Raw genomic sequence first — 72,089 nt, forward strand, 5'->3', positions numbered from 1 at the left:
GTGTTACAAGTGAAAATTGTTAAGACCTGAGGTGAAGGTGAGACTGTCAGAAGATCACTCTCTGCATGGTGTACCTAGAAAGGAGAAGGTTGACTGTCATTCAACAAGATTATTGGGCACGAACTGGCTTCCTTAAAATAGTCAAGTCTTCTTTATTTAAATACCCATATGACACTTGAATATCCTATACGTATTTGAATATCATATAGGCCTGGATGGTTTTCTCTAGGGATGTCCAATGGGAAGAGAAGACCAAAAGAAATTCCCTGCCATTTTACTGCCATGAAATATTAGAATGTTGGTAAAATTTAGGGAATGCGAAATGAACTCCAGTATAGAATAACATTTACGGCCAGCCCAATAAAATGGAAGCTTTCAGTTAAATTCCAGTTCTGTTAAAGAAAATAAAAGAATGTCTTTTTTTTTTTTTTTTTCGCAAACCTGAATTTGTGGAGGTCAATTTGCATTTGATTGAATGCTTAGATTAGGTTGGAGTAACATCACCACCAAGAAAATCCTAAACTGAACACAGCAAACATGTATTTCTCATCCATGTGGTGCTGGTTGTCCCCAATTCTTTGCTCATTATATTCATGAAGCATCTCAGTCTGACAAAGACAGCCTCTTGATGTGTGTGTCTGTGATCAGGGCAGCAAAGGAAGGAAATGTGGTCCAAAGCACAAGGGCTCTTTAACTTGTGCCCCGAAGTGACATGTGTCACATGGCATCCCCTATGTTCAAAAATAAGAATTGCAGCCCTAACAGGTGCTTGCGTGAACAGCCCCAATGACCACCATAAAATTCATTCCAGCCGCACAAACTACAGCTTTTCAATTTTCCTCAAGGAGCTGTTTATATGCTAATGCAGAAAAGGGTGTATTACCTTTCTATTTAATTTAGAATATTCTCAATGAACATACTAATCTCTTTTGTGCACCATTTAACAGTACTTTCATTTTTCCTGACTGCAAACAGATAAGGTAATTATTGTTTTTCAATTTCTCACAGATCGCTTGGCACCATAGACATTTTATCAGGTTTTAGAATTGTACACCAAGGAGATCTGTGTATATATTTAACTTCTTTTATTGTCTCTTGCAAATATGGAAGCTATATTCCTTTAGATGCTGATTTTAAGGAAGTGCTTTATAAAAGTTTTGGTGATTTATGCTTAATTTTGTATTCTGTTTTTATTAGAAACAGGCCAGTGGCTTCTAGTGTTAGAATTGGAATTTGGTTCACTGACAGTAAAATAACAACCATCTATCATAAACTGGCAATCCATTCTTGTTCTCTTCATTATTTGAATGTGGATAGGGCCCATAAAAATGAAAAGTAGCTTTCACACCCCAGAATAGACATTCCACTTACAACTTGAGAGTCAGTAGAGTGAGGTATTTAAGTACACGTGCTCAGAAGCCAGACTGCTTGAGTTTGAATCCCAGCCTTGCCACTGTGTGACCCTGGGCAAGTTGTATAAATTTTCTAAAATTCAGTGTCTTGATCTGGGAATGATAATATTAACTACCTCCATAGATTGCTACAAGTCATTGAATGAATTTTAAATGAATGAATGCTTATAAAGTATTAAGAGTGTTTGCTACATAGTAAGTTCTCTATGAGCTTTTGTTTTTATTGTTATTATTATTATTGTCATTATTTTAATTGGGGGAGAATATGACATTAATTTTTGCTAGTCAAATGATTTCATTCTACTATATAAGGTAATGTGACCCCAAAATATAATGTGACTTTATAATTATACACATTTGCATATATATAATTTATGTGCATATATATATATATATATACACACACATATATATATATGCTGCTTTTAAGGAAGTGCACATACATACACACACATATTCCTACACACACACACACACACACACACACACATACATACATACATATATGTATTTAAGAAGACAGTGACTCTACTTGGTTCCAAATGAAGTTATTTTGGAAATGCTATTGTTGCAGACACATAGCCCTGATGTACATGTGCTACTCTTGCTCTACGGTTAAGAATAAAATATTTATGTTATCAGTTGCCACTGCAGTCCTAACTCAGCTGACTTTTATTTCATAAGCTTATTTTTTAATCAGCAACATGTTTTATGACTCATCTATCAATAACAGTGTGGAAGTGCTGTGTATATGCATTCAGAGCACTGGTTTTGCACTGGACTGACTTTATACACAACACCATTTGTGAACTATGTTACCATGTATAAATTACTTAACATTTTCTGCCTTTTCTTCCAGGAAATAGAAGATAAATGAGCATGTGTGTATACCCACACACACATTGCTTTTAAGGAAGTACGCATACATACAGACACACACACACACATATATACATATATGTGCACATACATAATGTATGTATGTGTGTGGATGTATATGGACTGCAGCGGCAAGTGACAACATAAGTATTTTATTCTTAATAGTAGGGCAAGAGTACCACATGTACATCAGAGCTGCCTAACTGTGACAATAGAATTTCTAAAATAATTTCATTTGGAACCAAAGTAGATTCACTGTCTTCCTAAATACGGATACATGTATTAATGAAAATAATTTGTGTAAAACTGTTTTCTTGATCAAAGTATTTCACACAGGCTTGCTCATCCTTGCTTCTGTTTTTCTACTTTACATGTTTTTCTTTAATATACCTGGTTAAATTTTTTTTTCCTTTTATGTTTTCAGATGCCAGAGGTTCTAAAAATTAATCCCTCTGTTACAGAGATGATTTTTGTCTACAGATCCAGGTATCTTTAGAAATAGAATCTTGATCCTTGAATAGTCTCCCAAATGTGGAACATGCAATTTATTTTCTGTAGCCGAGGTCACATCTTTGGTTTTTTTTCTGGGAAGTATATATCAATGAAACAGTTAAGGATGGCAGCCATTTGCTTATGAGGTCTTAGGTTGTTGAAATTGATAGTGGCCTACATGGAGAGATTTGAAATTCTCTGACAGGTGTCTTCTGTCCCAAATAGCTTTCCTTTCTAAGCAATCACTAAAAATTCTCTCTCCTCATCTGGCCTGATCATGAATGAATTTCAAAATACACATTCGTGTGTTCTAATTCATTTACTAACATGAATTTATAACATCTACCATACAAAAGAGTGTCCAGAGATCTTGGAAAATAATAAGATAAAAGCCATAGTACTTGCCATTAGTGACATCACAATAAGGTAGTGGGAAATACAGCTAAAATGAACATTGTATCAGTGTGTGAAAAACTATATGGTAACATATGGAAGCTGGCATGTGAAAAATTGAGGAAACCCTCCTGGAGATGTCAGATTTTAGCTGAATTTTGAGAGGTAAATAGAAATTATGCTTGAAAAGAAAGTTTAGAAGAATATTCCTCTAGAAGGAAGGAAGCAACAGCAGGTGTAAAGACTTAGAGACACAACTGTAATCCCAGCTACTCGGGAGGCTGAGGCATGAGAATCACCTGAACCCAGGAGGCAGAGGCTGCAGTGAGCCAAGATTGCGCCATTGCACTCTAGCCTGGCAACAGAGCAAGACTCCGTCTCAAAAAAAAAAAAAAAAAAAAAAAGCATGACAAGTCAAGAAACTCAAAATAGTTGATGTTGGTTGGAGCACAACATGAGAGGTAGGGAATGAGGAAAGTTAAGCTGAAGAAGTAGGTGGGTGCTAGCTAGATCAGGGGTTGGCCAATGACAGCCTTCCAGCCAAATGTGGTATGACATCTATTTTTGTAAATAAAATGTTATTGAAACACAGCCATGCCCATTTATTTACATAGGTCCACAGCTGCTTTAGCCCAATAGCAGAGTTGAGTAACTATATCAGAGACCTTGTGGTTGCAAGGCCTGAAATATTTTGTATTTGGCTTCTTACAGAAAATGTTTGCTAAGCCCTAGGCTAGATCATGTGGGGCCATAACTGTCTTTCTAAAAATTTTGAATTTTACCACAAAGAAAGTAAAAAGCGATTGAGTAACTTTAAACACAGGAGTTAGGCTTCATTGTGCAGAATGCAATGAGAGAATGGCAAGTCTAGAAGCAGAGATACCAGTAAAAAAATTGTTGTATGTGAAATTAGAGTTGAAGTCAAGAAAAAGAAGTTCAAATGAAAAGGAAATGATAGACTCAAGAAATTGTAAACTGGTAAAACCATTGATTGGATATATGAAATATTGATATTGGATATATAGATTATGAGAAGTCCATGATAGTGAGGGGATTTTTGGACTGGGTTTCCAAAATATATTTGAACTCATTTATTAAAATAGATAATTTAGGATGGATGAATTAGAAGAGCAGTAATGATGAGTTCTTTTCAAACATGTTGATTTTGAGGATATTAAGGAAAAATAAGTGGTCAATTCAAGAAGGCATTTTTATATGTGGGGGTGAAACTGGCATGGAGTACTAGATTAGAAATTTAGATTGAAATATTAATTTGGTAGTTAAAAGCAGTTGATGAGATCACTGAGGAAGTTTGTAAAACATCCAGAGGAAGTTGGCTCAAGATTAAGATAATGTAATAGACTGAGTTTTAAAAGTAGAAGAAATAGCAGGAGAATGTTTTGGAATTCGAGAAAGGTCTTCATGAATGGAAAATTGTCAACAGTGCTAAATGCTAGAGATAAGCTCAGTTAGATGACATGTGAGAAGCAGCCACTAGATAATTAATGAGTAAGTTTTTAATAACATTAGCAAGAGAACTTTTAGTATAGGATTTGTGGTGCAAACCAAATTGAGCTGAAGTAAGGAGTAAAACCAGGTAAGGAAGGAGAGGCAGTTAGTAAAATAACAGTATTTAAAAAATTGACTATTAGAAAGAGAAAGGGAAAATGAAATAGAATAATGGCTCAGGAAAAAAAAATGTTTGTCAAGGTTTTGTTTGGGGATTTAACATTGTTATACAGTGCAGGAAAATCATGAGCGGAAGTGGAGTATAATGGAAATCCCATAAACCTTAGAGTTAGTGAACCTTGGTTTGATTCCCTCCTCTGTCCATTGTTAGTCATGTAAACTTTAATTCTTCTGTTGCAGGATTTGCTGAATAATTCTGAGCTTCAGTTTTCTCTTATGTAAAATGCAGACAAAAATATCTTGCAGACATATTTTGAGTGGATTGAAATAATGTCTATGAAGTATCTAGCAGAATGCTGTTATATAATAGGGACTCAATAAATAATGTTTTTATTTTTATTAATGAAATATTTCTATATACTCAGTTAATGCTAATGTAGGTTACATCTTGTTGAACCTATTAACTCTCAGACAACTTCAAATACTTATAGCACAGAAACAGAAGGGCAAAAAAGAAATTTCACTTATTGTAAACTTGGGAAGTTGGAGTACAGTGGGATTGTCCTGGAAGAGGAAAAACTGAATGAACACTTCTGAAAAAAGGGTTTTTGAAAAGGGGTATGGAATCACCTAGGGCAAGTTTACTTTTCTCAATTTCTGTCTTCATAATGAACATATTAAATAAAAGTATTGTTTGAACATGAAGATGTTTCAGGTTACCATGATATAAGTGCTCTTTATCTTTGGTCTAGACTATACTTGCTAATTTCTCATGAGTACCTGTGTGCTCAGAAAAATCTTCCTTAAAATTTCACAAACTTGCAAAACAGGCTTTTAGTAAGACATCATCAGCTTCTTGGCCCTTACAAGGAAATGGAAGGAAACTTATTATATTCTTTCCTAGACCTATTTACAAATCATTCTTGGGTCACAGAAATGTCACAGCCATGAGTTCATCATTTTAAGGAAATTCCCTTTGCTTGAACATAACATATGTTAGTCCCACAGTGCTGAGCTTATAAATTCTTATGATTCCTTATTTGGAATTATCCTTCTGAGTCAAAACCAGACCACAAAATATGTAATGGTACAGACTAAACATAAGCAACATGCTACCAACATCCACCAAGACAACAAAAACAACTTATGGTAGAGTAGCTTAGGAGAAGATAAACATTCTCAAACCAAACAAGGCAGAAACCGTACACCTTTCTTACTCTTTATTCTTAACTTGGGACTAAATTCCATGTCCAGTTGATAAATATAAATATTTTATCTTTTATTGTAGCAATTTTATCTGTACTGTAAAATCATCTTCATTTGTAAGACTCTGTTATGATAAAAAGTGCTTTTTCTGTCTTCCCATCTGCTCCATAAAGAAAGCAGATATTCAAGGGAGCAACATTATAAAAAGTGCCTGTGTGTGGTCTGGGCCCTGCTTAATGTAGAATCAAAGGATGCTGTGGGACTTCAGTTCATTCCACTACTTCCAGACAGTTTCCTCTAAACCCTCTTGGACAGACTAGTTTATAAAGTGTCCAGGTCAGGCACTTGGATAGTTATCCTACCTAACTGCCAGGAGTTTCTTCTCAGGTTCAAGGTTCCCTTAAATACATCTAACAATTAAATCCTTATTCTGATATTAGACCTTAAATGGAGAATCTCTGGATAGTTAAAAGCTTGTGATGAATAATTGTTAACACTCTTCCATCATTGAACTGTTAATAACAAATCAGTGACCTTGTTGTATAACCAGACACTTTAAATATTTGCAGAAGCTTCAAGAATGAAAAGGTAAATAAAAATAGAGAGGCAAAGTCCCAGGTTTGTGTGTGTGAGATAGCGAGGCAGTAGACGTATGGGAGAAAGTAATAGTGCAGTATCTAAGTGTAGGAATAATAGTAAAACTTTAAAGGATTTTTTAAAATCATGGAACTTTATGTTGAATAGAAACAAATCTTAATATTTCAGAAGCAAGATAACTAATATCTTCAAGCAAATTAGATGGACACAGATAAAAGAATAGAAAGGGAGCAAATTCATTTTTAAGAACATAAATTTAGGTTTCTTTTAAATGATTTGCAGGTAGGAAACTAAGTTTAAAGTTTACTGTTTAAAACATGGATGTGCTCTCATTAGCAGAACACAAGTGCCTCTAGGCTGTTTATGAAGTTGTGGTGAGAACTGGCCAGGTAAGCAAAGGTGATGGAGGGGCCCAACTTGCCCCTTTGAAGTCTTACAGATTGAGAAGCATTAACAGCCAAACTTCAAAGAGCAATGCTTCATCATTTTTGTGATCCAATCACTGTATTCAGCTGCAATTTATAGGCTGGTGATATTAAATTGGGAATGGTTTAGTTGCTCCCAATTAAGCTTTGGAAATGAAATTAAAAGTTCAAAGTACTCAGCTGCCTGTAAAGTGAGTTGGCAAAGTTGAGAGAAAGCTGTGGTAGTTTGCTTTGAAGTTTGTTTTGTTTGTCAATGCATCTTAGAGGGTTGAATTAAATGGGAAACTTGCTTGGTTCTAATTTTTCTTTTAGGGCAATACAGTCTGGGTCAACTCACAGTTTATATTGGACTAAATTATTTTCAAATAGCAGGATGGAATTATATTAACTTAAAACTCCCTAAACATTCACACACAAAGGTACACACTCACATACCCATAGCTTGATGTATTTGAATTCTAGAGGTGAATGGAATTTCCAAATTTACCTAGACCACCCTGTATGTAAGCTTTTGAGATTCACTGTCATCTAAACCATCCATCACACACAGTTGGTCCCCCATCCTAAAAAGCTTTAGGGAAGGAAGGTCAAAAGTTTCATTTTCATGAGGTCCAGAGGGGGAAGAATTATAAAATCAGATTCCAGGAAATAAGTAAACCATCTCAGTAAATAAAATCTAATGGGCCCCATTTGATAAAAAATGACATAGAGGAAAGAGCTTCCATTTTGTAATGGAATGATTTTTAAATATGAATGTGATCTCAGAGTGGGAAGTTATGGCATTTTTCAGAGAATTATCAAATAAGTATTGGAAGTGTCTGATTAAATATGGATCTATAAATGAATGCTGATGTTTTATTTTTTGTGTGAGGGAGGAAGGAAAAAATCAAACAATAACTTGGCATTGCTTTTAATATAAATGCTTTATAGTGTATTATGCAAGTGAAATATGAGAAAGACTTTAGGTTAGAGGCATTGGATTAAAGCACATCAAGCAATTCTTTGTTTCATTCAGGAATGAAGATGAACATAGTAGAGGGCTCATGCTTTTCTATTGCTCTGTCTGCCTTTTAATATGTTTTCCAAGTTAAAATCTGTTGCCTTCTTCTTATTTTCTCCAAATGGAATACATTTTATCTTTCTAGTAGAAACCTGAGTTCTCTGAAGAGTACATCAAAGATTTCATGAATTCCCAGAACTTTTCTGGGAGGCGGGGGCAGTTTCATCTGCTAGAGAGAAAAGTCCTGCAGTGAAATATGAGTAAGTTGCTGTGAGCCCAGGGCAGAGCCAGGGCAGGAACTACAGTTTCCTGACTCTCAACCCAAGTCCTGATGCCTGGTCCATGACCACCAATAAAAACAGTAGCAAAAACAAACAGCAAAGGAACTGGGCTATCAAAAGGGTTACTTTTCCTAAGAGGCAGATGGGGAAAAAAAAATCCTGCCTGTTTTATTCGTATCTTTTCAATTGCATTTTACATCCCAATGAATCATCAGGAAAAACAACAACAACAACAAAAACAAAAACACTTTTAATGAAATGTCAAGTCGAACGCTGACTTCCATTCTAAGCTAAGGTGACCTCCCGGTTAAGGCACAGACACTCTTTCCACTGTTGTTTCTGTGACATCATCGAGGGGTCTGCAGTGGATGACAAGCTGCTGGGGCGTTCTCAGCTTATTTCATTCTCCCTGTGAGTAATCGGAATCCTTCAGTTTTTACAGTTCTAAATCATTCATTTATTGGAGATATATAATCCTATTGACATCACTGGGAAAACTAGTACAAGGAATACAGTATTCCCCATGATTTCAAACCTGCTGAGAGGCAGTCCTTGAATTGTCACTTCTGAAGTTGGCCAAATGGAGCAAGAGATTGCTGAGTGGGTGCTCTCCTCTAACATCTGAGGACGTGTCTATGCTGGGAGCCCACACCTGCACAGTCTGCTCTGGTGGCACTACTCCAGGAAGCTGGGTTTCGCAATGCTGCCAAAAATGGAAATAACGGGGAGAGACAGATGGTGCATCTGTGGAAGCCAAATCCAGTTGTATATTCTTGATTTATTTTTCTCTGCTCCTATGTAACCCTGAGGATAAGAAGATGTGAAACTAATCTTAGAAGGAAAAGAAACACTTTATAAAAAGTTTGGGGTACTTTCTGGCATGAAAACCTTTTATACACTTCCTTGGGGTTTCCCTTGATTTACTTAGTCTTTCTCCAATCTCAGATAATTGCATAATCTCTATAATGCATACATTGTTAAACATTAAATCTAATGTAGGGGTTTTCTGGAAACAAAAAATTATTTTTTTTATATACAGGGCCTGGAAACAACTAGTCAAAATATATTAATATTGGGTTCTTGTCTTTCCAGGGTCTAAGTCATTCCTTAGTACCAAGGTAAGAGTATAAGCAGGTATGTCCACTCTTAAAGCCCACTTCATTTTTTTCTCTTCCTTTTTTGTGTGCCTATTTTAACTGCATCTCACTTGATAAAGGTAACATTAAATTACTGAGTGATACCTCATCCTTTTAAACTTTAAAAAATTCTATTAACACCAGACATCAGCATTCCCTAAACGAGTAAAAACCATAAAATGGTTTGCAAGCCATTTATTGTATCTCCACAGAAGTGGGATCATGGCTTGAATTGAGTTCTAGAACACTCTCTAGTTGTGTTGGACTATATTAGCATCCAGGCACGGTGGCTCACGCCTGTAATCCCAGCACTTTGGAATGCCAAGGTGGGCAGATCACGAGGTCAGAAGTTCAAGACCAGCCTGGCCAACATAGTGAAACCCCATCTCTACTAAAAATAAAAAAATTAGCCGGGCATGGTGGTAGGTGCCTGTAATCCCAGCTACTCAGGAGGCTGAGGCAGGAGAATCTCTTGAGGCGGGGGTTGCAGTGAGCCGAGATTGCGCCACTGCCCTCCAGCCTGGGTAACAAGAGCGAAAACTCCATCTCAAACAAACAAACAACAAACAAACAAGAACAGTGTTTACCTCCTAATTCTGTTACTCTTGGCTAATGGTGACTAATACAGCCCTTGCCTCATGCCACAATGGACTGGAGGCAATAGTCACCTTTAGTCACTGTAGTTAAATTCTGAAACTTCCAAAGAATGTTTCTCCCCTCCACCTTGAACAATTTTTATCCTAAAAGAGGAGATCCTCTGACATGGGTTCAGGACAGGCGTGGTGCACAGGATGAGGATTGTTCTTAGAAAAGAGGGGTGCCGCAATGCCTGTAATCGTGGGTTTGTGAGGAGGACCAGAGGGAATGGCAGACCGCAGGTACTCAATAAGTGATAAATGCTTACTTTCCTGTTATCTACTTTGTGTATCTGGAACGTAGCCAGATATTTCATGGGAGCAAGCTGACTGCTAGCTCCCTTAGAATAGTAGAAAAAGAGCAAAAAGATAGGTTACTTCCTATCTAATATACTTTTGCAGTCTATTTTCACTGGACATTTAAAACAATGAAAGATAAAGAAACTGATGCTCAGGGAGCTTGTGACCCAAATTTACTACTGAAAAACAAACAACCCCATTAAAAAGTGGGCAACGGACATGAACAGATACTTTTCAAAAGAAGACATACATGTGGACAACAAGCACATGAAAAAATGCTCAACATCACTGGAGAAATGCAATTCCAAACCACAGTGAGATACCATCTCACACCAATCAGGATGACTACTATTGAAATGTCAGAAAATAACAGATGTCAGTGAGGATGTTATTAGTTATTAGTAACATATTTATTATTAGTAGTAGTAGTAACATATTTATTTATTTAAATTTCATGTATTTACTTTAAAATTGTTATAATGTCTATAATTTATGTTTAATTTAAAATACCTCAAACTTGACAGTATGACATTGCTGTGGTTTGAATGTCTGTCCCCTTCAAATTTATATATTAAAATACTAATCCCCAAAATGATAGTATTAGGAGATAAGGCCTTTGGGAGGTGATTAGGTCATGAAGACAGAGCCTTCATAACTGGGACTAATGACCTTATAAAAGAGACCACAGAGGACTAACTAGCTCCCTGTGCTACATGAGCTTGAGTAAGAACACAGCTCTCTATGAGGAAGTGGGCCTTCACCAGACACCAAGTCAGCTAGAACCTTCATCCTAGACTTCCTGGCCTCCAACTGTGAGAAATCTCTCTTGTTTATAACCACCCAGTCCATGGTATTTTGTTAAAAAGCCCAAACAAAATAAGAGAGAGATATGTATTTATTTCAGTTTACATCATAGGAGCAATTAGTTAATATTTTAAGTATTCTAATCAGAAATATACACACTGAGTGACTCAAAAAGTACTCGCTTAGTTAACATTTGGAAAAAAATAAGAACAAAACCCTAAAATAACAGCAACATACAAACAGAAGCCCAAGCTCCAGAATAGACTGTTTCTAATTTATAGCTGTCTTTATCTTTCCAAAATATTGAATGGTTGTTAAATAACAGAAATGCTAGAAGTTACGGTTCATCGGTGAAAAAGTTGGTGTTTAAGATAGGGGAATGGGCTGGAAATACCATGGGAGAAATACGGTAGGGGGCAGGGAAGTGCTAAGAAGAGAATGGTGGGGTCCCTGGCGACAGCTCCACCCTTGGGCCTGTGCCCACGGATGTAGGTGAGGACAGGCACTCTTGTTTTCATGCCCAAATGTTGCATTTTCCAAGACCACCCTGGCCTGCCACTTCCCACATCCTGTGTGTCTAAAAACTCCAAGACCCTAGCAGGCACAGACACAAGTGGCTGGACGTCAAGAGGAACACACCAGCAGAAGAGCACACAGGCAGCTGGACGTGGAGAGGAGCAGAGGAGCAGAAGAGCCACCAACAGGCACCAGCAGACACCAGCAGACAGGCGAATGACGTGGCGCCAAGGGGAATTTGGCCGGGGCCATTGGAGGAGAATCTGGCCACTGAGCAGCCCAACCCCAGGGGAAAACCACCTTCTTACTCCATGCTTCTTCTGGCTCCCCATCCACCTGCTGAGAGCTACTTCCACCATTCTATGAAACCTTGGACTTATTATCCAAGGCCACACGTGATCCAATTTTTCAGGTACACCAAGTCAAGAACCCTGGGATACAGAAAGCCCTCTGTTCTTGCAGTAAGGCCCATGATCTATTTGAACAGATTAACACAAGCTGCCTACAGATGGCAAAACGAAAAGAACACACTGTAACAGACACCCACCGGGGCTTCAGGAACTGTAAACATTCACCCCTAGACACTGCCATGGGGTTGGTTGGAGCCCGCAACCACAACCTGCCTGTCTGCATGTTCCCCCTAGAGGTTTGAGCTGCCAGGCACCAAAGAAGCAAGCCGCACCCCCACCACCGGCCCTGCAAGGAGGATAGGGAACTTTTCCCATTTCAGGAGCGCAGCTGGCCTTGCATGAGTAGAGTGTAGGAATGGAATGAGCTTAATTACATCTATGATTCAAAATGACGCTTGGGACTCTCCGTTCTGCTTTTGGCCACTTAGGACTCTTGGAAAAAAGCAAAGCAAAACAAAACTAAGTTCTTTCATTAGCCTAAACTGGCAGCTATCTTGGTAAAAATTTTAGGCAATGTACTGTTATATCTAGCTACAAGTTCAGAGACCAGGGTTTCATTGAGTTTATATAATAGGAAGAGTGAATGTTTTATTGCCTACTTAATGATAAATATTTAATGTCTCTTAGATTTGATCTGAGATTTTTTCATTGTAACATGCCACCTGATAGCTTGCGATAGGCAAAAGAAAAAGAAAAAAAAATTCTCACCCTCTTCTAACTAACTGAAAGTTAATAGTATTTTGTAAAGTAACTACATAATTCTGAAAAACCAAATTGACATAAGTCATAACAATATCCCATCTAGCCTGTGACAGAGCTGCAGGATTCAATCCCAGGACTGATTCACTGGCCCCCCTGGGTCATTATGCCTCTTTAGAGAATCTCTCTGCTGTATGTATCACTAATTATAATCCTGGGCTGGATTTAAAAATAATCGGACTGACCAGGTGGTATGAATCTGTCATTCTGACTTTTCAAATTCCCTGGTCTCCAAAAGCCGACTGTGGTTCACAGTGCTTTGACAGAAGTTTCAGGCTTGCGGTTTTGTGTTTCCATAAGGGTCGTTTGGCAAGACAAGCTTCGTGTTAAGGTGGGATTCGACATGCCTAAGCCTTTTCCTTAAAACTTTATTACTGTGAATAACTCAGTTTTGATAAATTAATCTGGTGGGAAACTTTTCTTCAAGCGTACTGTATTACCTGTGGGAACTTAGGTTCCAATAGAAGCAAATCTAACTTCCATCAGCAAGAGAACCAGTAGAACACGGGAGTTAAATCAAAATGTTTTATGCTTTCTTCTTTCAAACTTGCACGACGAAAAGATAGAATTATAGTATTGATACAGGAGTGCTGGGAAGGGAAGAGCCTGGTCCCCTTAAATGATACAGAGTACGGGAAGGGAAGTGCCGGGTAGAGGAGGGCGTGGTCCCTGGCTAGGGTTCCACCCCCACGGACCTAGCTGAGGGCAGGTACTCCTGCCTTCGCACCCAAATGTTGCATTTCCCAAGAACACCCTGGCCCGTCACGCCCCCATCCTGGGCCTATAAAAGCCCAAGACCCTAGCAAGGCAGAGACACAAGCAGCTTGATGTCGTGAGGAACACCTAGGTGGAAGAAGACACAAGTGGCTGGCCTTGGCGAGCCTGCCAGTGGAAGAGGACACTGACGGATGCTGGCACACTGGCAGGGCATCCACCGGTGGCACGAGGTGGAGTTTGGTGGGGGCAGTCGGAAGAGAGTCGGAAGAGAGCCGGATGCCCCCGAGTGGCCCAACTCCAGGGGACAACCATCTCCCTTCTGACTGCCCCATCGGCGGAGAGCTACTTCTACTCAATAAAACCTTGCGCTCATTCTCCAAGCCTATGTGTGATCGGATTCTTCCGGTACACCAAGGCAAGAAACCCTGGGATGCAGAAAGCCGTCTGTCCTTGTGATAAGGAAGGGGGTCTGAGAAATTGAGCTGATTAACACAAGCCGCCCATGGATGGCTAAACTAAAAGCACCCTGTAACACATGCCCACTGGGGCTTCGGGCTGTAAACACTCACCCCTAGACACTGTTGTACGGTTGGAGCCCCACAGCCTGCCCGTCTGTATGCTTCCCTAGAGGTTTGAGCAGGGGGACACTGAAGAAGCGAGCCACACCCCTATCACATGCCCTGTGAGGGGGACAAGGGAACCTTTCCTGTTTCAGTATCAGCATATAAAGGAACAAAAAAAAAATTTTTTTTGAGAGAAAAAAATATGCTAAGCAAAACAGACCTTTTATTATACCACCAGAATAATAGTTGATAAGCAATGAAATATCCCCCAAACTGTAGATCCATAGCTTTATACCTGTCGAACCTAGCACACAGTTCAAATTGTATTGCAGGGGTTTTAACAAGATGCTCAGAGAGAAATGATACACATGACACTATTAGCGGATACAAAACCTTGGTGCCCAGAAGAAGAATATATTGTTGATTAGTTTTCAACCAACCTGATGGCTACAGCTAGATCTACGGATATAGGTCACAGTAATTAAAAGGGCCCAATCTTTTCCCTTTTTATATGAGACAGTATAAATCCTCACATGTTGATGAATTCTTGATAAATCCAGTTTTATTCAGAGTGAATGATGCAGTCAGATCTTTCTAATCTAGTTTTTATAGCACTTGTACATAGTAAGCGATGGGTGCTGTGATCTAGAACATATATATTGCCCTTTTTAATATTTGGAAAGCAAAATTTTGTTTCTACTCAGATGAATAATAATCAAACAAAAGGAACAAAAATTCCCCCAGTAAATGTGAAGAGGGTAGTTCAAACAAGATTAAATTGAACAATGTAGGATTTTTTTGAGCATCTCCTAGTGGCAGCATATCTTATACTTTTGAAAACAGTGGTCAAACTTGTAATAAGCTTTCTTTCATCTATTTTGTCATTAATTTGGATGATACTGATGATAAACTTTGACTGAACTCCACAGAGAAAATCAAACAGATCATTCCAAGGAATTTGTAAATTTTTTTTTTACCATATATTAGTGGACAGGATTTAAGTATATAAAATGCACATATCACTTTTTCTCTATCCCTTCCCTTTTCGTTTTTGGAGACAGTGAGAGGGATGGTAGTGGGAATGTGGTAATGAGGATAAGGTACTGAGATCCAGGACAGGAACTAGAGTGAGGAGAGTTAGGCACTTGCCTTGAAGAGTAAAATGAAAGAGGGACCCCCAAACTCAGTCGTCCAGATAATATTTTAATGCAGTATTTTTAAAAAACCCACAAAAATAGTGAAAAAGATTCATGATAAACAAAATATCCACTTTTAAGTAAATACGGAGTAATGTTACTTATTTTTTCTTTTGTGTCAGGCTCTGATATGGTTTGCTCAGTATTGTTGAGAACTCTGTTCAAAAATTCATTTTCTAAGAATCATTAATTTTGAAAATAAAACATAAATTCTGATAGCACCAAGACCAGTATCAGTTTTATTTTTATGAACATTTACATTTACATAGTTATATAAGTAAGTAAATATTCGGGCACAATATACAGCAAGACATTTAAGAAAATGAAGAGAAAGGAGACTAAGTTTCATGTCTTTAAGAAATTAATTTTTTTAAGATTTTAATCATTTTTTCTAATTATAGGTAAATATATGGTTATTGTAACTGATTCCAAAAATACAAGAAAATATGAAAAATAAATGGCCAATAACTCTACAATCTAGAAATAAAGTTGTAAATATTTTGATGTGTTGGTTTCTAGATTTTGTACTTCACTTACATGCAAATATCTTTTAAAACAAAATATTGGATTTTTAGTTTAATAATTAATTTTTTCCTTGAAAATGGAAACTACGGGTTAGTGGGAATATAGACAGTTTTGAGACCAAAGAGGCATATTAAAACTGCCTTTCTAAAGCTTACGTTAAATTATTCCCCATCCTCAAGTAATGTGTGATTTAGCCTGTTTCTTTGAATACATAACAAGTTCTATCCTTTTTATTTTTGACAGTCTGAAGATGGCAATTAAAAAACAAACAAAACAACACTGTGAGCCCATTGTTGTTTAAAGCCATCTATTCATCTTAAGATTTCATGGCATACTAATAACACTATTTATAATCACCTTTGTCACACTTTATTATTTATCAGTTTCAGTTCCTCTTTTTTGTTCTCTTTATACTAAAATCACCTACAGGGAAATATTTACAACTTTTTCATGTTGGTTTAAGCCTTTCCTACAGAGTTTTTGCTTTAATACTGACAGACCAAAAGCTTCACCATGGCTCAGTTTTACTTTGTTTTGTTTGCTCCTCAATCCTTATAATATTGTTAAATTTTTCTTTAAGATGTTAGACTTTTCTCAGAATATATTCAGATTTTGATTACTTATCCATGTAATTATATGGGAAACTGTACATTCACATCTCAATTCAGACCATGAAAGCTTACTTCTACTAAGTATTCCCACGGTGATACCCTTCCATTTGCTATTCAGGAATACCACTTACCTGCAGATCCATCATTTGCTTCTGGATATTCCCATGCACAATGGAAGATTTTCTTTCTTGTTTTAAAATTTTTAAAAATTCTGTATTTAGTGACTTGTTTACAGAACGTGTTCCCTTTTTTAAAAAAATTTAAACAAAGTTCATCAGTCTCTCATAGAAATGGTTTTTGTGTGTGTGGGTTTTTTTTGTTTTTGTTTTTGTTTTTCTCCATTATAGGACGTGAACCTGACAAAGTTGTTCACAGGTCCGCTAGCTTTAAGTACAACGGGATTTCTGTATTCAAAAGACTATACTCAGTGCTTAATCAAATCCTGTCACACTAAAGTCAAATTTAGTTCTCTAGGAATCAAAGTCTACGTTCTTTCAAGACTATTTCCCACATCAGTGATATGATTATCAGCTTTTATAATTCTGCTATTTATTACTTCAATTATATTTCAAAATTTTAACATCACATTCTTTTTTTCAAAAAGTTTCACAAATATCTTACTTAGAACCATTTAAATGTCTACTTCCTTGTAATTCAATTCACGTTTAATCCCCTCTTGTATTTTTCTTGTCATCTCCCTTTCCTTCTTTGTTTCACAATAATTACATTTTATTGATTATAAAGCAGATGCTATATGAGATTTCCTTTTGTTTTCAGTAATGATTCTTTCTTTTATATTACGTTCTTTTACTATGTTTGCTGTAGAATATTTTCATAGACACATATAGGCTTCATTTCTGTGTGTATACTGTGGCTTCTGTTAACTTAAATTCTGGATCAAATTTTACCCTAATATTGCTTTCATAAAGAAGGTTGCTAAACTGTTTCTGGGGCTTTTTCTTTAACATTTAGATAGAATTGAGACTGATTCTTCAGTCTCAAGTTAGGAGCCTTGTTTGCTAGTTCATTTAGGAGAGTTGGGAGGGAGGCAAAAACATGGAAAATTTTACTAGATAACTTCTGCAAGATTTCTTCCTAATTTTGTCGGAATTCATATGCACAGGTCCAGGCCCAATAGACCTAGCCACATCTTTTTGCAAACTCATGGATAGCTCTGTTTGGTCTTTCTCATGATAAGAACTATTAAATATAATGTATTTTTGGTGCAAAAATAACTGCGGCTTTTGTTAAAAGTAATAGCAGAAACTGCATTACTTTTGCACCAACATAATAGTTTCATAAGGCTGTATCTCCAGAGTCTCTGATGCTATTCTCTCCCAAACGATATCTACACTTAAATGCCTACCTCAAAATTAACATTTAAATATGAAACATTAATCTTTCTCTATATTTTCTTCTCTGATTTGCCCATCACAGTGAATGCCACTATTCAATTGGCCAAGCCAGAATAAAAGTATCATTTTTTTACTCATCCTTCTTTGTCACTCCCTCAAAATAACAATTTCCAAGTTTTTTCAATTTAACTTCTATTGTGTGGATTACTGTGATAACCTCTTTACTAGTCTTACTACATTTAATCACAACCACCTTCAATTCTTTCTCTCCACAGTGGATATAGTGATTTTTCTAAAATAAAATACCATTCAATTATTGGATAAAAAGGAACACCTCCTTATCAAGCTTTAAAAAAGGCCATGCTGTTACAAACTATTATCGAATTCTTCCTGAATTGAGTGTACTGTTTATATGTCCAGGCTTCCTCCATACTACCCCCTTCCTCTGATTGCACTGCATCTATAATAAACTATTTCGGGTCATGAAATGAATTATTCTCTCACCCCCAACCATTGCACATGGTCTTCATTCTCTACAGAATACTCTTCCTGCTCATTGCCTTTCATTTCCTCACCCTGCTCCCTATACAGCTGCCCTTTATTATGTTCCCACATCATTCTGCATTTCCAACAACATCGTACTCTTCTTAATAGATTATAACTGCTTGTCTAATTATTAATTTCCCCTGAAAAATATAAATTCTGTGAGGAGAGAATCTGTCTGGGCATCAATGTGTTGTAGTACCAGCCTCTGTACCCAGTGCTGAAGGCCTTAGCTTGGGCTGCCACCATAGACTCCATTTATTGCAGGCAATTGAGGCTGCCCTGGATATTGGCATCTTTTCAGTATCTAAAGTGATTTTAGCTGAGTATTCCTTATGTGTCGTTTAGGACTCTCCTCATTGTAGGTGATAGAAGTTCTACTTTAACTTACTTTCAAAAGTGACGATGTGTTGGAAGATTAGGGGCAACTAAACCTTAGGAAGAACAAGGATGCAAGCTGGATCTTAAAAAGAGCTGAAAGAAGAGAATGAAGCAGTCTGGACTCTCCCTGGCTTTTATCATTGTGTCTCTCCATATATTAGCCATCTTTCTTCTTGGTAGAGAAGGGCTTTTTGCGTGTGTACAATTCCTGATCCACAGTACTTCCAAATGTATGTTCAATATCCTGGGAAGAAACAGTTGACCTGGACTACATCAGGTAACTTAATGCACTCATTATGGTAACCACATGGCTGTAGGAAAGCCTGGTGCCTAGACAAAGAGGACAACGCTGTCTGAAAAACACAAGTTTCTCAGGCTGGCTCTATTTTCATTTCTGAATCTAATGTAGGAGTTTATTCTGGGATCAAGAACCCCTTATTATTTTTTTTCAAAAGCCATATTTGTTTTTGGAAATTTGATTTCCAAATTAGCAAGTGAGGCCCTCTCTAGTCTGAACCTATCTGCATTGTATCTGTTGCATTCTCAAGGTTTCTACAGGTTAATAGCCCATCTTCCTAGTTTTCAGAACTGTTGCATGTTCTACCTTGTATTTTCTTTTCGAGTTTGTGGAAGTAGTAGTCAGATATTTCAAACTCTCATAGTTCCCTCAAACTGTTTTCCTAGAGATTAATTTATACCTTAAAATTAAAATCACTTAGCTTTTTTTCTCAGTACAAGAATTAAATTGGAAAACAGTTACCCATTTAAGTTAAAAGTTATCTTAAATAAAAGGAAAAACATTTCAGATCTGGCACTAGATAAACCCACTGAAAAACATTATCAACAGAAGAAAGGATCTAGCTCTTCCTCTCAAACATCGTTAATCATCATCTTAATATCTGATCCACAAATCATCACTGCTGTTTGGAAAATCAAGCTCATAGCTCAATGACAGCATAATTATTTTAAAACTAAAGGAATAACACATGTATTTTCCATAAAAAAACTAGATTATAAAATGTTTTTTGTTTTTACTAATATTTTTCTTCATACATATTTAATTTAATAAATATAGATGTAATATTTATGGAAAATTGTGCTGCTTTTTCATTTTGAAAATTAATAGAAGATCTGTGAAATATATAACATGGTTGCAGAAAATGCTCCATGTATTAACTATGAGAAAATATCAATTACTTAATATATACTTTCACATACATATAGTATTTGTGTTTGTCACAAACACAATGTCTTTGTGACCTAGACAAATGTTTTAAAAGTCCACAGATAATAAATAGTATAAATCTCAAGAAATGTTATGGTTGATTCTGTTGATTTACACTAATTTAAATGTTTATGTGATAGGGATAAATGCCGTTATTTTCTAAGCTCTGTTTTTTATATAGCTTTTTAAAAGCTTCTTAGTATTGTTAAGAAGCTTTCCTTATAGAGGAATCAAAAATAATCCCATGATATTAGTCCAATATGTGCCATCGTTTTTTGGAATTATCCCCTGTGGCTGCTTTCACAAGCTGGCATTGAGTGCCTGCAGCTTTTCCAGGTGCATGGTGCAAGCTGTCATAGATCCATCATTCTGGGGTCTGGAGGACAGTGGCCCTCTTCTCACAGTCTCACTAGACAGTGCTCCAGTGGGTACTCTGTGTGGGGGCTCCAAACCCACATTTCCCTTCCGCATTTCCCTAACAGAGGTTCTCCATGAGGGCTCTGCCCATGCAGCAGACTTCTGCCTGGGAATCCAGCCAGGCATTTCCATACATCCTCTGAAATCTAGGCAGAGGTTCCCAAACCTCAACTCTTGTCTTCTGTGCACCTGCAGGTCCAACACATGTGGAAGCCACTAAGGTGTGGGGCTTGCACCCTCTGAAGCCACAATCCAAGTTGTACCTTGGCTCCTTTTAGCCACGGCTGGAACTGGAGCTGCTGGGATGCAGGGTACCAAGTCCCATAGCTGCACAGATCAGTGAGGCCCTGGACCTGGCCCAGATCCACAAAGCTATTTTTTCCTCCAAGGCCTCAGGTCTGTGATGGAAGGGGCTGCTATGAAGGTCTCTGGCATGCCCTGGAGACATTTTCCTCATTGTCTTGGCTATTAACTTTCAGCTCCTCATTACTTATTCAAATTTCTTCAGCTGGCTTGAATTCCTCCCCAGAAAATAGGGTTTTTTTTTTTCTACCACACGGTCAGGCTGCAAATTTTCCAAACCTTTATGCTCTGCTTTCCTTTTAAACATAAGTTCCGATTTCAAACTATCTCTTTGTGAATGCATGGAACCGAATGCATTCGGAATAAGCCAGGTCAACTCTTGAATGCTTTGCTGCTTAGAAATTTCTTTTGCCAGATACCCTAAATCATCTCTCTTAGGTTCAAAGTTCCATAGAGCTCTAGGACAGGGGCAAAATGCCACCAGTCTTTTTGCTAAAGCATAGCAAGAGTGACCTTTGCTCCAGTTCCCAATAAGTTCCTCATTTCCATCTGAGATCACCTCAGCCTGGACTTCATTGTCCATATCAATATCAGCATTTTGTTCAAAACCATTCAACAAGTTTCTAGGAAGCTCCAAACTTTCCCACATCTTCCTGTCTTCTTCTGAGCCCTCCAATCAGTTCCATCCTCTGCCTGTTACTCAGTTCCAAAGTTACTTCCACATTTTCAGGTTATCTTCATAGCAGTACCCCACTATCCTGGTACCAATTATCCATATTAGTCCATTTTCACATTGCTATAAAGATACTACTGGAGACTGGGTAATTTATAAACAAAAGAGATTTAATTGACTCACAGTTCTGCATGGCTGGGGAAGCCTCAGGAAACTTATAATCATGGTGGAAGGCAAAGGGGAAGCAATGCACGTCTTACATGGTGGCAGGAGAGAGACAGCAAGCAAAGGGGAAGTGCCACACTTTAAAATAATAAGATCTCATCAGAACTCCCTCGCTATCATGAGAACCACATGGGGGAAACAGCCCCCATGTTCCAATCACCTCTCACCTGGTCCCTCCCTCAACACATCGTGGGGATTACAATTCAAGATGAGATTTGGGTGGGAACACAGAACCAAACCTTATCAGAAGTATATGTATTTGAAATATATTTTGATAGTTAAACCAACATGATTTGGTGATGGATTAAATTTGGGTCTGGAGAGTGAGGGAGAGAGAGGAAATAATGCCATTTCCTTGGTGTTTAGCCTGAACAACTGTTGACACTTTTAATGAGCCGGAGTACATGGGGAAGGCACAGGGTGGTTCCAAGGAATTAAATTTGTGACACCAATTTGACCTTCGTGTGATGATATCAAGTGGCATTTTATTTGAGTCTGGAGCTCAGGAAAGAGGCTGTTATAGCATTATTGAGTGACACACATTCATGTCACATCACTCATGATATAAAGGTGGAATTTTCAACTACTGAATTAACAAAGCTATTATCTGTGTCTTCTTTTGAATGACATACATATATTAATTAATTACTAGACAAACTCAATGGACTTAACTAAAATAATAATTATAAAATTTGTGTGTTATAAAGGAGAGAAGGAGTTTATTCACTACGTAAGAAAAGACAAAAGATAAGTAGATTTACCTGTTCTGTTGTGGCTCTAAAAATTAAGTTTTTTGCCCATGTCTTTTCATAGTGCATAAGCTCTTTCATTAAGCTGATATTATACTGTGCTATTATTTGCAATATTCTGGAGGAAATTCATATAACTAAATGTCTATTTTATAATTTGATTTTTTTAAGAAAAAGAATTTAAAAATTAAGGACTATAGTCAATATTTATTTAGAATAAAAAAGAAATCAGAACAAATGTTAACTTGTAAAAAATGGACAAATACCACAAACATAGCACAATCCATGGAATAATGTAAGAAGTTTATAAACTTTAGGATGCATAGCTATATTTTTTCTGAATTTTGTTATAATTAATAATTTTGAAACATATACCAAATTATTCGGAATATGGGTGACACACTGGAGCAATTCATGTTTTTTTTTAGTTGCTTCATTATATTGAAGAACTTACATAACAAATTAGTCTTATACTACTCACGCAGACCCATTGATGAGTACGTGTAGGACATTTGTCAGTGACACATTTTTTTATGTCTCTTTTGCTCTTTCAGCCACAAATTTGCATGCTGTTTTACCTGGATCTTGCAGGTATTGTCAGGACAAGATGTGTCAGAGATTATAAGATGCTATGAGTTTATGAGGGTGTCAAGGTGAATAAAACATACTTAATCATTGAGAGGCAAAAGTACTATTTGCAATATTGCCGCAAGTGTGTTCCCTACCAACACAGGATCTATGAAAGTTACTCATTGAGATTCTCATCCAAAAAGAAAAAAGTGTATAGATAATTTATAATTATGCATGTTGCATTAGCAAATATATTTCTGATAGGTGAGAAACTATTCAGCTAGGTATTCATGAGAATAAAATTTTCCACTTAACATTCTAAGTTCACAACGAAAAAAGAAATTTCCACAGACTTGTTTTGGGCTTCATACTTTTTAAATTTCTTTCTCCTCTACTATCCACCTATTTCTGGGGCAGGAAAAACATAGGACACAGATTGCAGTATGACTTCTGACCCTGCATTTTTGCATCAGAAATCTGGAGAAGTCTGCACAAGAGATGTCCTGGAAGCCTTTCTTATATATTGATTGTGCCCAGCAATTACTTCACTTGGCACAGCAGTGAACATGAACCACAGGAACACATCCCACTGAACTCGCCTCTGCTTAAGTGGGTTCCCCAAGTGCCACTGCTACTCCAATGCCACCAGATAGGAGCATTGTCAAAACAAAGTCTATATCAAAGCAGCAAGTCAACAGATTGCAAGTCAACAGATTGCACTTCAAATAGCTTTCTCCGCATGCTTGACAAAAAAATAATAATAATAATCATGGGAACACCTATGTACGGCACTTCTGAGGGCCCTGAGATAGGCCTGTGCCAGTGAGAGGACCTGAAAGTTACATTTTACTAACTTGAGAGTAACTACATTCACCACACACAAGAAATAGCTAAAAATGCTGCAGTAGAACAAACTCAGAAATAGGAGAAAAATTGTCAGGCCAAATGTTAAAAGCTCACCCTCTTCTGTTTTTCTTTTTGATGTAAGCACCTGCTTCTAGGATATGCTTTCGAGAGGAAATAATTCCCTTCTGCAATGTTGGTTCTAGATGACTGAATGTTTCCATTTAGGCTGTACCAAAAGACGTTTTCTATTAGCTCTACCTTTAAGAACCTAATTTTGGCACACCCAGAAAAATAACAGAAACATGCAATAAAAATAATTCAAGGAATCAACAGTTAGATTAATTCTGGAATGGAACTAGACTATGTGGTATTGAATAACTATTTGGTACACTTCAAAAATACCTAGAAATAAATGGAAAAATCAAGGGATCATTTCTGAAAAACAAAAGAAAGAGCAAACAAATAAGGGCTTTATAACTACTTAAACTAGATCTGTCTCAAATTGATTCTATAATTTGGTTCCGTGACAAATCAATGTTTGATAAATATTTATAAGGATAAATGCAGAAAGATTATATTAATAGTAACAAGTATGCCCATGTTTCTCTTACCAATTATATGAGTTTTCAAAACATTTTTATTTGCAATAATTTAAAAAATATTTTTCATGACTTATTTGCCTTTTACTTTTTTTTGAGACAGAGTCTCACTCTGTTGCCCAGGCTGGAGTGCAGTGGAGGAATCTTGGCTCACTGCAACATCTGCCTCCTGGGTTCAAGTGATTCTCGTGCCTCAGCCTCCCAAGTAGCTGAGATTATAGGAGTGTGCCACTGCACCCAGCTAGCTTTTGTATTTTTAGTAGAGACAGGGTTTCACCATGTTAGCCAGGCTGATCTCGAACTACTGACCTCATGTGATCTGCATGCCTGGGCCTCCCAAAGTGCTGGGATTACAGGCATGAGCTACCACACCTGGCTTGCCTTTTACTTGTATTTATGATGTATTTGATGCCCAGGAGTTTCTAATTTTTATGTAGTAAAATTTATCACATTCCTCTTTTGTGGGTCCTTCCTCCTCCCATCCCATTATATATACTGCTGAAATGTTTTTCTCTATCCAAAAGTGCACAATTCAAATTGTATCTTTTTATATTTAGACTTATGTATACTTTTGAAAAATTCTAATAGGCTTACTTTAGATTTAGAATTTTTAAAAACTTAATTGAGGCTATATTGTTGAGAAATTTAACTTTTTAAATTTTCACAAATGCTGTTAAGATTAGAACTTGAATATGGCTGGGCGCAGTGGCTCACGCCTGGAATCCCAGCACTTTGGGAGGCTGAGGTGGGCAGATCACGAGGTCAGGAGATGGAGACAATCCTGGCTAACACGATGAAACCCCGTCTCCACTAAAAATACAAAAAATTAGCTGGGTGTGGTGGCGGGGGCCTGTAGTCCCAGCTATTCGGGAGGCTGAGGCAGGAGAATGGCGTGAACCGGGGAGGCAGAACTTGCAATGAGCTGAGATCGCGCCACTGCACTCCAGCCTAGGCGACAGAGAGAGACTCTGTCTCAAAAAAAAAAAAAAAAAAGATTAGAACTTGAATATGTTTTTATATACTCCCCTGCTTTCCTATCCATGATTGATTTTTAAAAATAATTTGGATTTTAGAACTTGCCTGTTATTATTCAATTGCTAATATTGTAGCTAAGGTGTATAATGTATACACCTTCTCATTTAATGAATGTATTTTAGCAGTTGAGTTTAATTCTGTTGATGTGCATTGCACTGATTTTGACAACTCATTATGTACTGGGTTTCAAGTGCTTCCTGCAAGTCTGTTTACAACTCCAATTTCTTTTCACTTAATTTTTTACTTATGAATTATATTTCAATAAGGAGAACTATAGCTTAGAATATATTTTTGCAGAAATATACATGCATGACATATTTGATAATATTACAAGAGAAGTTCATTTATTTGCCATTACATATAAATTGTCACTTGGACCTTTATAGAATGTTTAGTGTGATAAACATTTTCTAAATAGAAAGAGTGGAAGTCAAATTCTCTCTCTCTCTCCAGATGAAATAATTGCCTGCCTGGAAAACTCCACAGTATCTGTCCAAACGCTCTTAGAACTAATAAACAACTTCAGCAAAGTTTCAGGTTACGAAAGATTTTTGTTGGTGGTGGTTTTTATTGTTCTTTTGTTCTTTTTTGTTTTTGTCTTTTATCTTTTTGTTTAATTTTTTTTGTAGGATACAAAATCAGTGTATGTATTAGTATGTTTTCATACTGCTATGAAGAACTACCCCAAACTGGGTAATTTATAAAAGAAAGTGGTTTAATTGAGTCACAGTTCCACATGGCTGGGGAGGCCTCAGGAAACTTACAATCATGGTGGAAGGCAAAGGGAAAGCATGGCACCTTCTTTACAAAGTGGCAGGAAGAAGTGCCAAGCAAAAGGGGAAGAGCCCCTTATAAAACCATCAGATCTCATGAGAATTCACTCACTATCATGAGAACAGAATGGGGGAAACTGCAACCATGATTCAATCACCTCCACCTGGTCTCTCCCTTGACACCTAGTGATTATGGGGATTACTATTCAAGATGACATTTGGGTAGGGATACAAAGCCTAACTATATCAATGTATAAAAATCATCAGCATTTCTACACACCAATAATGTCCAAGCTGACAGCCAAATCAATAACAAAATTCCACTCACAATACTCACAAAAAGAATAAAATACCTAGGAATACATCTATCCAGAGAGGTGAAAGATCTCCACAAGGAGAATTACAAAACATTGCTTAAAGAAATCAGAGACAACATAAAGAAATGGAAAAACATTCCATGCTCATGGATAGGAAGAATCAATATTGTTAAAATAGCCATGTTACCCAAAGCATTTTACAGATTCAATGCTATTCCTGTCAAATTACCAGTGACATTTTCCACAGAATTACAAGCAGCTATTCTAAAATTCATATGGAACCAAAAAAGACACTGAATAGACATAGCAATCCTAAGCAAAAAGAACAAAGCTGCAGGCACCACACTACCTGACTTCAAACTATACTACAAGACTATGGTAAGAAAAACAGCATGGTACTGGTACAAAAACAGACACATAGACCAATGGAACAGCATAGAGAGCCCACAAATAAAGCCAAACACCTACAACCATATGATCTTGACCAAAGCTGTCAAAGACAAGCAATGGGGAAAGGACTTTCCATTTGATAAATGGTGTTGAGATAACTGGCTAGCCATATACAAGAGATAGAAATTGGATGCCTTCATTTACCACATGTAAAAATCAACTTAAGATGGATTGATGACTTAAATGTAAAACCTAAGATTATAAAAGCCTGAGAAGAAAATCTAGGAAGTGCCATTCTGGACATTGGCCGTGGCAAAGATTTAATGATGAAGACTCTAAAAGCAATCACACAAAAACAAAAAAATTGACAAGTGGGACCTAATTAAACAAAAGAGCTTCTGTATGAAAGGAAACTATCAACAGAATAAAAGAATCAACAGAATAAACAGAATCAACTATCAATAGAATAAACAGATAACCTACAGAATGGAAGAAAATATTTGCAAACTAAGCATCTGACAAAGGTCTCATATCCAGAATCTATAAGGAAATTAAATAATCAACAAGCAAAAAATAATCCCCTTAAAAAAGAACAGCCACTTCTCAAAAGAAGATACACACATAGCCAACAAGTATATGAAAAAATGTTCAACATCACTAATCACTGGAGAAATGCAAGTCAAAACCACACTGAGATACCACCTCTCACTATTAAAAAAATAACTTAAAAAAAAAAACAGATGCTGGTGAGGCTTTGGAGAAAAGAAAACACTTAGACTGCTGGTGAAAATGTATAAAACAGAACTACCATTTGACTCAGCAATCCCATTACTGGGTATATACACAAAGGAATATAAATCATTCTGTCATAAAGATACATGCACGTGTGTGTTCATCGCGGCACTATTCACAATAGCAAAGAGAGGGAATCAACCTACATGCCTATCAATGGTAGAGTATATAAAGAAAATGTGGTACAAATACACCATGGGATAATATGCATCCAGAAAAAAAAAAATGAAATTGCGTCCTTTGCAGCAACATGAATGGAGCTGGAGGCCATTTTCCTGAGCCAATGAATGCAGGAACAGAAAACCAAATACTGCATGTTTTCACTTATAAGTGGGAGCTAAACACTGAGTACACATGGACACAAAGAAGGGAACAACAGACACTCAGGACTGCTAGAGGGTGGATGATGGAAGGAGAGCGAGGATCAAAATGCTATCTATCTAGTACTATGCTCATTACCCAGGTGACAAAATAATCTGTACACCAAACCCCCACAATGCAAAATTTACCTATTAACAAATCTTCACATGTACCTCTTGAGCCTAAAATAAAAGTTGGAAAGAAAAAAAAATTACAGATGTGATTTTATTGATGTTACCACCTTCTGGTATTGTGTAAAGAAGACATTGAGATCTTCCTGTTCCATTAACAGAATCACTTTTGTTGCTTTGTTGTGTTAGATTTTGTTTGTTGTTTGCTCATTTTGCTGAGATATTTGAAGATTAGATGAGAAAAGATTATTTTGCCAAGGTTGAGGACACACCCGTGACACAGCCTGAGGAAGTCCTGATGACCTGTGCTCAAGGTGGTTGGGGCACAGCTTGGTTTTATACATTTTAGGGAGACATGAGACATCAATCAATATGTGTAAGAAGTACATCGGCTCCGTCTGGAAAGGCGGGACAACTTGAAGTAAAGGCAGGAAGACTTGAAGCAGGAGGGAGCTTTCAGGTCAGACAGGTGAAACTCAAACCACTGTGTTTTTTTGTTTCTCATTAGCCTTTCCAAAGGAGGCAATCAGATATGCATCTATCTCAGTGAGCAGAGGGGTGACTTTGAATAGAATTGGAGGCCGGTTTGCCTTAAGCAGTTTCCAGCTTGAGTTTTTTAGTGATTTGGGGGGCCCAAGATATTTTCCTTTCAAAGGGCATTTCAAAGGGGCATGTGAGATAAAGGATTGGAACTAAATATAATATGTTTCCCTAATTAAGATTATCCAGTGGATACAGTGAATCTGATGATATGTGAAAAAGAAAGAGAAAGAAGACGAATATAAATATCTGAGAAGGGAAGTAGGCTTGGGATTTAGAACACAAATGGAAAAACTGATTTTTTTTCTTTTTCTGTTTTTGAGATGGAGTCTCTCTCTGTCACCCAGGCTGGAGTGCGGTGGCACGATCTCAGCTCACTGCAACCTCTGCCTCCTGGATTCAAGCGATTCTCCTGCCTCAGCCTCCCAAGTAGCTGGGATTACAGTCTCGCGCCACCAGGCCCAGCTAATTTTTGTATTTTCAGTAGAGACAGGGATTCACCATGTTGGCCAGGATGGTCTTGATCTCTTGACCTCGTGATCTGCCGACCTCGGCCTCCCAAAGTGCTGGCATTACAGGCATGAGCGACTGCACCCACACGAAAAATTGATATTTCATAGCAAGAGGGCACCCTCCGTTGTAATAGGACCGAAGAAGGAGAAGAGGGAAAATGCCGCTGGTGGGCAGGTTTAGAGGAGGGAAAATTAAAAGGCTTCTGATGTCTTCTGTTTTTCTCAACTAAATTTGAATCTTGGTTATTAGTCAGGAAAGGATGGAGAAGGAAGTGATATAGACTTAAGCCAAAATAAAGTGTGAAATTATTAGTTTTTGAAAATTAGAAAATCCTATTAGAGAAACAGAAGAATTGTTTGAAGTCATACATTTAAATTTAAAGAAGTCCACTTAGTTCTGTTTCTACGTAAATATAAGTATGCATATAAATGTATATATTTTATTTCATCATGAACATGATGTGGATGTAATTATTGTCAATTTAAAAACAATCATATTTGGCCCTGATTACATGTTTCATCAGTGTCAGAATACTACATTCAGTACAACGAAAAATGTGAATCAGACTAAGAGACTTCTAAAAATAATCCCAGCATTATTTGAGGTTTCCCATTCTGATTTATTTGTGTGGTTTCAGGATTTATCAGATAGCCTGTCACCTAGCAGACATCTTAAATGTCACAAATTCTTTTTAATAGAATCCAGTTATATATACCTTCCACAGGACAGAAGCCATACCATTTACCTGTATATTTCATAAATAATGAAAAGTTAGTGGGTGTATGTAAAATTCTAGGATTGAATTTCTGACTAACTTGAATATCACATTAACAGAATACATATTTTCAAACCTCTGGATTATAGTAAAAGTTGACTTTACTTGATTACTATTTGTTTTCATAAGAATTACTTCTACCCTGAGTCTAAAAAAATTAGAAATTAACATAACAATACCATCGCCAAATTAACATTTTTTCCTAGAAGGTATGATTCTTTTCAAAATATTAGAAACTTAAAGCATAATATATTTCACAAAAATATCCATAAATAAATGGAATAATTAAATGTTCTTTTTAAAAAAATAATGGAATGCATTTAGGTAGGTTTAAAAATTACAAAATACAAATCCTGTGCCAAAGTCTGGAATGCTGTAGACTGGTTCACATGAACATGTTAGAATTGCAGGGTTTTTTAAATCAATACTTCTAAGCATGTAGATACTTGTACAGAAGTATGATGTCATACAGAAATGTACCATGATATTTACAACTGACAAAACATACAGAAAATACATTAAAATAATTTTATTAAAAACTATATTTTAAGATCTTATGAAAACTGTAACTTTATTGACTGCATCACCCCTAGTAAGTCTAAATTTGAAATTACAGCATCTTTAACATTTCTGGAAACAGATGGCATTATTCATTGTTGTGTAGCATTTTACTTCAAGATGGTCACTTGTTACCCTAAGATCTGAGGTGAAGTGACAAAAACGTAAATTTTCTACAAGAAAATCTCTTAACAGAGATTTATTTCCTTCTTAGTGGCTTTCATTTCATTTTAAATCCAGACTAAATTCTGCAGATCAGCCACTTCCACCTATCTTACTATATGAAGATGTTATATTAGAAAAACTTTAGACAAATTAAATTTAACAGAGTTTATTTGAGCAAAGAACAATTCACAAATAAGGTAACACTCAGAACCAGAAGCAGTTTAGAAAGCTTTATTTATTTATTTTTTTTTTTGGCATTGTGGCCAGTGAGTACTTGTAGACAGAAAATAGAAGTAAAGTAGTAAAGTATTATACGATAGTTTGATTGCTTATTGATCAGTTGGCACAGTTGGCAGCATGTGACTGGCTGAAGCTTGGCTGCTTTTGATTGGCTGAGACCCAAATATACATTACAAAGAATACACTAAATTAAGTTTTGGTTTCATTCCATGCTAGGTTAGGTTGCAGTTCTTTGGGTAGGAACTCAAAATATAGAGATAGCCTCAAGCCAATGGTCTCCTACTTATTTAACAGTTCTGATTATTTAATGTCCTTTAAAAAACATCTAACATTGTCCTGTCCTATGGAGGCTTGGAGTTTTGCATCTTTATTTTAACTTTCAGTGACTTCAAAGTGAACTTTTAACTCAGTCTTGTTAAATTGGATACTTTTGTGAAAAAGATCCCAAAGGTTAAGAGAAAATAACCCAAATGTAAACATGCATAAAATGTCTTTAATGTATTTTCCTGCATATTCTAATATAGTGACTTGGTAGATATGCTTGCTAAGAACTTCCTTATTTCAAAGATTTGAAAGATTGATTTTAAAAGCAATGAAAGGCAGAGACCAGCAGGCTGTGTGGTTCAAGACCTCTACAAGGTGGTAAGCTGTTCTAACTGCAGAAAAATTGAATATCTGGACAAAAAGCTTTCCAGCACTTTCACTGGCATGATTTCATAGCCTCCATCTCTTTAAAAATAAAAAAAAAAAAACTCTTAAGAACTCGATTCTGACTTTTAATATTAACCTGCATTTTTTTCCACTTCTGCAATTTCAAGGTGAAAATGGATTTAAAATTTCATTCTTAGAATCAACACTGGTAGACTTCCACTCTGATTAACTATAACAGAGACAGAATGCACAAAAGAGATTGAAAACCTTTAGACTCTAGAGTTTTTAAGGATGTTTTAAAGCTATACGAGTACTTTATTTACTAAGCGATTTCTATTATTCACTCTTGCTACCTTTGGCGAAGTGGAAAATTCTTACATAATAATAAAAAAATCACTATACAACAGAATCTTTGCCTCTCAGACAAGTATTCCACATATTTTGCACTATATGATTAAGACTTTTGATATTGGTCATGATTGTCCCTTTTGTAATGACTTATTTTAGATGATTTTTTTCCTCAAAATTATGGAGAAAACTCATAAAATTTGCTGGACAACAAATTACTGTGTGATATTTAATTCATTTGAAAGAGACACTATTTTTTACAGGGAGTTTAGTTTATGATTTATTGGTTCTATCTGTACATATAAAGCAAAATTTTCATACAGTTTATACACCAAAACATTAACAAATTACTCTAGATGGCTGGAGTGAAGTATTAAAAGTAGCAGATGTTCTGTAGATTACAAAGCATTGGTGTTTACGTTCTATTTGAATGATCCCTTGTGCCAAAAATGCTTCATTGTGTTTTGTTGCCAAGTGACTTTTCCTGGAAACTCAGTCCTCCTTGTTTTCCATGATATCAATCTTCTATGTTTCCAGCTGATCTTTCTCAATCTCCTTCTTGAGCACCTCCTCTTCTATCTATGCCTTAAAGATGGCTGAGCATACAGGCTGCATGTAAGGACCTTGATATGGTTTGGATCTGTGTCCCTGACCAAATCTCATGTCAATTTGTAATCTCCAATGCTAAAAGTGGAATCTGGTGGGAGGACATTGGATCATGGGTGCAGTTTCTCATGGTTTAACACCTTCCCCCTGTGGTGCTATCATTGTGGTAATGAGTTCTCATAAGTACTGGTTGTTTAAAAGTGTGTACCATCTCTCTGCTCTGTCTCTCTTGCTCCTGTTCCGGTCATGTAAGACATGACTGCTTCTCCTTCACCTTCTGCCATGTTTCCTGAGGCCTCCCTAGAAGCCAAGCAGATGCCATCATTGTGCTTCCTTTACAGCCTGTGGAACTGTGAGCCAATTAAACATCTTTTCTTTATAAATTACACAGTCTCAGGTATTTCTTTACACCAATGCGAGAACAAACTAATACAGAAAATTGGTATCAAGGAGAGGGGCATTGCTATAAAGACACCTGAAAATGTGGAAGCAGCTTTGGAACTGGATAATAGACAGAGTTTGAAAGGGTATGAAGCACTCAGAAGAGGACAGGAAGATGAGGGAAATTTTAGAACTTCTTAGAGACTTGTTTAATTATTGTGACCAAAATGCTGATAGTGATATGGACAATGAAGTCCAGTCTGAGGAGGTCTCAAATGGAAATAAGAAACTTATTAGGAGCTGGAACATTCACTTTTGTTATATTTTAACAAAGAGGCTGGGTGCATTGTGGCCCTGCTTTAGGGACCTGTGGAACTTTGAACTTGAGAGAGATAATTTAGGATATCTGTTGGAAGAAATTTTGAAGCAGCAGAGCATTGAAGATGTGGCCTGGCTTTTTCTAACAACCTATGCTCATATGGGTGAGCAACGAAATGACCTGAAACTGGAACTTATATTTAAAAGGAAAGCAGAGAATGAAAGTTTAGAAAATTTGCAGCCTGGCCATGTGCTAGAAAAGAAAAGCCCATTTTCAGAGGAGGAATTCAAGCAGGTTGCAGAAATTTGCAAAAGTAAAGAGAAGCTAATTGTCAATAGCCAAGACAATGGGGAGAAGGCCTCAAAGGCATTTCAGAGACCATCCTGGCAGTCCCTCCCACCATAGGCATAAAGGCCTAGGAGGACAGAATGGTTTTGTGGGCCCTACTCAGGGCCCCACTGCCATTTTCAACCTTGGGACATTGCTCCATGCATACCATCTGCTCCAGTTCCAGCCATGGCTAAAATGGGTCCAGGCACAGCTGGGGCTGCTGCATCAGGGAGTGCAAGCCATAGGCCTTGGTGGCTTCCACATGGCATTAAGCCTTAGGGCGCACAGAGTGTAAGAGCTGAGGCTTGGTATCTTCTGCCTAGATTTCACAGGATATATGGAAAAGCCTGGATATCCAGGCATAAGCCTGCTCAGGGGTGGAGCCCACATGGAGAACTTCTACTAGAGTAGTGCAAAGGAGAAACATGGGGTTGGAGCCCCCACACAGAGTATCCACTGGGGCACTGTCCAGTGGAGCTGAGAGAAGAGGGCCACCAACCTCCAGACCTCAGAATGGTACATCCACTGGCAGCCTACACCCTGAGCCTGGAAAAGCCATAGGCACTCAATGTCAGTTCTTGAGAGCAGCCCTTGGGGATGAACCCTGAAAAGCCACAGGGGCAGAGCTACCCAAAACCCTGGGAGTCCAACCCTTGCGTCAGTATTCTCTGGATGTGGGAGATGGAGTCAAAGGGGGTTGTTTTGGAGCTTTAAAATTTAATGACTGCCTGTTGGGTTTTGGACTTGCGTGGGGCCTGTAGCCCCTTTCTTTTAGCCAGTTTTTCCCTTTTGGAATCAGAGTATTCACCCAATACCCATACCTCTATTGTATCTTCAATCTAACTAACTTTTTTTTTTATTTTACAGGCTCATAGGTGCAAAGGATTGGCCGTGTCTCAGATGAGACTTTAGACTTTGGACACGTGAGTTAATACTTGAATGAGTTAAGACCTTGGGGGGACTGTTGGGAAGGCATGATTGTATTTTAAAATGTGAGAAGGACATGAGATTTGAGAGAGGTCAAGGGTGGAATAATATAGTTTGATGTGTATCCACACCCAATATCAATTTGTAATCCCCAGTGCTGGAGTGGCACCTGGTGGGAGGTCATTGGATAATGGATGTGGTTTCTTGTGGTTTAATGCCATCTCCCTTTGGTGCTGTCATCATGATAGTGAGTTCTCGTGAGATCTGATTGTTTAAAAGTGTGTAGCATCTCTCCCCATCCTTTGCTCCTGCTCTGGCCATGTAAGATATGCCTGCTCCCCTTTACCTTCCATCATGATTGTAAGTTTCCTGAGGCCTCTCCTGAAGTCAAGCAGATTGCCAGCATTGTGCGTCCTATACAGCCTGTGGAACCATGAGCTAATTAAACCTCTTTTCTTTATAAGTTACCCATCTCAGGTATTTCTTTATAGCAGTGCAAGAAGAGACCTCTTCTGTTCTCACTTCCATATTTATTTTATGTGATGTTACTTATCACCTACACGCTAGAGATTCCCAAACTTTCATTTTCGGTTTGAGCCTGTCTCTCAAGCCCTCAGTGTGTATAACTGTAGTAGACAGCCTATCTGACAATTCTATGTATTTGTTCCATAAGTTTCTAAGTTCTCCAGAAAGCTCCTCCTTTCTCCCTCCTGTGATTTTCACCATAATGGGAGGCATCTTTGTCCATCAAGTTGTCATAATATGCAACCTCAAAATCAGCATTGTCCCTTTCTGTGCCCATACTTCCCGGATATAATTACTCACTAAGTCCTATTGATTCTGTGTGTTTAATATTTCATAAATCTTTCCACTGTTGTCCTCCCATGTTGCCACTGTCTTGGTTTACACACTGACTTCTGTCACCAGAGATAATGTAACTTCCTTCTCCCTGGTGCCTCTGCTCTAGTCCTGTTTCCACTTAGGCAGTCTTTCTCATAAAGGACACAAGGATTTCAGAAATGTTGAAAGTCAGACTGGATGGATGGAAGCTTGCTAGTGAAAGGAGAGAGAATATCAAGAATGCTCACCTCTCAAAAATGTGTCTTAGGAAACTGTCTTTGAAAAGATGAGATGAAGAAGAATGGGATCTTTTAATCGCAGATGTATTAAAATAAAGATAGCCACAGGAAAAGTAATTGACTCTCATTCTTCAATCATGTGTACATTTATTGTTGGTCTTGCTCCCCAGATACAGGACGAATGAGATCATTTTAAGTTCCACTTTCTCCAAGAGAAGGATTATCTATTTTTAATTTCTCCAACTCTCACAACCATTAATCCTGAGCTACTTATATTTATTTGTTTTTTAAACTTATTTTTAAACATGACTGTCTTTCTGCAATCAATACTCTCACATGAAATAAACTGAGATTGGATCAGAGAATGTGTAACATGCTCAGTAATCAGTCTACACATGTCTCTATCTATACATTACTAAGAATGCTTAACATATAAAATGTAATTATTTTACACAAAAAATTAAGTTATTTGTTTCACATGTAGGCATTTAAATGACTAGTAATTACATCCCTCTAAATAGTACAGTGTTTGAATACAGACTAAGAGTCAAGATGTGAAAATAGCCTCCACCAAATATGAGAATGGTATTCACTAAAATGAAATTTTAGTTGTACTTTAAACCTATAGTGTCTTCAATGATATTTATTAAAAATTCTCTAGACCCCAAATGGACAAAGGAGAACAGAAGGAACATTTGTTAAAAGTTTCTATTTGTCTATTAATTTGTACAGAAATAATTTGTACAGAAAGATATTGATACAGAGATAACCATGATTTTTGTTTTAAAAGGGCTCATAGCCTATTTAAAAAGATAGGCTCTAAGCAAACAAGTACAATATAACAAGGTCTAACAAAGGAATCCACAAAGTACTTATAACAAAAGAAACAATTACCTCCCTTTTGGGAAAATTGGAGACTGGACAGAAGTGTCAAATTTAACATGTCACCAATCAGTGAGGACTGTCACAAGTAAGTAAGAAATATTTCATAACAACAGGTTGGACTAGTGTCAGTTTGTTCCAGAATCACTTGGCAGCTCAGTACTCAGATTTCCTTTTATTCCGAAAAGTTTCTGGAGACACACGACTTGGCACCATTCTTCAGCCAGATTCTATGTCCCACATCTGACTCATGACTCTTCAACTTGACCTGCATACTTGGGCTCTCTTGTTTGCTTCAGGAAATGGGGAGAGTCGGAGAGTAAGGGACCTACTGGGATTAAATCCCTGGTCAGAATCCCCAGCAAGATCAAAGGCTAACTGTAGGAATCACCCTGTGCAAAAATGGACCCAAAAACTACTGTCTAACTTACCTTTAAATCTTGCTAATAAGAAGTGTCAGAGAGGCAAATAAAATACTATTGTATGAAAGATGCCTTTAATATCCGGTAATTTCTATTGCTGAAATGGTTATTGTTATCTTTAGTTGCTAAGATATATTAGATGTTTTATTTGAATGCTACGCTAAAGTAAAAACTGTGTACACTATTGGGTTTTGTATGTTTAATGAGGAAGTTACCAACAATCTGAGGATTCTGCATATTTAATAATAAATGTTTGAAAAGTTTTAAGGATATCAAACAATGTATCTTCAATAATAATGAGGGGTACAATTCTGCCCTTTAATATTGTAGATTATTGTTTATGTTTGCCAATTTGGGTCCCAAAATAGCCATTACTATCTCTACAAACATGATTTCATGCTATACTGTATATAAACTTAAATGTATATCCTATGTGTATGTATGAGGTTTTTTCTGGATACAGTAAATTACTTTCAACTAAAATTTGCTGTATTTTATTATGTTCTATGTTATCTAATAGATATAATAACATAGTTCTCAAATGTACATTTAAAAAATTATTTCCAAATCTCTGTATATCATTTATTCAAAATTTAGAGCATATTTCTACAAATAAATGTCATTTATTTCAGTTTGCTAATATATTAAATTTGACAGGGAAGAAAATATAGATGATACAAAATTTGTGAAATTAATATGAATTAGAATAATATCTTACCACATAAAATCATATACATTATCCTTATCACTCTTTTAAGTTTTCTTTGTTTCTCTTAAAATTATATTCTTTCCTCATGTTTGAAATTAAAAAATGACATTTATTTTTATTTAAATGTTGTCTATCAAGATCCAGAAAATGTCAGTGAAACTAATTAACTATAGATCCAAACCCACTTTGAACCACGTATATATGCTGAATTAATTTTTCAAACATTCAGAATGATAAGCTTTACAATATTTTTTTCTCTGGACTAGTTTTATACACATGAAGGCTGAGTAGTTCATCAAGGATTTACGCTTTATGGTCAGGAGTTGAGAACTAACACTATCAGTAAATATGTGGAATTGGTAAATTCCTTAATAGTTCTGAGGCAAGTTTTATTTAGATAAGCATAAATGCTTTACTAGATTGTTGTTTGAAATGAGATTGAAAAGTAACTAAGTAAGCTATAAAACCTTAACAAATGTTTTTTGTACTATCATGGGCTCCAGCCTCAACAAATAGATCGCATTTAGCTACCCGAGATAACATTTTCCAAAATGGTCCAGTGACACTTCGGAAAAAAATCAACAAAATTTATGGTTATATAGGTTCAGAAAATGCCACTTAAAAGAGTTATATATTACATCACATTACAGGCCCTAAGGTGAGCTGCAGTAAAGGAAACTACTATTGTTTAATAGAGACTTTCTGAACTTACTTGATCTAGAAATCTTTATTCACATAATACTTCTCATATTCATTTTAACTTGAACATAAACAAGAGGAAATTAAATATTTGAAGGTAATTGTCATTTATAAAATTAAAATGATAGTTTATGTCAATATATAAAACACCTAGATTTGTATAAAGATTTGACTTTTAAATTTACGTAAGTGTAACTTAAAAGACCCAAGAAACACACATGGAGAATGTGCACTTAGCAACCTATTCTATACCTAGAAGTTGTGGATATTTATTTATTACGAAAGGAGCAGAGTAAAGAGGAACCAATTATGAAAAGCCTGTAGACGGGGTAAGCCATAGAGAATGTGTTTCCAGAGAAGGTAGTTAAATGATTAGTCAAGTTGGATGGAAAGAGAATTTCAGTATAATCAAATCATATATGATGATACTGAGGAGGTTAGTAAGTCTCCTGTGTGGGTGGCAGCAAGCAAATTAACTTGAAGATATAGAATCTCAGGCTGGGAATAATGAGAAAAAGCTCAGAAAGACTGAATAGAAATACAATCTTAGGGGTTAGACCAGCTCAGGAAACTGATTTTTTTTGTGGAATTTAAATATCAAAACATCAACACACGTTTACTCAGCGAGTCACTAGTGTTCACAAGTCATCATAAGTTATCCTTTACTTTAAATACTAATTATTCCTGTCTAGACATTCACCGAGTTATGTGTATGGTTTTAGCAGAACTTAATAAATATTTTGAGTCTGGTCCTGTGCATGAAACAGAACGCCTTTGTGTGGTTTCCCAGCCAGCTAAGTGAGAGTGACATGAAAAACATGCAGAGGTGTTTTTAACAAGAGTTATCCCTGTACACTCACCTTCCTGTAAACACTGAGCTTCCCTTTATGAATCCACCTGCTCTCTCCTCAAGCCTTATTTCTAGGAATACTGCCAAGCTTTCTATTTTTGAATATGACAATAGAATACTAAGGAGCAAATTTCATGTAACCTCATTTAACAAAATACATCTTATACCAAGGTAAGACTTCAGAAAGATAATTACTAAAATATTCAAATATCTATATTTTAGCTTATTTCAAGGTATGATATGATCTAATTTATTATTTTTGTAATATACATAAATGATGTATATTTATTGATAAATCTTCATGATATGATATAATTTATTATTTTTGTGATGTACATAAATGATGAGTTTTGAGGAAATTTGGATGAGGCTGTGGTAAGGCTTAAATTTGAATCATTGGGGAAGAAGGATTTGTAAACAAAGTAGTATGAACAAGAAAAACAAAGAAAAATAGTTTCATCTAAAATGAGATATTTTAACACATTAAAAATACATTCACTATTACTATTCATAAACCAAAATATGCTTTTTAAAATAACTTTTCTGGAAAGGCAGAATATGATGGAACCTGCATTTGGCACTCTATACTGGCTTGTGAATCCTGTTCCCATAAGTACTGGCAATAATAAAAATACATTTATATGGTATATTTCATAGTCTTTCATTTTTTTCCAATTTTAATACATCTTCTGTCAATTATCTGAATTAATTAGGTGAGACATCTTTTCAGTGTTTTCAATGCAAGTTGTACAAAGAATTCCATATGAATTTAAAGAGTTGCTGTAATAGCAAAAATAGATGTGAAAGTCCACGTTGTTTTTAGTCAGTTATATTCTCCAGAAAGCTAAGCTGAATTCCTGCGTGAGCAGCCATTAGATAGCAAGGATCTATAGTTATTCTTGGCAAGCCCAATAGACATGGCAGGTCCAAACCTGTGAAATTAGCTTCTTTAATGGCATTTCTCGAATCTAAAAAAAGTAAAACAGTTTTTGAACTGCTTTGACAATAATGGTGCTATTGAGGTAGTGTTTATATAGCCAGGGCCTGGTTCCATGGACCACAATAACCAATCTGTACCCAAGATTTGGTCCTCAATATGAGCTGGAACAAGCCAGTGACTATGTTCTTGCCACATTGCAGAGTGCCAATATATTTATTTACCACTTTTTTTCCATAAATGATTTAAATTAGCTTACAAATCACAAATAGTGAGTCAAGATGAAGGGAGAATATGGGTAAAACATCAAAGTCATTGTGACAAATGCACACAGACATGCATGTTGGAGAATCCTATGCAGTGGCTAGAGGTGGACCTCAATTTTGGCTTTAAGTTGCCTAATAGCAAGTGAGTGAAAGAAAGGGAGATAACGAGACAAAGAGAGAAACACACAGTGAGAGAGAGAGAAGGGAAAGAATAAAATATGCTGAATTATTTAATCAGTTTCCATAAAAATTAAAATCAGGCAGTTATTCAGAATGTAGGGTTATTTTTCTGAGACCTGAACTGGATGACATGAAATGTGGGGTAGCAGACAATGTCCTTGGCAGCATCCTAAATTACAGGAAATACTGAATTTTACATAATGCTCATAGCATTTCTCAATGAAGCCATTGGTTAATGAGGAAGGCAATTCTGCAACAGTTTACACACTTAACTTGATTTCAGTCAGCACACTGCATAGAAACTGACTTCACTGAAGTCTCATTTTATTTTCTTGAAGTCTCTTTTCTTAGAATGAAAGTCTAAGAGATTATTTTTGCAATTGGCTATTCCTTCAATACATGGTGAATCAGAATCTCTTGTTAAAATACAATTAGTATGAAAAAATATTGAAAATAGATAGTGAAGGTCAGTATGCATTCTTTATCCCTGGGAGTAGTATAAAGCATATAGTATAAACCATGATTTCTGTTAATTGGTTTACTTTAATTAATCTGTATTTCTCACAGTGGTTTTTCATCTCATTTTCATTATTTTACCTGCATTTCAGAATTTAATGAAGAACTGAGAAATGTTAAAGATGCCTTCCAAATGATGATGCTCCATGCTCATTTTCAGCTGTATTTTACAGAGAGCCTTTTCTGATGCTCAAACTACAGCATTTGGTGTATTTCCCACATTAAGCAGTGTCTCATCCGTTTCCATCTGTGGAATGGGAGGAAATGTGGCTTCTGAGGTATTTCTCTTTAATCACCTGAAAGCTTTTAAAAGATGATTAATTACTTTGGGAGGCCAAGAGGGGCGGATCACGAGGTCAGGAGATCGAGACCAGCCTGGCTAACACGGTGAAACCCCATCTCTACTAAAAATACAAAAAATTAGCCGGGCGTGGTGGCGGGCGCCTGTAGTCCCAGCTACTTGGGAGGCTGAGGCAGAAGAATGGCGTGAACCCCGGGAGGCAGAGCTTGCAGTGAGCCAAGATCGCGCCACTGCACTCCAGTCTGGGCGATAGAGACTCCAAAAAAAAAAAAAAAAAAAAAAAAAAAAAAAAAAAAAGGATGATTAATTATGTAGCACACAGATCTATAATCTTTAGCAGATAAAAATGGTTAAGAGCCAGTCCTCCTGCTATTGTTCATTTCACATGGATTACTTAAAAATAAATCTAACTTTCCTTGGTATTTGAATAATTATTTTCAAAGTCTTGGCTTGCCTTAAGTCATTTTTATCTACATAATAACTGCTAAGAACAAATCTTTCTGATATCTCTAAATAACATTTCTTCATAATCTGGATCAAACTAACTGCTAAAAGAATAAAATTAAGTAAATATCCTTGGCAGCAGATGATGTCAAGGGGTTTGAAAATGTGCTTTCTGGTAATTCTTGGGATTCAGAGATTTAGAAATAAATACCTCCGGGAAAAGAGTATACAAGAGATACCGCAATCACTGCCCTGCCTGCATGCCCTGCTGAGACATGAGCCTTTGCAGCCATATTACATCCTGTGACCCTGTGCCTCCTTTTCTTTTCACAGCTGATTGGTCCAGTGGTAACCACTTGACCCAAGCATAACCAATTTAATAAATTGAATAATGGCCTTTTGCCTCTAACTTATGACCTGTGGATTGACAGGAAGTATAGTTGAACAATCTTATTTAGTGGCTAGGTATCTGAACTGTGAAACATAAAACATAATAAGACTTTTGTTAGAGTGAAGAGAGATCTGAAACAAAACAGTTATGAGAGAGACAAGGAAGGGCTGAGGAAGCTAAAGTGAAACACCAGCCAAATTATAAGGAAGCAAATAATTCAAGTTACCAGGTAAAGGTGGTCAATAGAGTCAATAGCTATGTGGAGAAAGAGAGATGACATGAGAAACAGGAAAAGATTATATTGCTGATGCAGGCAGATTAATAAAATTTCCCCTTATGAATACATTGGTTCTTTATTATTTCATAGTTCTAGTTGCTTACACAGACATATTCTTACTATAAATCCTCAGTTACTTGAAGCTACTGGAGAAGATCTCTATGTTTTGGAACCCAAAGACCAGGCAACAGATATACAGGAATAAAGGAGCAAGACCCCAAAGCATATAATGAATACACAAATTCAGATGGGTATGAAAAATGTAAAAAATGGCATAAGTAGTCATTAGGAAGAATGTATAGGGAGTTCCAACCATGAGAAATAGGTGATAATGGAGAGTATAGTATAGGTTATACCTGGAATTGGAAGTTTTGAACAGATACTAATTCCAGCCACTGTGATGATACTCCTAGGATTGCAATGTCTTGCATAAGAAGTGGTAAAAGCAGGTTTGGATCCTTATATAGATTATAGGAACAATACTCATAACAGCAAACACAGCAAGAATCTATGGCTGGGGTCTGGGACACATAGAAGAGAGTTAAACTTCAAAATCCAGACTTGGTGGCCAGGTGAGGTGGCTCACGCCTGTAATCCCAGCACTTTGGGAGGCTGAGACAGGCAGATCACGAGGTCAGGAGATCGAGACCAGCCTGGCTAACATGGTGAAACCCTGTCTCTACTAAAAATACAAAAAATTAGCTGGGCGTGGTGGCAGGTGCCTGTAATCCCAGCTACTTGGGAGGCTGAGGCAGGAGAATGGCATGAACCCGGGAAGTGGAGCTTGCAGTGAGCCGAGATCGTGCCACTGCACTCCAGCCTGGGAGAGAGAGTGAGACTCTGTCTCAAAAAAAAAAAAAAAAAAAAAATCCAGACTTGGAAACAAAATGGGCATGCAATGATCAAAAGTGAGTTTCCAAGCATAGAGACTGAAAGAGGATATCAGGCTCAGGAAATTGGCCTCTGAAGTCCTGCTAATAGTATCCACATACTGGAAATTTCAAATGCGAGAGTGTGAGAGGTAAGTGATCAGCACTGAGATCCTATATCCAGGATTCACAAAGGTTGATTGAACTTAACTTCTGGATGAAGGCCTGGAGATAGTAGCTCTCCAAAGTGACCTGGGCTCTCAACAACTCTCATGGATTCCAGAGCAGGCTCCATAAAGGAGAGGACTTCAGCCTGCAAGCCATTGCTTGCTGTTTTGGGGAAGCCTTCCAGGCCTATGCTCTTTAAGCTAGCTGCATGCTTTCTCACTTTCCGTCTTTATTGTGAGGATCTTGGCTTTGCACATTGTTCATTTCTTTGAACTTGACTCTTCAATAGTCTTTTCTTTCCTAAACTTAGCCAGTCCCAGAGATATAGCCTCAGATCTGTCTTACTTGTGATTCACATTCCTTGCTCTCACCCCATAAAAGTCTAGTCATCCAAGTGTGTCCATTGCCAGACCTGCTATTGCTCATGAAAACTCAGCACTGGTCAGAGCCATTCTCTCCTAAGAAAGGAGGCAAAGAAACTTGCACTGGGAGCGGAGTGGGGTCCCGTCAATATAACTAAGACTTCAGCCAGAAGTGAAGTTAGCAATGGGAACTTGACTGTGGGAACAACATTAGAATGGCTCTTTAGGTTTCCAGCCAGGTAGATCTGGCGACCTGGACAAAGCAGACAGTAAGTAGGAAGACCAATGGCCAATCCAGTGGGGAGTTCTGCAACAGATGCTTGGGCAATGTTACAGGGTCTATTTAATTAATATTTCAAATTATAATTGCTCATGAATACAAAATCAAATGACACAAAAAATTTATCATTAAAATCAAGTGCACAGGTATGCATCCTTTTCCCTTTGTCCTAATATAAACTACAGCAATGATTACTGTCCATTGGGTGATTATAATGTTAAATTACACTGCTTGCAATAATTCAATAAAGTGATACTATACACTATGATCTTTTTCACAAATGTTGAAAGTGGGCAGCCAGTATCAACCAGCAAAGGTCAAATTTCAAAGCCCATGCAGGTAGCCACTCCTGTTTGTATTATTCATACGCACACAGGTGACTGACTGCACAGGCTCACACAAATGAAATTTAAGGTAAATGAATTTCTTTATCAGACATTAAATCAGTCACAAAAGACCACATTTTATTCAAAAATCAGAAAGATAAAACAATTCGATTTTAGTACATTGGCAATCAAGAAATAGAAAAATCTTTCATTGATTTTAGGGAAAATCACTTAAAAATTATCAAATGTATATACTTGCTAGTAATCTTAACATACAAGTATTGCAAAAAACAAATAAAGATAAGTTGTATTAAAACGAATAACAAAAGACTATCAAAGTTGAAATAAATAGGAGATGGAATAGGGTTTTGTGTTATCGTAGAACTGGCAATGAAATCCGTTTAAGCCTTGACTCTGCAGTGCTTTTGTACTACTTGTCATTCCTACTAAGGGTTGTGATGATATATTCTCGGTGAAGGAGTTAGCAACTGCAATTTGCGCTCAAACCTGGCTGTTCCATTAACTTTTATAATGAACCTGAAAACTGAGTGCTGGAGTATTATTAAAGCTGCTATTTTACAGGTGGTGGGAGAGAGGATCTTGAAGTGTCTTAAGGTCAGTTTTATCTTAGCTCTGCCTTCTTTTGCAAAACCATTGGGAGCCACTTATAACAACTGCTGAAAAAGCAAGGGCACTCTTCTTTCTTCATTGTGAGAAGCACTCACCCTTAGAAAGACATTCGAACCTGCAACTTTACAAAGTACACTTTGCTAATAAGCCTGCAGAAAACCACAGGATTTATGAAAACATAGATCAATGCCAACTACTTTATTACATGACATTGCCAATAGCAGACACCTGAAGTGAAGTTTTCTGTTTTTAGAACACTTTTCCCCTACATATTTGTATCTTTGGATGAGAGATTTCATACTAAGTAATCTCCCACAGTTATTGCTTCATATCTGAGCTCATAATTCATATGCTAACCACATCATTATAGTTGGTTATATTAAAGACCTCTTTAGCTCACCAAAGGAAAACATAAACTAATCTTTATTTTGAGAAATATAAAAGTTAATATTTATTCTTGATATTTTCTTATTCTCGTAAAATAAACTAGTGAATTACTCCACATTTTCCAGCATACTCAGCATTAAGGCTTTTCAAATGACCAGAGGATATTTTGAGTGCATATACTTATTCCTACTATGATTATTTTGTATTCTTTAAATAAAATACTGATAAGCTAATCTTTAGAGAGTATAGCAAATATTCATATGTTAATCATGTCATTACATGAAATCAAATACTTAGGTGTTTCTCATAACCCTGGAGCATTCTGTTTAAGCGCCCAAATCTCACTAACATTAAAGAAAGGACATGCCTGGAGATATTTACAATAACGTATTCAAAGGAAAATGCCTGTGTGTGTGTGTTTGTGTGTGTGTACATTTGTTCATATATGTGTGTATTTCAGAGAGTCAGTCCATCATTGTTTTTCAGCTATGTTTAGCAATTTCTTATGATTGTTCATGGTCTAACAACACTCAATGCATTCATATAAAATGACTTTTTAAATGTATCTGTGTAAGTGTTTATATCTATGTGTATGTGGGGTTTTTTTGCCTGTGCATAAAAAGTAGCACTTCAAAAATTAAGTACTTAATGCTGGCAGTCATTCAGACACAGGCCCCTTGCTCCTCAAGGGGCAGATAATGGTTTCAGGGCTCAATAAATGATGAAGTCTTTTAACCTTGTTTTGATTTGAAAACATTTTTCTCCCAATAGAATTGTACACATTGTATGCAACCTCATAGCTTCCTGCAGCTCCACATTATTCCAAGGTGAATGTAGTGAACTCATTTTAATATTGCATGCTTTGATGTACAAAATACTACTGAGATAATCTGAAACATCTTGCTGCTATTGAAATTCAGTAGGCTCCCAATACTATGTATTCAGTTCCAAAAGAATCTCTTCAGTGAGTCAATCAATTTTAAAGCAATCAGCCTATCTAAATCTTGAGTAACCTGAAAATCTAATGTATACAAAATGGTCACAATAGGGGCTCTGCTTCATATTTTGAAAATCCATTTTTGTTCTCACAAAAAAACATGTAAAAGAAGCATTTGGAAATAACAATTTAATATTAAGGATAAAATGCAATTAAATAAAATTAAATTATCAATTTATAATGAATGAATCATTGATATTTAAATATATCTAGAACAAAGGAAAATATACAATAAGGTTTAGTTAAGTGTTACAAATTATGTTACACAGAAGATAATTTTAACAGTGTGTTTCATGTTTATCACAGAATAAAATAAAATTAAAATACCAAAAAAGCCAATTTATATTTCTAACTATATTCTAAATTGACCTAGTAAGACCAAATAAAGAAAATTCTGTCAAAATAATGCTTGTGATTTTTTTCCAGAGATAAAAAAGAAACAGAAAATTTTTGGTTTAGTAATTACAATAATATACACAGACCTCTTAAGTTGTTTCATACAATTAAATTAATAATATAATTCTGGTAATAAAAGAATACAAGCTTTATATTTTTTAAGTTATACAATCATATCAGAATGACCAATTCATAACTTGAAAATTTAAACAAGTTCTAGTTTAAATTTTCATAGCAGTATGCATTATTTCATACAAAATCTGTGTCATATCTTGAAACATTATGAAACCTAAAGAAGTACACTGCAAGAGGAAAAAGGAAATTATAAATATGTACATTTTATAAAATCTTTAAATAACAATATATCCATTGTATTATAAAATATATGAATACTTTAGAGTGACAAAAAGTATGTCTTGTGTCAAAATATTAATAATAAAATCAATAAAATACTTTGATATTGAGATCATACTCTCAATTCAGCTTTAATTCTACATATTTAAAAAAATTAAATCTAAAACACACCATTAAATATTTTCCAAAAGCCTTATTATTGGCATTAGAATCCTGGTATAATATCTTATCAATATTAAAATATTAGATCTTTTTTCTTTTTCTTTTTCTTTTTGAGACTGGGTCTCGCTCTGTGGGCCCAGCTGTAGTGCAGTGGCGCAATCTCGACTCACTGCAATCTCCACCTCCCTGGTTCAAGCGATTCTCCTGCCTCAGCCTCCCTAGTAGCTGGGATTACAGGGGCATGCCACCACACCCCACTAATTTTTGTATTTTTAGTAGACATGGGGTTTCACCATATTGGCCGGGGTGGTCTTGAACTCCTGACCTCAAGTAATCTGCCCACCTCAGCCTCCCAAAGTGCTGAGATTACAGGTGTGAGCCACCACACCTGGCTAAAATATTAGATAATTCTGTTATCATCTTGGTTTTCTATTTTTGCTGTCATAAACATTATTTAATAGACATCCTTCAACGTATTTTCCCTATCTTTAATGTATTCCCATATTGATACATTAAAGTAGAATTATGAGATGAAAAGCCATGACTTTTTAGGATTTCAATTCAGATAGCCTAATTGCTTCTTAAAAAGTTGACAACCAAACAGTAAATGAGAGCAGTAAAGTCATGTTGGTGAGTATTATTATTAAAAGCAATTAAAATTTAAAAGGAAAATAGCCCATTATTGTTTATATTTATATTTATTTGAATATAAATACTATTTTTTTCATGTGTTTGCTGTTTGTCTTTCTTTTGACCCATTTTACTAGATGATTATTTATTTATTTATTTTTTTAAGTTCTGAGGTACATGTGCAGAACGTGCAGTTTTGTTACATAGGTATACATGTGCCATGGTGGTTTGCCACTCCCATCAATCTGTCACCTACCTTAGGTATTTCTCCTAATGCTATCCCTCCCCTAGCCCCCCACCCCCTGGCAGGACCCAGTGTGTGATGTTCCCCTCCCTATGTCCATGTGTTCTCATTGTTCAACTCCCACTTATGAGTAAGAACATGCGGTGTTTGGTTTTCTGTTGTTGTGATAGTTTGCTGAGAATGATGGTTTCCAGCTTCATCCATGTCTCTGCAAAGGCCATGAACACATCCTTTTTTATGGCTGCATAGTAGTCCATGGTGTATATGTGCCACATATTCTTCATCCGGTGTATCATTGATGGACATTTGGGTTGGTTCCAAGTCATTGCTATTGTGAATAGTGTTGCAAATAAACATACATATGCATGTGTCTTTATAGTAGAATGATTTATAATCCTATCAGAGTGAACAGGCAACCTACAGAATGGGAGAAAATATTTGCAATCTATCCATCTGACAAAGGGCTAATATTCAGAATCTACAAAGAGCTTAAACAAACTTACAAGAAAAAAAAACCTCATCAAAAAGTGGGCAAAGCATGTGAACAGACACTTCTCAAAAGAAGGCATTTATGCAGCCAACAAACATGTGAAAAAATGGTCATCATCACTGGTCATTAGAGAAATGCAAATCAAAACCACAATGAGATACCATCTCACGCCAATTAGAATGGTGATCATTAAAAAGTCAGGGATGCTGGAGAGGATGTAGAGAAATAACAATGTTTTTACACTGTTGGTGGGATTGCAAATTAGTTCAACCATTGTGGAAGACAGTGTGGCAATTCCTTAAGGATCTAGAACTAGAAATACCATTTGACCCAGCAATCCCCTTACTGGGTATATACCCAAAGATTATTTTTTAATTAAAATGATTTTATTCTATTTTTATTGACAAATTAAAATTATATTTATTATGTACAACATGTTGTTTTCAAATATTTATACATTGTGAAATGGCTGAATAAAGCTATTATCATTTTTTTTTCTGGTAAGAACATCTAAAAGCTATTTTCTTTGCAATTTTAAATACCATATATTGTTATTAACCATCGTCAATATTGTACAACAGATCTTTTGAACGTATTACTCCTATCTAATTGAAATTATGTATCCTTTGACTAACCTGCCCCAACTCTCCATGACCCACCCAGACCCTGGTAACTACCAATGTACTTCTATGAATTCAACTTTTTTATACTGCACATAAGTGCGTATAAGTGAGGTCATGTGATATTTGTCTTCCTCTTTCTGGCTTATTTCACTTAACATAACATCCTCCAAGTTCATCCATATTGCTCCAAATTACAGAATTTCCATATTTTTAAAGAAAGAATAGTATTTCATTGTGTATATTTACCACAATTTTCTTTATTCTTTCTTCTATTGATGGATACAGGTTGATTCCATACCTCGGCTATTGTGAATAATGCAGCAATGACTATGAGAGGGCAGATATCTCTTCTACATATTGATGGCACTTCTTTTGGATTTATACCCAGTAGTGGGATTGAGGGATCATATGGTAGTTCTATTTTTAATTTTTTGAAGAACATCCACACTGTTTTCTGTACTATTGCCACCAACAGTATGCAAAGATTCAGATTTTCTCCCCATTCTCTCTGATACTTATCCTGCATCTTATTGTTAGTAGCCATTCTAACGGGTGTGTGCTTAGATTCCACTCTGGTTGTAATTTGCATTTGTCTGTCGATTCAGGATTGTATGTGGTTTCATTTTAGATTTTAGATTTTTTTTCTATTTTTGGGAAGAATGTCATTGATATTTTCATAGAAATTGCACTGAATCGCTACATCACTGTGGGTAATACTGATATTTTAACAATAACAATCTTTTTTATTGTTCTTTTAGTCTCAAATTCATCTATTTATTTCCTAATCTTTATTTTGTTCCTTCTAGTAATTTGGAGTTTGGTTTATTCTTGCTTTTCTAGTTATTTGAAGTGCATCATTGGGTTATTTATTTAAAATATTTCTATTTTTTTGATGGAGGAGCTCATTACTACACATTCCTCTCTTTCTACAGCTTTGCTGTATACCATAGATTTTAGTATGTTGTGTTTCTACTTTCATTTGTTTTAAGAAAATTTTAAATTTTTTTCTTAATTTTTTCATTTACTCATTGATGTTTCAAGAGCATGTTGTTTAATTTCCATGTGTTTTTATATTTTCTGAAGTTCCACCGGTTACTTATTTCTAGTTTTATTCCATTGTTGTCAGAAAAGATACTTGATATAATTGCAAATTTTTTAATTTGTTGAAATTTGTTTTATAGCCTAACTTATTGTCTATCCTGTAGAGTGTTCTATATGCTGATGAGAAGAATGTATATTCTGCAGCAATTGGATGAAATGTTCTATAAATGTCAGTTAGGCTCATGTGGTCCAGGGCATGGTTTAATTTCAATATTTCTTCATTGATGTGTACATTATTGAGAGTGGAGTGCTGATGTCCTCTACTATTATTATTTTGAAGTTTATCTGTCCATTAGATCTATTAATGTTTGCTTTATATATTTTGTGCTCTGGTGTTATGTGCACATCTATTTAAAATTGTTATATCCTCCTGCTAAATTAGTCCCTTTATTTCAATATTGTGACTTTCTTTGTCTCTTTTTGCAGTCTTTGAATTGAAGTCTATTTCATCTAATATAAGTACCTATAATCCTGATTTTTTTTGTTTTACATTAGCATGGAATATCTATTTTCCATCATATCACTTTTAGTCTATGTGTGTCTTTTATAAATGAAGTGAGTCTTACTTTTATTTTTTTAATGTTTTTATTCATTCAGCTACTCTATGCATTCTAATTGGATAATTTAATCCATTTACATTCAATGTTATTATAAATAAGTAAAGACATTGTTTGCAATTTTGTTACTTGTTTTGTGGTTGTTCTTTAACTCCTCTTTTTCCTTCTTTATTTCTTACTGTCTTTCTCTGTGGTTAAGCAATTTTTCTTTGATAAGAAGTTTTAATTTGCTGCTTATTCGTTTTAATGTATCTATTATAGGATTTTGCTTTGTGATTACCATGAAGCTTCCTCCAAAAAATCTTATAACAAGTTATTTTAAACATGTTACAACTTAACTTTAATTGAAAGAAAATAAAGGAAAAGCTGAAACACTCCATGCTTTAATTCCTTCCCCCCCATTTTGCCTTTTTTGTCTCAATTTACATCTTTTTATATTTTTTATCTCTTTACAGGTTGCTCTTGTTATTCTTTTTTTATAGATTTGTATTTTAGTCTTCATACTAGAGTTACTCCACAATTACAGTATTAAAGTATTCTAAATTTGCCTGTGTACTTACTTTTACCATTGAGTTTTATAACTTCGAATGTTTTCTTTTTGCACATTTTCTTTCAAATTGAAGAACTTCCTGTAGCATTTCTTGTAAGACAGTTCTGGTAGTAATGAAACTCCTTAGTTTTTGTTTGTCTGGGAAACACTTTATCTCTCTTTTGTGTTTGAAGGAAAATTTGACTGAGTACACTTTTTTGGTTGATAGTTCTTTCTCTTCAGCACTTTGAACATGCTGTCTCACTCCCTTCTGTCCTGTGTGGTTTCTGCTGAGAAGTCTGTTGTCAAACAACTTGGAGTTCCTTTATGTGTTATTTGTTGCTTTTCTCTTGCTGTTTTTAGGATCCTTTCCCTGTCTTTTGACCTTTGAGAAATTGATTATTATATGTCTTATTTGGGTTGAATCTGCTTGATAATCCTTATCTTTCTTGTACCTGAATAATTATATCTTACTTTAGGTTTAGAAAGTTTTCTGTTATTTCTTTGAATAAACTTCTGACCTCTTGCTCTTTCTCAACTCCCCGTTGAATGCCAACGGCACTTAGGTTTGCTTTTTGGGGGTTATTCTTTACATCTCATAGGTGTTCTTCATTCCTTTTCATGATTTTTATTTTGTCTTTTGGTTTTGTATTTTCAAATACGGCTCACAGATTGGTTCGATTGGCTATGACGTTTACAAGGCCCTCAGGGAAGGCTGGTTTCCCCACGCTTATATTATTATGCAAATGAGCTTTCCAGTGGCTCAGCGTCAACCTGTCACACGTACATGTGTGTGACAAAAGAAGTGAAGATGGGGGCCGTCATCTTGAACACGTCTAGCCCCTAGTTCCTGCTGGCATTCACCCAGCTTGCCTGTCTATGTCTGCAGCTTGACTTAACAGGCTGCTCTTTGTTAGAAAATGAGTTGGGACTGCTTTCATTAAAAAAAAAAGCTTTATTGCTCACACACACACACACACACACGCGCGCACACACACACACACACACACACAAAAACCTTACAGAGGACTCCCATGCCCTTGCTAACTGCCTAAGTAATTCCGTCTCAACTCTTATTACATTATTCTCCACATGTAGTTTACATCTTATTTAATCTCAACAACCTAGTTTTCAAGATACAGATTTTATATGCATTTTCTGTTAAACTTATGCCTAAGTATTTTATGTTTATGTTTAAAGTCAATAATTATCCATATATATACACATATATAATGAATTATTTTGATCTAGCTTTTTTCAAAATTCTTTTTATCTTTGGATAGCCATTTTTAAATACTGTCTTCCATTCTACCTACTACTATGAAGTGTGAAAACCCAAATAGTTGCTTTACTAGGCTCCCTTGAAGAATATCTGCTGAAATTCTTCTGGAAAAAAAGTCGATTTCTTGTTAAAAGAAATAGATACCAAGGAGAAATGGCTAGGGTTATGTTAGAAATTGCAACCTCTTTTATACTCTTGAATACGTGAATAAGAACGTGATGCTTTAGATTTTGTATCTGTTTTAATTTGAGTTCTCCAAGAAATAGAAGTCAAGACAAGATTAGACACACAAGTGGCAGCAGATTGAGAATGAAGGAAGAGAGTGGAGTGGGGAGAAACTTCTAAACATGATGCAGATTTTACAGTTAAAAGGGAGAGAGAGAAGAAAAGAATGCATTAAGAGAACCCAGATCATAGTGAAGTCCTGTGAATGTGTCAGTTAGGCCAATGGGGAGTTACAGCAAAAGTTTCCCATTAGAGGAAACAGGTCTTGGCACATTCCAAAACTAGTACACTCATTGTGTTTGGTCATTGCCTGGCGGGAGGCACAGGGAACAATGGTCTCGGTCTATATGCCAAAGTGAACCCCAAACGTCAGCAGCTCTGATTCTCACAAAATATTTTCTTCTTCTTCTTTTGTTTTTGTTTTTGTTTTTGTTTTGGAGATGGATTCTGGCTCTTGTTGCCCAGGCTGGAGTGCAATGGCTTGATCTCGGCTCACTGCAACCTCCATCCCCTGGGCTCAAGCGATTCTCCTGCCTCAGCCTCCCAAGTAGCTGGGATTACAGGCACATGCCACCAAGCCTGGCTATTTTTCTTTTTTTGTATTTTAGTAGAGACAGGGTTTCACCGTGTTCCCCAAACTGGTCTTGAACTCCTGAGCTCAGGCAATCTACCCGCCTAGGCCTCCCAAAGTGCTAGGATTACAGGCGTGAGCCACCGCGTCCAGCCCAAAATATTTTCTTAAAGAAAGAAAAAACTACACAGAATACCTTCATGGTCACTAGAGTATTTTCTTTTTCAGGCTAATTTATGTTAGACACCCACATTCTCAAAATATTTACAAGCTAGGATGTTAGTTTATGAATTTGCAGATAGATATGTAAGTCTACTCCTTGAACCACACAGATTCATTTCATAACAGTTGTTTGAAAAACAGCTTTCCGTGGTTTCTATGTATCCCTTTTCCTGGGAGGAAACTTAGATAACATTAACTAAACTTGTGGGCTAAACTGCAGTCCCCATATATACCTTAGCTCTCAGGACTACCATTGGTAATCATCTTATTCATCTTCTATCACCTGATTTAAATTCTACTTATATTTACCACTTTGGCAGGTCTTGTAGGTTACCTGTTGGGTATGCCTAAACCTTCTTTCCTGAGGGTCTAAACCCTTGGTGATATGGTTTGGCTCTGTGTCTCCACCCAAATCTCATTTCGAATTGTGATACTCATGTGTCCAGGGAGGGACCTGGTAGGATGCGAATGGATCATGGGGGTGGCTTTCCCCATGCTATTTTCCAGATAGTGAGTGGGTTCTCATGAGATCTGATGGTTTTAAAGGTGATAGTCTCCCTTGTTCCCTCTCTTGCTCCCGTGTCAAGAATTGCCTGCTTCCTCTTCACCTTCCACCATGATTGTAAGTTTCCTGAGGCCTCCCAAGACATGCAGAACTGGGAGTCAATTAAACTTCTTTCTTTTATAAATTACCCTCTCTTAGGTAGTACCTTCATAGCAATGTGAGAACAGACTAATATACTTGGTAATCATAACCTTCTCAGTCAAGAAATTACCACACGTATCAACTCATAGCTATATTCAGACCAGAGCTTGCCAAGAGGCTTCCAGCATAACAAAATGCCACACAATTAGCAGCTTAAAACAACATACATGTGCTACCTTACAGTCTTCATGGGCCAGGGTTCTCTGCATGGCTCAACTGAATGTTTTGCTCAGAGTCTCATTTGGCTTCAATTAAGGTGTCAGCTATGGCTATGCCTTTTAATTGAAAGGATCAAGAGGGGGAATGATTCACTTTAAAACTTATTCAGATTTTTAAGAGAATTTGGTTCCATGCTGTCATAGAACTGAGACCCTCAGCTCCTAGAAGGCACCCTACCCATAGGCAGTCACCACATGACTGCTTCTTTCAGGCAGAAGGCAAATATCTCCTTTAAGGTTTTCAGCTAAATTAGGCCTTCCCCAGGATAATATCTTTTGATTCACTGATAGTCAATTGATTAGAGGCCTTAATTACTTCTGTAATATCCACTTTTGCTATATATGACATTACATCACATTCATAGAATTATACAGGGGAAGAGCCTCAGAATAATCTTAGAATTCTGCCTGCCATACCTGGGTTTCACATATATTCCTCCCTGCTCCTTTGTGTAAAAGCAGTCTCCTGTATGCCAACTGGGGTCAAATACAAGGGTCAATATGGTGACTCCTCTTCTTCCTTGCTGGTTCCTAAACCCAAAATTATAAAATGTACTTGCAGTAGTTATATCCTGTTCAATGGGATTTTTCTGTGTTCCCTGGTAAAATTTTCCAGATTTAAGGACCATGACCCCTAACCCTGCAAAGCCCAGATATGCAAGGATGAGAACAAATTCTCCTATGTATAACTGAATATAATAATAAAAGAGGTCACTCCTGTTTCCAGCCGTTTCTGGATCCATGTGTTTTTTTTATTGTGAACTCATCACTATGTGGAGATTTCTAGTTTAATGTGTATATTGAAAGCTGAAAGATGTCACCTCATCCTTATAAAATATTTTCTCCCAGTTAGCACGTTGACTGCATATCCTGAAATATTTTATAAGGATGAGGTGACATCCTTCAGGTTGCAATATGTACATTAAATTAGATGTCTTTCTAACTTAATGTACATAAAATTACATAGCCAACCTCACTTTCCTATTTTGCCTTTCCTATGTCATCTTCCAGGACAGTACAGGCATTTGCACTTCACTGAGTGTTGACTATAATTTTTCCATGCTTCTGTGAGCAGCAACCCTAGCAGCTAAGTTTTTTTGCCAGGGTGTTAAATTTAATGTCTGAGAAAGTACCCCCAGTCAATGCATTTTGTTTATCCAGTCTTATGCTTTAACACTTTGATCAAGCACCCTCAAATTGCAGTCTTGGGATACTCTTGTGACTCTTACTAGAATATTCTTATGGCTGTTTCAGGGTGTACTCTCTTTCCTGCCTTGTTAGATCCAGCAGTTCTCCAGCCAGGCTGTGCTGGGATTTAATCCTAGTTATTGACCTTGCCGTCAGGAAGGGAGATGGAAGGCAACTCTTGAGGGGACTCCTTTGCTTTCCAGAAGAGAGGCATATGGAGAATGAGGGCCATAGGGAATGCTAGCTCTTTCAATGGAAGGGCGAGTTAATTTTCCGAGCTTGAATGTTTGGGGGAGAGGATTCTGGAAAGCCAACATGCTTAGGACATTCTCCGGTGTTTCCCATCCCATATTTCCAGACTCTACATTTTACCTGGCATTGGCAATAATAGACCTGCCTGGGCTGAGCATTTAGACATCTTGGATCAAATCTTGACTATGCTCCTCAACTGACTGTTCTTCTACTGAATGTTTTTAAGCTGGAAAACTGTCTCCTTGGCTCTCTCACTCAAGCTTTAATTCTTTTTTCATGACTCTAGCTTGCTCATTATCCATCTTCAGGTCATCAGTATAATTTAGTAATAGCTAGCCAACCCTGTTGATGTTATAACACCATACCTCCACGTTTCTCAGAGGCCTGAATCTTCACACTGATGAGAATATCCCTATCAACTGGAACCTAGTTTTCCACTGATAATTTTCAGCAACTTAGCTGCCATTTGTGCCACACATTCCACGTGGAGTGGGATCATCCTTACCAGTGGGGTAGGGAGTGGGCTGGTCCTTAAGATCATTTTACTATCTATTTTCTTTTTCTTTTTCTCTCTCTTTTTTTTTTTTTTTTTTTTTTTTGAGACAGGGTCTCACTCTGTCGTCCAGGCTGGAGTGCAATGGTGCTGTCTTGGCTCACTGCCACCTCTGCCTCCTGGCCTCAAGTGGTCCTCCTACCTCAGCCTCCTGATTAGCTTGGACTACAGACATATGCCACCATACCCAGATAATTTTTGTATTATTTGTGGAGACAGGGTTTCACCATGTTTCCCAGGCTGGTCTTGAACTCAGACTCAAGACATCCACCCGCATCAGCCTCCCAAAGTGCTGGAATTACAGGCATGAGCCACTGCATCTGGCCACTTTTACTATTTTCTGTTACATTCCTAGTGCCATCTGTGTTAGTTTGAGTGTCCCAAGGAGTTAATGCCAAGACAGAATTAGACATACATGGGATCCATCAGGGGAAATGTCTGCGACAGATCAAGGTGAAGAAAGCAAGAATGCTCAAGAAGAGACTTCTCACTATGAAATGGGTCTGACAACTACAAAAGAGAGGGGGAAGGAAGAATTAAGTAGCAAAAGCTTCAGAATGCAGTGTTATTTTAGAAGGTGTCTGACTGACAGTCTCAGGCTGATGGGGTGCACCTGTGACAAATTTTCCCATTAGAATAATCTATCACTTGGAAGGAATGGCCTGAATCTAGTACCTCTGCGTTGCTCAGTCATGTGCTGGGAATAGCCTGAGGGAATCGTGGTCTCAATTTTCACACAATTGGGTCACCCAAGGGTACAGCAGCTGGAACTGTCAGTCAATTCTGCTCCCTGTAGCAGAATCTCTTGGATGAATTCCTCAGCAGTGCATCTCCATGGCTACCAAAGTTTTCATAGTGAGACTTAGAGATAACAGATATGCGTTCCATAAATCAACCTAGCAGCGATACTTAAGAGAAAACCTAGAAAAGCCTGAGAACTTAAAGACATTTTTTGGCTTGCTAGACTAAACACAAGACCACCTATTTCTGTATTTCTAGAAAAGTAAACAACGAATACTTCTATTTATTTAAATCACTTTAATCAATTAAGAAGGGTTTTACCTGAAAATAAGGAAAAAATGAAAAGAAGGGCTTAATCAGCTGTCTCATGCAACCAAAAATCTGCAGTTAAGAAAGTCAAGGTTCACAAAAGTGCTCAGAAAAATTCTTGGAGAAACCCAATAACTATCCAAGATTTGTCACCATCTTTGTTGTGTAAATTTCATTCTCAAGATTTTCCTCATTATCAAAGGAAGGCTGTGTATAATATTTCCAAGTGTTATATTCATATTTCAAGTAGACAGAAAGAGAAAGAATAAAGCAGCAAAATGCTAAGGAGCAAGCCAGCTGAGCCTACCCCTTTTTATCATCTTATCCAGGAGCCCAGCTCACACACTCAAGTGATCCACCCGCGTCAGCATTTTGTTTGTCAGAGTTGGATCATAGTCCCCCCTAGCCACAGGAAAGTGGTTAAAGTCCATTGTATATGTGATTTGTGAAAGTGAGCCAAAATTACCCGTCACTAAATTTGGGTTGGCATTTTCTGTTACAAATGTGTTAAAGTGACAAAAATAGTTATCAGTAAATTGAAAATGGAATTGGAGTAGAGGACGGGAAAATGTAAGTGCTCTGATTTCTGCAACTTCTACTGTGAGTGTTAAGTGATACTGTGTAATGTTGATGAAGCAAAAAATACAGGAAAAAGAACATTGCTTAATTATAAAAAGATTACTAATAGAAGAAAAGAACATAATTTTCAACACTTGCAAGAAGGGAAAATAGAAAAGTTCTCACTTTTAAGATGGAAGGAGGGGATATGAGTGAGATCTTTTGCCATGATTTATAGAGATGGAAAGTCCAAGTATCTTTTAAAGGAGATAATTGAAAACGAGGATCATATTGTTGAAGAAATAGTAAAAAAAAAAAAAAAAAATTGAAGAAGAAATTATTTAAAATAGTTGCCTCTATGTGTTGTCTGTGTACTCTGTTATTTCTTTTGCTCTGCAGAAACTTTTTAGTTTAAGTCGTATTAGTCTATTTTTGTTTTCATTGCATTTGCTTTTGAGGTCTTAGTCATAAATTTTTTGCTTAGTCCAATGTCCAGAAGAGTTTTTCCTAGGTTTTCTTCTAGAGTTTTTATACTTTCAGGTCTTATATTTAGGTCTTTAATCTATCTTGAGTTAATTTTTGTATTTGGTGAGAGATAGGAGTTCAGTTTCATTCCTCTGCATATGGCAAGCCAATTTTCCCAGCATCACTCTTTGAATAGAACATCCTTTCCCCATTGTATATTTTTGTTGAGTTTCTCAAAGATGGGTTGATTGAAGGTATTTTGCTTTATTTCTGGGTTTTCTATTCTGCTCCATTGATCTATGTGTCTATTTTTGTACCAGTACCATGCTGTTTTGGTTACTATTGTCTTGCAATGTAGTTTCAAGTTAGGTAGTGTGAGGCTTCTGGCTTTATTCTTTTTCTGAGGATTGCTTTGTTCACTATTTAGGTGAAGGGCATACTAGAAGCCAAAATCTCACCATTACACAATATATCTGTGTAACAAAACTTCACATGTGTCCCTTGAATCTATAATAATAATTTTTAAAAAGTTGCCTCTGATAGGTGAGAGTAGGAGTGTGGTGCCAATGTGAGCAAAGAAAATACAGCTTTTAATTTTATGCTTTTCCATACTACTTTATTTTTCAAAAACAATACTCTTGTATTAGTATGACAATTTTGATCAGTGGAGAAGCAACAAAGGGTGTCATAAATAAAGAGACCTTTTATTTTATCTTTCATCAGCCCCGTAAAGTTATTTCACTCTCCTTTTCTTGTGGCATTAAATAGACAATCAAACACACTTGACCTTAATTCACTGACAAGAGCATTTCTGAATTATTTAATACTAAATGGCCTTGTAGCTTGTGATTAGATGGAAATGTATTAAGCATTTTTTTCCTTTGTAATTTATTTTAAAATCTATAGCTTCTTGGATTAGGACACAGGAACATTTTAGATTAATATATCTGTAACCTTTGCATTGATTGCTGTAATTAACCATGAATTGGTAATTCTAGAAATAACTTTCATAGACATCAAGTGATTGACCACACATTGGCATATGTTTTGACTTAAAATATGTTTCCAAAACTTAAAAAAAAAGAATTTCAGGTCATGCTATAATCGTCTCTTATTTCAATGCCAAACAAATTAAGATTGCATTCTTTCAATTTGACTGTTTAATCCTTTTGCTTTTTTTTGAGTGGAGTCTTGCACTGTTGCCCAGGCTGGAGTGCAATGGCATGTCTCGGCTCACTGCAGCCTCCACCTCCTGGGTTCAAGCAATTCTCCCTGCCTCAGCCTCCCAGCCTCCCAAGTAGTTGGGATTACAGGTGTGTGCCACCACACCCAGTTAATTTTTGTATTTTTTAGTAGAGACGGAGTTTCACCATGTTGGCCAGGCTGGTCTCAAACCCCTGACCTCAGGTGATTCACCTGCCTCGGCCTCCCAAAGTGCTGGGATTATAGGCGTGAGCCACTGCACCCAGCCAATTGTTTAATTCTTTACAGGACACAAAAACTTCATAATGTAGAATAGTGTCTTTTATTTCTATGTGAAATGCTTGCAAATTGTTGCTGTAACTACTTGAATGGCTAGTTCTTATTATTGTAACAAGTAGCTGAATTTTCCTGAGATTTTTCATATTCAAATAAAAATGAACACATTAAAATGTTTAAATATCAATGGCCAGTTGCATAGATTCTGTTTCTCTTATTTCAATTAATTTTACTGGCTTCTAGCTTTCTAACCGGTACTCCACTACTTAGTAACTAACTTTGATTCTTATGATTGTAAAATGCCAACCACCCGTTGGTAACAATTTACAAATCTAAGAAAAGCAAAGGTGTCCACATTAGCATATAATGAAAAATAGTGGATTACTCTGACAACCTGATAAATTGTTTAAAAAACACGAATAATAATAATGGGCTAGACATTATTAACTACCTACTGAATAGTTGTTCTTCTCTCTTCTTTGATAAAACAAATACATAAATTACAGTTTTGTTAAGAATGGCAATATGTCCAACCTAAAGCAAAAATGAATGTTGGTCAGAGCATCAGCAGCCATCTTGCTCCATGAGGAAGATGTAAAAAACCCCAAGTATGTTGAGTCAATGACCTGAAGTGAGCAATCTCTAAGTTATGATGTTTTTGTAATATGAAAAATTATTTCTTTCTTCCACCGTAAGTCATTAGTTCTATAATTTTCCACCAAATGCAATGCTAAACATAAATCAATATGTGTTTAGTACATAAATATGTACTAAACATATTTCTAAATAAATATATAAATTTATTTATATAACTAAATGTTTTTATGATTGTACAGTTGGCCTCTTTCATAATAATTGTCTTATTTATAAGCCTAGTGCAGAAGAGGCGAAAACATAAAGTTTCTTTTTTTTTTCACTTAACCTATGTTCACAAATAAAAATTCTTTTCTGTGGTGATAGTTTGAAACAAATTAGAAGTCATATCTTGGTTTGTCCAGAGAGATGTAGAATCACATTGGATTATAAAGAGTGAAGAAAGAAAAGCAAAGAAAAACTTGAAGATTCTTTTCTAGACAGAAAGGGATTCAAAGGAAAGTATGGTGAATTCATAGTATAGATATGGCTTATTTAGCTTTGTCATTATTATTGTTAGCTATTTTTTAAAGAATTATCCACAAACAAAGAACTCAAGTGACCAGTTCTCTAGTGTCAATGTTTATATGAGGCACATGAAATTCTACAGAGGAATAAATGCTACCAAAGTTTAACATGAAGCAGTGGGTATAAAGTCCAGCACAAGTGGATACAGGGTATATGTGAGCTCATATCTTCAACTTTAGGGGGCAATATAAAATAACAAGAATTTGATGATTTTAAAATGTTGACGAAGACTTCTGGAGGTATGGCAGAAAAACATCTGATTTAGTATAATCCCTTTTAACTAAAAATTTATGTGCTATGGGACAAAATAAAGGAGAATAAATAAATACTACAGCTAAGACTGAAACAAACAGAAATTTCCAGTCACCAGAAATGAATAGTCAGCTATCAGAGGGTGCTATTACATACCCTTTCATGGAAGTCTTGGCAACAGATATACTCCCTGAAGCAAGGTAAGAGGCTCCTGCTAACAGCAAGAAACATTTAGGTACTCACTGTCTTCACGGATTACAGAAACTCTATTCTGTGGCCCAGATAAATATATAAAAACTTTGTCACTTGTCTAATGCTTTGGGTGGGAAAAATACACCATTTGTGAGAAAAAGAATCCTAGACATGTACCAAGCAGGTATATAAGCAAGGCTGGCTACAAAATTTGCTAGGCCCAATGCAAAATAAAAGCGCAGGGCCTCTTGTTCATAAAGCAAGAAAAAAACCACTACTGGTAATGGTGCTAAAATAAAAAATTTTTACTTTCTTCCATAGTCTCTCTATTGATGTGTTATGGTACACTTTAGGTACTATTTAAGTCTTTCTAAGTAAACAAACAAAAACACCACACTAAAATTTTAAATTAGCTGGAATTTTACCCTTAATTTTTATAGTGTCTAATGATAGTTTTAAATGCAAATATGAATGTGTATTAGAATAATGAATCACAGAAATTATACAATTCATGTTTCACAGCTCGTATATGCCTATGTGTTTTATTCTACAAGAACGGTGGAAACTGTATAAAACTAACTCAACTGCTTTTATTTATCTTATTGATACATGCACATTCTACCAACATTTCTACCTACATATACAGACAACTAAATAGGCACTGAAATGAAGAGGAACAATGGGTAGTTCTATCTTTCCCTTTCCTGCTGTGTCATCATTTTTAGTGTCAGTGGTTGACTAGTTAGTACAGGGAATTAACACAAGTAAGAAAGGATATGACAGTGCTCTTTGGTCATGGTGTTTCTTAGAATGCAATTGTGTTTTTTCCTGTTTGATGCAAGTTCTGCTTTGATCAGAATGGGTGGGCTTTTGGGGCTGTCAGTGCTCCTGATTAATCAGTGGTAGAGGTAACGTGCTTTTTCCTTGTCTGAGTTTTGCTGAACGCCCGTACCTCAAGAGTCACAGGACTTGTGTACTCATGGAGCATTATATGGGAACAGGGCATCAAGGAAGGTGGATAGCTAGCTATATTGTGCCTATCTCCTCTGCATTATTGCCTCATCAGACTTCACTTACAAGACACAAGTTCAAAGATGAAAATTATCAAGAGTCTCAAAAAGGGGACAACATAATATTAAACTAAGCATGGAGCTTTTCTGAGTGTGGGGCCCTCTGAGACTGAACAGATCTCATGCCCATGAAGCCAGCTTTGGGTCCAGGATCAAAGTTCATACTATCTGCAGAGTATCAGCAATAAAAACCAAGAAATGAACCTAAAAATAGTCTAGAATTATTAAAATCCCTGGGAAATTGCTGGAGGAAGCAAACCTGAAACTTGTATAGTGAGTAGTAGTGGAAAATAATCAAGTCTGTTTATTTTTCTAGACACAAACATTGTTTAAAAAGCAATATAACAGGAAAGATACAAAAGCCTATTGGAACATGGTATAATGAGTTTCTACTTCTAAAAAATACATGATATTGAAGTAAAACATATAGACATAAAAGTGTGTAAATTTAGAAGTACACACCAAAGTGTGCTGACAAAGTGAACACACCTGTGTAAGCACAAATCAAGTATGAGTATAAAATACTCCCAGCAGCACAGAAAATGCCTTCAGGCCCCATCCTATGCATAGTGAACTATATCCAAAAGGTAACCACTATTTTGATTTCTAAAACCACAGAATTTGTTCTTTCTCAAATACGTATTTAATGTAGTCATAAAGCTGGTGTCGGTCTTTCTTTGCAAATTTTGTTTGTGACATGCATAAAAGTTGTTGCATGTAGCAATAATTGCTGTATTATTTCTACAGAATACAGAATTTTTAATACAATTTATTCACTCTCTTATTACGGATGAAAATTTCTAGTTAGGAGCCTGTCTTAGTCCATTTGGGCTGCTATAACAAAACACCATAAACTGGGTAGCTTATAAACAACAGAAATTTATTTCTCACAGTTGTGGAGACTGGAATATTCAAGATAAAGGCACCAGCAGATTCAGTGTCTGGTGAGGGCTTGCTTTCTGGTTCGTTGATGGCACCTTCTTGCTATGTCTTCACTTGGTAAAGGGGTGAGTGAGCTCTCTTGGGCCTCTTTCATAAGGGTACTAATCCTATTCATACGGGCTCTGCCCTGATGACCTAATCACTTCCCCAAACTCCACCTTCTAATATCATCACCCTGGGGGGAAGGATTTCAACACATGTGTTTTGGAGAAGACAGAATCATTCAGACAGCAGCGGAGTCATTATATAAATGCTGCTATGATCATTCTAGTATATGTTTTTAGAAGCACACATGTAACATGTTACCCAGAAGTGGAATTGCTGGGTCAGGGGTTATGCATATGCTAAACTTTCCAGTTATCACTGTCAAACTTTCAAAGTGTTAATAACAATTTATACTCTAATTAGCAATATTTGAATTATCTAGTTACTCCAGTAACACTTAATTGTTAATATCTTTCTCTTCATTCTTGGGGGTAGTTTTAATTTTTATTTCTATGATAATAATTATGATTTAAGCAACTTTTCATGTTAGCAATATCTATACATTGCTGACTATTCAATTACCTTGCACATTTTTGTGTTGGATTATCTTTTTCTTATTATTTCTAGGAATTCTTCATGTACTTATGCTTCTCAACTTATTATCAGGTTACATTCCAATAAACTCATAAGTTAGAAATATGATACGCTGGAAATATATTTAATACACCTCAACTGCCAAATATCATAGCTTAGCCTAACCTGCTTTAAACATATTCAGAACACTTACTGGTATGTTTTCAATGTGTTCCTCAAATTTCATCTGTTAAAAACTTAATCCCCAATGTGGCAATATTGAAAGGGGAGGCCTTTAAGAGGTGATTGGATCACAAGGACTCTATCTTCATGAATAGATGAATGGATGAATGGGTGAATGGGTTATCATGTAGCGGAACCAGTGGCTCTATAAAAAAAGAGAAAGAGAGTGCTGGGCTAGCATGTTAGCGTGCTCAGCCCTCTCACCCTGTGATGCCCTGCACCACCTCTGGCTCTTCACAGTCCCAATCAGCAAGACGGCTTGCATCAGGTGTGGCCCTTTGACCTTGGAATTCTCAGCCTCCATAACAGTAAGAAAGATATTAATTTTCTTTATAAATTACCCAGTTTCAGGTATTCTGTTATAAACAGCAAAAACAAAGATACTTGCATTAGCTTACAGTTGGGCAAAGTCATCTAACAGAAAGCCTATTTTATAACAAAGTATTGGCCACTTCATGTAATTTATTGAATACTGTACTTAAGGTGAAAAACAGAATGGTTGTAAGAGTACCATCTTAATGTCAAAAAATTGTAAGTTGACCCATGATAAGTCAGGGACCATCTGTATTCTGAGTTTAAATATTTTGTTACTCATATGTGTTGTAAAGATATCCCCTGTATTTGTTTGCTAAGACTGCCATAACAAAATACCACAAACTAGGTAGCTTAAAAAACAGAAATTTATTTCTCACAGTTCCGGAGGCTAGACCAAGATCAAGGTGTCAATGTTTTGGTTTCTTCTGAGGCTTGCAGATGGCCACCTCCTCACTGTGCCCTCACATAGTCCTTTCTCTGTGCACATGCATCCCTGCTGTCTCACTGTGTGGCAACCTTTTCTTTTCTTAAAAGAATCAGTCATATTGGATTAGGACCCAGCCTTATTAACCCTGACCACCTTTTTTTTTTTTTTTTTTCTGAGATGGAGTCTAGCTCTGTCGCCAGGCTGGAGTGCAGTGCACGATCTCGACTCACTGCAACCTCCGCCTTTCAGTTTCAAGCGATTCTCCTGCCTCATCCTCCTGAGTAGCTGGGATTACAGGCATCTGCCATCATGCCCAGCTAATTTTTGTATTTTTGGTAGAAACGAGGTTTCACCATGTTGGCCAGGCTGTTCTCGAACTCCTGACCTGGTGATCTGCCCACCTCGGCCTCCCAAAGTGCTGGGATTACAGGCTTAAGCCACCATGCCCAGCCAACTTTTAAAAGAGCCCTATCTCCAAATACAGGCACCTTCTGAGGTACTGAGGGTTAGGCTTTTCAGCACATGAATTTTAAGAAGAACACATTTCAGCTCACAACATTCCCCTATTCTATATGATTTTAATAGTTTGTTGCCTGCACAGTTCTTGGCACTAACAACAATTTTTCCCGCTGCCCCAACAACCCTTTCTGCCATTGACAGTACATGACTTTCATTCTATTTTTTGGAGATCCCTCATCCTAAGAGGTTTGCTCTTGGAAAGAACACCTTCAAGATGGTTGTAGTAGTTTTCTATTGCTGCATTCACCTTGCCACAAACTACAACACACATTTATTATCTCACAGTTTCTTTGGGTGAGGAGTGTGGGCACAGCTCAATTGGGCTCTTTGCTCAGTCTCAAAATGCTGCAATCCAAGCGCAGGAAGGGCAACATTCTTATCTAGAGGCTCAATTGAGGAAGAATCTGTTTTCAATTTCTCTCAGGTTGTTGGCCGAATTCATTTCCCTGTGTCTTTAGCACTTATAACCTCAGCTTCTTACTGGCTGTCAGATGGCAGCTGCCCTCAGGTCCTAGAGGCCACTTGCCATTCCTTGCCTAAGTGGAATGCCTCAACATGGCCACTTACTTTCTAGAACCAGCAAGTAGAGTCTCTAGTGCAGACTGTTCACAAGACAGTCTTATAGGATGTAACATAATCACAGGAGTGACATCCTATCAACTTTGGCTTTTTTCACTGGTTACACAAATCACAGGTTTTACCCACTCTCAAAGGGAAGGGATTATATAAGGATTTGAGTACCAGAAGGTTGGGATGACTGGGAGTCCCCTTGGAGTCTATCCACCACAACGGCTAAATCCTATGTATCATCTGTCACCTCCAGCTGGACCTTGGGAGACTTATGGATTCTTGACATACCACACTGGGTTATAAGTGGCTCCCTTCATAACCTGTCTCATCCCTGTCATATTGAGCTATTCTAGTCATCCTTTACTTTAGAATTTGCTAAATAGGATGCAGGCATCCACATCTAGGTGTCCCACATTATTAGGTGAGGCTTCTAAGAAATTTCAATCTTATGTCTAATTCAAACTTTACTTTCCATAACCCTACTGACATCTTCTACAGTACTGCATTCAGGTCACTCTGCTCTGGGCACAGAATAGAAATGAGCATGCATGTTTCTTCAGCTCAGAGTCATCAACCTAGACTCTCTGGTTGGTTCTTTTCAATCCACATTTACTTGGCAGGAGGTATGCAAGAAGCTTCGAGAGAGGACATAAAAAAGCCATAATTTGCACCCTACAGTTTCTTACTCTGATATGCTCCAATTTCCTTTGTTTCTGAATTATCTGTTTTCCCTTTGTGTAGGCTATTTGGGAACATGTAGGTGGGGGCACTACATGTGGCAGGCAGCCTCTAGGATGGCAGACACTCAATAATTTTCATCTCGTGGTATTCAATCCCTTGTAGAATCCCGTCTGTTTAAGTGTGGGCTGGAGCTACTGACTCATCTCTAGTGAACAGAATATGGCAAAAATGATAAGATAACACTACTGAAATTAAGTTACAAAAATACTATGACTTCTATACTGTTTATTTTCTCTCTCTTAGAGACATTAGCTGCCATGTTTTGAGCTGTTTTTATGGAAAGACCCACATGGCAGGAAACTGATATCTCTGGCAGCCTGCAGGCCTCCCAATACCTTGTGAGTGACTTCAGAAGCAGTTTATTCTCTAGTGGATTTGATTGAGGCTCTAGCTGACAGTTGACTGGATTGTGAGAGACTCTGAGCCAGAGGCATCCAGCTAAACCATGCTTAGATTCCTGACCTGCAGAAACTGAACTCATAAATGTTTATTGCTTTTAAGCCACTAAATTTTGTGGTTTGATTATGCAGCAGTGATCAAATGCTCTATGCTGTATGAGTAACAACCCCCATGGTCTCCAAAACAGTAGTGACTTAACAACAACAACAAAATATTTCCTTTTACTTACATTGTAATCTAATGGCTCCACTCCATCCTGAATCCTGGCTGTGGATTTCCAAAGCAGCTGTGGCAGGAGAGAGTGGCCTGGAGTAGAAAATCAAGGACGGGGTGGCGAAGGGGACATTTTAAAATCACAAAGCCTGTAGATGGATTATATCATTTACCTTTACATCTTTACCAGCAAAAACTGAGACACATGCCCCTACCTAACTACAAGCGTGGCTGAGAAAAGAAGAGAAGCACAAGGATAATGGTGAGTACTGACAATCTCTGTCCTGGAGAGTTGGCAATCTTTTCATAAGCTTTGGAAGGGTCTCTGATACTTCAGTACTGCTTTCTTTATAATTTGCAGGTAACTTATGCTCATTTTTTCAGCTTGTTGATTTACTTGAAATTCTGACAATAGGAAATTTCTAACTTCATTTCATACAGGTAATCAATGCAAGAATTCTATATTGAACTCAGGTTTTCTGCCCTGGAGAACTTAACTTGAAAGCAGTAATCTTAGGATCTCTTCCTAGCTTTTGGCATATGATGATCAAAATGCTCATTGTGTCTAACAAGCCCCTGGATAATGTGGCCCCAGCCTTCTTCTATGACCTTTCCGCACTCAATGCTCTCCAGCCCCCACAGCCTTCATTCACTTTCTCACATTGTCTATTTTCTTTCTCACTTCTCATCTGGCACCAAATTCATGTGACTTCTTTTCTCCTGAACTACAATTTAACATCCTTAAATCTCAACAAAATTGTCACTTCCATAGAAAATCTCTCCAATATCTCATATCATAGCAAGTTTTCCTTTTATCCAAAACAATGAACCCATTTCTTTTCCTTCACACTCACCATTAGTGTTTGTAGTTACATGTGATTTTATAAATCTTTAATGAGTATCTTTCTTTTTTAAGAGTCCCAAGGTTAGGGAAAATGTCTGTTTTGCTCATGATAATATCTTTGGTCCTTAACAGATATATACTACTATAGGTGCTTAATGATATGTTTGATTGACTGGACACATGAATAAATAATCTCAGACAAGTCTCACATAAAGTTGTTTGTAAGTTGAGACAATTTCTAAGACACCTCAAGGACCCAACAATGTCTGGCGTAACGCAGGGACAGCTAGAGAATGGTGAGTGACATCAGGATAAATGTAGGAATTTTCTTTAGGGGGTACCTATTCTTTTAGTCTGAATAATTTTCTTCTCTAATTAGTACAGCTCAGAGGAATGTTTCTCCCACTATAACATGACTAAAAACACAGATGGAGCACTTGTCTGATGTTCTCTGTGGGTAGCCAGGCAGAACACTGACCTATAGGAAGAATTTTGAGGGGGGTTGGATAACCCGGTGTCTTCTCTCACAAGATCAAATGGTGTTCTGTTGTACTTTGTGATGAATAGGGGAAAATACTTGGGTAATATTGTTAAATGGAACCTACTTCATTTATTTATTTTTTCTGTTTTACTTATTTTTTTCTTAAAGAGTTCTACTCTTGAATTGTTTTATTTTCCTCTGACTATGTGTTTCCATGTTTCTGATTCTGAATTTTTTCAAGTTCAATATTCAGTTGAAATGAAGTACGGCTGAGTTAGAATCAATCTGGAAAAACAAACAAATAAACAAAAAATTACAGAATAGAAGCTTTTGTTTCTTCTTTATTGTAATTTCTCTCTTTTCTATCCTACAGCTTGTATCCTTACTTAGTTTCTCATCTCTATCTAATCTTCAAGAGAAGAAATGGTGGGAAATGCTAAAGGCCCAGTCCCAGATTATAACCAGGAAGGAAGGAAGAGGTCAAGTGAGGGGTGAGGATCCACTAACATTTGAGGACTTGAGTGTCAGAAACTTTACATACGTAATCTCATTTAATTCTCATAGAAGTCCTATTCTATAGGTATATGGTATTACCCCCCTACACACACACACCATTTTCTAGATGAAGAACCTGAGGCTTAGAGAGGCTAAGCATTCTGTCCATAGTTAAACCACGAGCCTGTGACCGAGCTGGAATTTAAAGGTAGGTTTGACTCTAAAACCCACATGATTCTCACCTCAGTTACCTATAGAGAAAGAAAGATGAAATGGGCAGAATAAACCTCAACAGCAGGTAAATCTTTTGCCAGTGGATCATGTAATACAACAGTAGAATTAGAAGTGAAGTGTTTGCACCTTATTTCAGTTGCAGTGGATTTTCTAATTCCAAAAATGTTTAAAGATTTCACTAGGGCCATAAATCTGTTTTGTGCTTAGGAAAAAAAATAAACAATAAAAAAGATAAACTTAAAACACACAATTACTGTGCCGACACAGAGATGCACTGGGAATTGTATTTTGCCAACACACCAGTGGCCATCTGTGCTTCAGATTTTCCAAATGAATTTTTGTATTTACTTGCTCTCATGGCAAAACCTCTCAGAACACTCCTTGGTCATTTAAAAACCCATGTTGACACAAGCTTTTCTGGAGTTGCTTGTAATTCCATAGTAACCAAGAGCCTCTCCTAGATGTTTTCTTGGCTTTATTCATCTGTTTGCCCTTCATTTTAGAACTCTGCAACAGTGTTGGTTTTGCATAATCTCAGTTCTTTCCTGTGCAGAGAATTGGGGAATTCTCTGCCAAATTGAATGAAAAAATTGAGGCAATTATCTGACAATACATGTGAGAACCTGTTATCACTCAGAATGAAAGGTAAATGTCTTCAAATTTCTGTTTCATTTGGACTAAGAAGACTTGAAGAGATTGCAATCTTTCCCTTCTCATGCATAAATCATCGAGTTACACATTCGCAAGGATGAAGGTGTCACTGAAGTACTTGTTTAAAAATAAATATTGCTTTTCACAGAAAGGCTAAATTCGTTCTCCAGGGAGCTGTAGTCATGGCAATGACACTTCAGAACTAAAATCAACAGTACTTTCTTTGATGAAGTTAGTTATTGCATGCTTCACGTAAATACATATATTTTGTCTATTTAGTACTTAAACCACCAAATTATGTTTTTGGGCATCATTGTCTACAGTTCTTAAGCTTCTTTTCTTTGAAAATATATGTGGTTTCTTCTCATCTGATCATATTGTGGCATTACATTATGAATAGGTCAATGACTAAATACAAGACTCATCCGTTTTATCTGACAAAAAGTTTGACATAGATAATAACTATTTTGTCAGATAAAACTGATGGGCCTTAAATTTAAGATGTTTTTTCTTTCATATTAGTAGGTAGGTGGTAATAGTTTATTTAACACATTGTTTGCACTGTGAGAATCACACTTTTAGATTTTTTTCTTTGTTTTTTCAGGTAAGAAAATTTCTCAGATTTTAAATACTTTCCCCTGGCTATACATTTTTGAAATGTATAACATCCCTAATTCAAAATTTGCAAAGAATACAGTTAATGTGCTGCATATTCATATATACCTCATAGAGCTCATAAAATATATGCACCTGCATGCCCTGTTTTTCACATTTAACTTGTCTTGAGTATTTCCCATCAATGATATTTTTAAAAATTTCACTTATAATAACAATATCATTTTGTGTAATAGATATTTTATAACATATTTAATAATTTACAGATATTTGACTTTGATTTGTAGATATATATTCTTTATGAATTATTTTTTTCTTTTTGTATAATTTTTTAAGATTTTTTTTAAAAGAAAGGTGAGAATAATTTGCTAGTTTGGAAGTTTTCTTATGCCTTGATCTTTTAGAAAATACAGCAGAAAATACCAAAAATGTATTTTTTCCACTTTCTTCTGGAACTTTATTTCATTTATTTTCAATAAAAGATAATTAGGTTTTTACTTAATAAAGAAAACTGCCAATGCCTGTGATATCAAATAACGCCTTTATTTAAAAATATTATAAGTGTAAAGAAGATAATGATGTTCGGACTTTTTATATATAATAGATTTCCCATAATCCCATGACACCGTTCATAACACATAACACTAATACTGTTTGATTCCTCTGTTTAATCCTCTTCTCCACCTAAGATTTTATCAGGAAACTTTCTTCTTAGGAATTGAAACAGTAAGCACTTTTATTCACTATTACCTCTTTTTCTGTTTTGAGCTTTTGGGTCCAAAGGAAGGAGACTCTGTATTTTCTGAAGGCCACACTG

The 72,089-nt window shown here is 36.5% G+C and overlaps 2 annotated features.

Moving 5' to 3' along the window:
• Positions 11,032 to 11,131: a silencer, noted in NCBI's record as "silent region_15771". NCBI's record gives its function as "represses an Ori minimal core promoter by ATAC-STARR-seq in GM12878 lymphoblastoid cells {active_cell/tissue: GM12878}" and the evidence as "EXISTENCE:reporter gene assay evidence [ECO:0000049][PMID:35858748]".
• Positions 62,561 to 62,761: a silencer, noted in NCBI's record as "peak5138 fragment used in MPRA reporter construct". NCBI's record gives its function as "represses an SCP1 promoter by STARR-seq MPRAs in K562 erythroleukemia cells {active_cell/tissue: K562}" and the evidence as "EXISTENCE:reporter gene assay evidence [ECO:0000049][PMID:32103011]".

Source organism: Homo sapiens, chromosome 4, assembly GCF_000001405.40.
Source record: "Homo sapiens chromosome 4, GRCh38.p14 Primary Assembly".
NCBI classification, from domain to species: Eukaryota; Metazoa; Chordata; class Mammalia; order Primates; family Hominidae; genus Homo; species Homo sapiens.